The sequence below is a fragment of the Anoplolepis gracilipes genome, chromosome 13, assembly GCF_047496725.1.
Source record: "Anoplolepis gracilipes chromosome 13, ASM4749672v1, whole genome shotgun sequence".
Classification (NCBI taxonomy): Eukaryota; Metazoa; Arthropoda; class Insecta; order Hymenoptera; family Formicidae; genus Anoplolepis; species Anoplolepis gracilipes.
Window position 1 is genome coordinate 200,797 of NC_132982.1, and position 71,634 is coordinate 272,430.

Sequence of the window (71,634 nt, forward strand, 5' to 3'; positions counted from 1 at the left end):
GTCCGATAGAGTCTCTTGGTCGACCAATTTATGCGTGCCGCGGAGGGGGTTATCATAGTAAGATCCACTATGGACGCCCCTTGCAGCAGCCGGTCGCACGTAGGCTCGTTGCCGGTGTTTAGTAGGCATAGCCCGAGAGCCCCCATCCAATCCAGTAGGATCTCTCCCTTGGGTGTGTCACGTCCAGCGCCTCCGCTTGACACCAGTCGCCGTCCGTTGACTCCATACGTCACCTGTTAAGTAGACATAGTAAGCGTTAAGCACCTATAAAATTCTTTTATTTTTATATATATATATATATATATATATATAGTTATTATCAAAAATAGATTAAGCCGATAAATAACTTTTATTATGTTTCCGGCTAGAACATCCTTTTTTTTTTCTTTTTCTTTTTCTTCTCTTTTCTTGTTTTATCCCCATCACTGGTTCTCCCCTATCACCTACCTAAAAACGAAGGAAAATAATTAATTAGTTGTCCAATGAAAATTCTTACCTATTTTCCGGCCACCCGGTACATCACCTTCTGGTCCGCCTCCTCAGCACTTGAAAAAGGGAAGAGAAACGACCCACCAAGTCGGTCAAACATCTTAATTTTATTATAATTACCCATTTAGTTTTGTCACTCTAGTTGCAGTACCTGAAAAATAAAAAGGAAACATAATATTAAGTACGCGTCAATAGAATAACGTAAATTAAGTAATAGCGATAATATAAACCAATGTTCACTCCACCTCGTCGTCATCACTCTTACTAAACACAAACATACACGTACACATCACCATAGACACACGCATCGAGAATTAACCACCACCCGGTATAACAAAAATATAAAGTAAATCTATATAACAAGCTAAAATCACGCAAGGAAAAAGATCATAACTGCGAATAAGCGGAAATACAACTCCCGATACATGTTCACCTTAATAAATTGACACCCGGTATATAAACTAACATTGTCATATTATCCAAACATTAGTATAAAATAGTGTTTAACAACCGACCGATTCATTTGGTTAAATTCCATAAGCTTCATATAATAAACTCCGATCGGTACTTTCGGGACACCCTGTATATGAACTTTCATTAATTATTAAAACTGAGCAAGCCAAGTAACTCGTATGTGCAATTGCAACTTCCTATGCACAGTCTAAATCACTTTTCTCAATATATCAAAAGTTGTCGCAACATCAAAAAGCACCCAATTTTTAACGGTTTAAACATCACATAAAAAACCCGCTCAGTGACCTTAATTAATTATTTCCTGGCGCCTTGACTCATAAGGAACCAAAAAAGGTAGCAACTTATAGAGCTACAGCCCCGCCATAAAAAGTTAAGCGCACATTGTTATAGACCCATTTTACTTCAGGAACACCTCATATTTTCAACTTTAATAAGTCATTTATTTTAATCCGCACCTCCAATATATAATTATGCCTTCATTATTAAATGCAGTTTTATATCCCAAAGCCGAATTAATACCACAATAACGTACATGTCTAATGATTCTGTCACCCAAATATAATAACTTGTCAATTTTACTCATATTCCACCGCAGCGCAGTGATTTCAGTAAATTCAAATTTTAACAATAATAAAAGATTCGATCAAACCCATCATCTGCATAATAATTCCTTACCATGAATCCAATTTGGTTTGCCAATAAAAATCCGGTCAGCTATCATTTATAATTATTTCATATATCAACCATGGAGATAACTTGGTGCATGCACATATACATATATATATATATATATATATATATATATGCGACTCGCTGCAGAAATCATAATCCACAGATGTTTTAAAGGCAAATTATAATGACCTGACAAGAACTCCTCGAGGCTCAGACAATATTTAAGTGATCAATTAAAACCAATAATAATTAAAATGAACTACTCATGATAAATATATATATAAACATATTATAGTGAAAACAATATAAATATCCCATAAAGAGTTTAAAACGAATAAAAGCTCTGGAAGATAACTAAAGTTAAATAGTCACACTCAAATATATACAATTACTTAATTAACTCTTACTTATACAAGGTGTCTGAAATAACTTGAACGTGATAATATTCTCAAAAACTTCTTTATCATTTTATTGAGGACGAATGATAATTACAATATACATATGCATAATAAACAAAATGACCATACCTATATATACGGTGGTACGATAATACACACATCATACACTACATAAACCAAGTATAAACGCATAATGAACACCCAGAAATAATTACATAGATACACGCTCCTTAACAAACACACCATAAAATTATATAACAATAGTCACCTAATATACCCGGTGATACAAAAGTACGCGCGTTATAAACTTATCATCTACACAATGTTTAATCAGTATCTGACTATTATAGACATATTATCCACCCAGTAACACGCAAATACACACACTCTATAAATAATTTATATACATAGTGACACATTAGTACGCACAAACGAAGCACTCTCAATAAACCTATTATAAACTTATTACAGGCATATTCATATATTAACATACACATAATCAATGTATCATATACATGGTAACGCAATAGTTTCGGATCTTATAGCTAATTCATACATATTCCATGCGTATCATTTAAATTACACACTCAACCTCTCACAATATAAACTTGTTTTAAATTTATGCATTTATACACACTTACACACTTCTCATCCATTCATTGTAAATATAACACGGTATATTACATGTGCATTTATACCATTATTACTTATATATATATATATATATATATATATATAAACTTTTACTACTAGTTATAATAATATACATACATATAGTTATATAATAGCGAGTTTAACGTCTCTAGACTAATTTAGACCTTGTAATCCACGAATAACCTTATGCGACATCATAGATAATTGTTAATTAATAAGTTAATTAGCAAAATGCTCTCATATCTCTACAATTATCTAAGTACAACGGTATAATACAATGCGACGATAAGTAATTAATCAGATAAGTTATCGTAACGCTAGTAATAATTGCGATATATCTAGAAATAACAATATAGATATTATATTATAATGCTAGTCCCGAAGCTTCTAGAACATTCAGGAACCGCCGGATCACGTGAAAATTTCGGACAAACACCATGACCGCTTACTATTGCCCGGCGCGTGATACCCGTGACAAACAAGCATGACCAGGATAGGACCACGTTGCGCGCGCTACAATTCAGAAGGTGGGAGCCCTCAGCGACCACGGGTATATAAACGGGAGCACCGTGTGCTCAAGATACAGAGTATTCAGTTCTCGCCCAGACAGTTCAGATCATTAGAGTATTCAGTTCTTGCCCAGACAGTTCAGATCATATTGAGTATTCGGCTTTCGCCCCGACAGTAAAATCTGTTGTACGGTTCGTTCCGACCATTCGGTTTTCGCATAATCACTATTCGATCAGCAGTCAATACTCGATTCATACAGTACCCAGTAAATTCATTGTACGTACAGACAGTCATTCATACGATTTAATAATCGGTTATCCTTATAACATTCGATCATACATACGCTCTCGCAAATTTTCGCACAGTGTAATTAATATTATATCTTCGAATCAGTGTTTTCTAGTTCATTACTCGGTATTATTCACACAAAATCATTAACTCAAAGAGACTTCGAGACTAGCATATCGCGAATACTATTAATTAGCCTTCAGTTTCTTACGTTTACTGTCGTATAAATTTATTCTTGATTAATTGTATCCACTGTCACTATTATACTTCCTTTCTCTTTTTCGATTTCCACGGCGCTCACAATACATATCGAATTCTATCTATCACTTTTAAAAACATTTTATCTTAATTTTCATTCGCAGTGAATTACTTCTATCAACAATATAAGCGTATTATCTTTTCCTCTCCAGGCAATTATTAATGCCGCCTATCTATAATATCGTTTACGCGTCCGAAACCAGTCTGCGCGTGAAATCATAGTCAAAGGAAAGTTCTATTAACTAATGTTGTAATACTAATATTGTAGATCCACATTCTCGTGTACACCCGCGTGACAGTGTGTTCCCCAGTGGTTCTTGTAACACATAACAATTTAGTGAAGTGAGTACGTAGTCGTAATTATTAAGATATATTCGTGTAATCATTAATCATATTGTCTACGTGTAATTACTCGAAATATACATACTTGTGTCAGTTCGCGGCCCCTGTCCATTCCGGGCGTCGGTCATCTTTTCGGTGTCAATTCTTCTCGCCGTTAACCTCTCGCGTCTATACCTGTAAATATAAAGACAAGCTTTCTATTCTAATTTTAATATTGAAATTATCGGGCAAATTAGTGCTACTTATCTGACGAGGTCATCCTTCCTTCGAGCCTACGTCGGGCTCTCTCTTTCATCCTGCGGCGACGCGCGCCTCCTCCAGGGCGTTCTTGTATTCCTTATAGCTTCTTCCTTTATTTTTTTTTTCTTTTCTTTTTCCTTATCCGCTCACCAGTGGCAAGGTCCGCGACGTCCGCCTTGACATACCCAGAGCCTCAGATATCTGTAACTTATAATCGAAGAGATTAATATTTTATTCAGACGTCTTCATAGGGAGTGTCATTAGACAGAGAGCGATAACCATCCTTACCTACACCGTAGGGCGCCTCCTCCAGGGCGACCTACATCCTTCCTACGTAGCGCGCCTCTTTCAGGGGGATTCTACGTCCCTTCTAGCAGTGCGCCTCTTTCAGGGCGGCTCTGCCTTCATCCTTCGTAGTGCGCCTCCTTCAGAGCCGGACTACCCCTATCTAGGTCGCACGCCTCTCTCAGGGCGAACGACTCTCACCTCCGAGGAGCGCCTCTTTCAGGGCATTCCGCCTCCTAGCGTGCAGCGCGCCTCGCTCAGGGCGATCTGCCTCCTGTCAGTCCACGAACCGCGCCTCTCTCAGGGCGTCTCTCACAATTCCTCCGATCGCTCTTCTTGGTCTGAAATATAAAATAAATATTAAAGTAAACTCATTAAGGCTCACCCTGTCCCCGCAACTCGTCAGATAAGGTCAAGTCAACTCGTTTACCAATTTACTTTAACGCGTATGTTTTTTTCTTTTTCCCTTTTCATCACTCGCGTTACTATTGCTAACCCCAGTCTATATCCCTCCGCGTATTCAACTATGGCGTTGATTATGATTTTGCTTACCTTCTTAGCTGCGTCATGGGTCGGTCACGTCGAGCAGGGCGTGCTCATCAATTGAAGCGCCTCATCCGGTCACTATACCAAGGCGGCTTCTATCTGACGGTCCGAACAGCTGCGTCTCTACCAGATAGTCAGAGCCCAGCATCCGTCGGGTACTTCACTTACCCTCCACCGGGAAACCATACATCGGAGTCGTCAACCCCTGACCCGTTACACGACGCTGTCACTCCACCGGCATCCAGTAGCGGGGTCGTCGCTTCCTCACATAGGCCCTTACCGCCTATCGAATACCGTCCGTGACCCGTGCCCCCGCAGTTGATAGACTTCGGGATTACGCAACCGAGGATCATTTCCTCCCAGGCTTTCTTCGGGCGAGTATGCATCCTGCCGGCCGCTGAAGCACCTATCAATTCGCCTCCCGATACCCGTCCGTAATTTAGTTGTCTAATCGTCTTGAAAATATAATATAACTGTATATATATGTTTAGTATAAAATAATGATAAATACATAAAAATTAGTATACGTAAACAATCTGTACTCATTGTCTACTCACTTCACATCCTCCCTATTATCCATTACGTCCCGACCTCTAGTTTCCGGTGCACCGCTACGCTGATCGTGACAGGTTTACCGCTCGGTCACCGCGATCCGCGTACACCAACCACCGCAACCGCACCTCGCTCGCGAACGCAGAGGACGTAACAACTGGTGACAGCGGTGGGACGTAACAGGGGTGGTGAGCCGGTCTCCCCAGGCTTGCGCTCTGGCGTTGAAGTCACCGGCCACCACCACCTCCTGGGGGAGAATGCTGCGTATGCAGTGCTCCAACTCCCCCAGATACCGTTCAAATTGGGAGAGGCCCCAACTAGGCGGTGCGTAACATGCCACCACCGCGATGGAACCCCATTTCACCGCCACATACCCCCTTCCTGACTTGAGTAAGGAGCAGGGAGGGTTGTGGTTGTCCGTACCGCGTACCACCGCTACCGTGCCAGAGCCGTCCACCCTCCAGTTAGGGTGTTTTAACGGGGAACGGTACGGCTCCGACACGATCGCCAGTCCTATACCACGCTCGGCGATAGTCTGCAGGAGTAAATCCTGCGCCCGCCGAGCGTGGTTGATATTTGCTTGCAGAAATTTACAAGCCCTCATTCACGTCGGTAAAGTTGGCCACCGTCGTTTCAGTCCCCCCTCCACAGGGCCGTGGAAGGGGGGCTCCATCTGTGTCCGGTGCCACATTACCCACGGGCTCAGTTGCGCCCGGGGTAAGGGTGTCTTTTTTCTCGTTGCCTCGCTTAGTTTTACCTAAGCGAGGCTTCCTTTGGGGCTTGGGGGAGTCAGAGCAAAGCTCTTTGCCCCCCGCACCCTCCTCGTTTCCTTCTCTGACCGAGTCCGCGCGCCGCTTGCGACACTCCGATGTGTCCATCGGCGCGGGCGCAGACTCGGCTGGGACCGTTTGATTCGCTTGTGGGATTTCTCTCACAACGACCTCCATCAGGGACGGGCTTGAATTCTCCTTATCGATTCCCCCCTTCACCTCTCCCGCCGACGGGGTGGGTTTTTTGGAGGGAAGAATCGATTTCTTTCTTCTTGTTGAGTTTTTTCGGGGAGTGGCAATTCATGCCCCCCATCCTGTGCCCCGCGGGTGCCCCAAGATCAGCACATAGTGCGCAGTGCACTTTCGGCTCGGAGCAGGAGTTGGCCTTGTGGCCCTCTTTGCCGCAGCGGAAGCAGGTTGGCACAAGATCGGTCGTTGCCGCATTGCTGCTGCACATGCACTTAAAGCATCGGAAGGGGAGCCGCGGCAACAGCTCGATAAGCAACTTGTACCACGATATCGGTACCTTTCCCATCTGTACCAGTTTGTTGGCCGCGTCTATCGGACACTGCACCAACACCGTATTGAGGCCGGTGCGGGGGGCCTTCACGAACGCTCCCACTTTGACGTCCGAGAACCCGCATTTACCCTCCCCGGAGATTGCGGCAACAATCTTCGCCCGGGTAATGGAGTCCTCCAGCCCCCGAATGCGGAGGTCGGCCATTTTCTGGAGGCACGTGATTCGCACCCCTTTGTTGTCCCCGGTCACCTCTCTTACACGTTCGGCGAGTTGCCCCGCCTTGCGTGCCTTGTCCTCGCCGGAAATCTCTAGGATTATTAAGGCTCCGGTGAGACCTTTCCTTATCTTGAGGCTTCCTTCCTTGATTCCCAATTGGTCAAGTTTAACCTTCTTCCTGATAGCGGCCATGTTCTCGCCATATTTTCCTTCTGGGCAGGTTATCATGACCGCCGAGGTTTTGGGAACCTTCCTTTTACCAGGTTTCTCCCCCCCCGCTACCTGCTCCCGCTTTCGCTTACCCTGTTCACTGGTCAGTGACCGGACCGCAACAACGGGTACAGTTTTGGAAGGGAGGGGAGTCTGTCCTACCTTTCTCTTTCCCTTACGTCCGACCACCACGCTCCACGGAGTTTCGAAGGTCGGAGAGGGGCCATATGTCCCGGGGTCTGTCGACTTCTTGTCGAAGGGCCCCGGGCCTAATGGTCCTCCGTCAGAGGGTGGAGCCCCAAAGGGTTCCGCATCCTGGCGAGATTTCTTTCCAGGTATTCTCTCATCGGCTGCGGGTGTCGGCAGGAAAGGGGGGGAGAGATCTTGGTGTTAGCACGAACCTGGCTCTCTTCTTCTTTCCCTTCTTAGCCGTTTTGTTCCTCTGGCTGTTTTTGGGAACAGTATCCTGCGTCTTGAGCTGAGTTAGCGAGGGGATCTCAGCCTCGGCCTTTTTCCCCATTGGCGGCTGGGTGTGTGCGTTCAGGGGAGCAGCTTGGACCGCCCCCCTGCCCGTTCGTTGTTTCAAAGAATCGCAGCATCCTTTCCCTCAAGTCAATACCGTAGGTGTTGATTGAGGGCTTCGTACAGGATTGCGAATTCGCCCTGGACTGGAAGGCGAGTGATTGGAGGAAGGGGTCGAGGGGATCCACTCAAAAGGGGTCCCTGTGCCTCCGTCACGCTCGCGGCCTGCGGTTCTACCTCCATGCATGGGTCCCCAGTTAGGCTTGAGGACACGCATGCTGGAGATAGTCTGCCCCTTCTCGAGGCGGTCTTCCTTGGGGAGACTTTTTGGGGTGTTTTCAGCCTAACAAACTGCCACTCTTCGCTGTCGGAATCTGACCCTTGGTCAGATTCTATGCGATTCCGTCCTCTTGTGTTCCTGCACCCCTTCTTCTCACTCTTTGTGGCACTTCCCTCGTTGGTCAGGCGAGTACTGAGCTGGTTCGTCAGCACTTTTATCTGATCGGCGAGTTCCGCCATCTGCTTTTTGAGCTCGCTCGTCTCCTTTTTCTTTTCGGCTTTGAGGAGCTCCAATTGGTGCCGAAGTTCCTCCGCTTCAGCGTTGCTCGGTGAGGACGATGCAGTCCTGTCGTGAAGGACTGCTGTGGCAGCCATGATGGACGCCACAGCCTTCTTTATTTCTTCTTCTAGCGGACCTTTGATGTTCTTGGAGACCTGCAAGCTCTTAAAAATGGTCACGCAGTTGGCTATCGTGTCGGACACCACAGCCGGTGTCGGAGAGTGGCGGACCATCTCTCTCGCTACCCTCTGGTTGTTCCGGCATCTCTCCCAGGCCTGTCCTTCGGGCATTGAGGCACCTAGAGCCCAATCCGTGTCCCCTCTCTCTCTGGCCTCTTCCCTCGCTCTGGCCCTTGCCTCCCTTTTCTCCCTTGTCCCTTCACCCGTGGTGATGGGCCTTCCTCTGCCTCTCTTGACGGAGCTGACGTCCGACTGCTCGTCCTCGGAGCCAGCATAATACGACCCAGCGTGCGATTCTGTTTCGTACTCGTCAGGATCACCCGCCACGCTACTGGCGCGTGATCCCACTGGGAACGCCAAGTCCTCGTCACTGGGAGCAGGAGTAATACATGTATCGGTATGTTTCCTCCTTTTCCCGCTCGCTCGGTAGCTATGGCATATATGCCTCGCGTTGTGAGGGCATTTGCTCGTTTTTTTGGCCATTGGAAATTGGAGGTATCTCCTTTCTAGTGCCTCCCTCGCTGCCTTACCATCCTGAATGGCCGTGATGGTAGGTTTGCCGCTAGATGTCGATGGCCCTGTGTACGAAGGCATATCCTTCTCAGAGCCCTCGGGTATTTTGGGGACCTTAAAGGTCTCCTCAGTCGCTCCATCCGCAGACAATTCTGCGGTGTGTTCCGCCTTAGTCTTCTTATTTATTTTTTGGAAATTCATTATTCTGAATAATCCCGCTTCCCGCTGCGGCTCCGTCACCCAGGGTGTACCCTCACCTGCCGCAGAGTGTCCTGGAACATGACCGGCAACACTCCACGACAGGGCCCCAAGTTCCCCCGAAGGGGTGACATACGACACGGGCCGGGGGATATACATCCCCGGCACTGGTCCCCGGCCCCTTACTCACCCATGGAGGTTTTGACCCCTCCATGAGCTTTCGGGGGTTCCCGGCCTCCGACCTTCGGGATACCGCAGCGGGTGGTGCCACCCGGGGGGCCCCATGGACAGTTAATGTGTGAGCCGTTCCCACGAGTGGGAAAGGCCCGTGCTACCTCGCCCTTTCAGGCATACGCCACATTTTTACATCCACTGTCTATCGGAACCGCCCCGAGACGGGCGATGGAAAAATCCAGTAGCGCCTGCTGGTTCGTGTGAGCAGGATGGACAGTTTGGCCACGACGAATAAGCCCATCCTTCCTTCCTTAGGGTGACATAAACTCCGCCGGCTGGCATTCGCCACTATCCGACTCCTTCACCCCGCTATCTTATCCGTCGTGCCCACGGGGACCACGGGGAGGCCTGTCCATTTGCATCCCGACCTGGATGAACGCTTCTGACCCTGTCGGGCGAAGGGAATGGTGGGATAGGTGGGCGTAATAAGGTAAGTGGAGTCCTACCTAATTTTATCTAACGCGACGCGAACGCTGCTCGAGAGCGTGGTTGTCCCGAGAAGATTACGGGGTCACACCCCCATACCCGAAGGCTCCGACCTCTTCGGTTGAACAACGCGCCTACCTAATATATACTCTACGTTTCGTATCCCTTCAGCCAGAGGGATTCTCGGCAAAAATTGGTGAATACGGAAAGGGCCTCTGAGTTTGACACGAAGAAGCGTGCCACATCCGGCCACTGCCATTCACCTTCCGGTACGACGCTTCGCAATATCTCTCTCTGCGCGTCAAAGAGGGGACATTCCAGCAAGAAGTGCTGGACTGAGTCGATTCCACCTCCGCAAATGCACACGTCACTTTCCACGAGACCTAACGACGCGAGTCTTTCTCTAAAATCCCCGTGTCCAGTGAGGACCTGTGTGCTCCAATGATTTATCTCTAACGAACGCGCGGCTAGTCTATCTCGCACGTCCCTAAAAAAGGCGAACGTGGTACGACCCTTACTTGAAGAGTTCCATCGGGTCTGCCACATATTTATCGCCTCATTTTTAATTTCACCACGGATTGGACTTCCTAAATTTGCGCTTTCTGGGCATTGACGCATCACAGGTCTCCGTGAGCACCACTGTGAGCGTTTCTGCCATTTTCTCTACTTCTATTGCGGAGCACAGATCGATAGCCTCCAGTTGCGATCTTGAAAGATCTGTCAGGGTGACAGAGAACCGTTCCCAGTCGGCCCGACTTGTGTCGAACCTCGTGTTCCCAGCGCCCTGATCGGCACCTGACTCTTTCGGCAATCTCAATCTTATGTCCACAGCCCTGTGGTCACTGGTGGTCCAGTCACACCTTACCTTCCAGTCACAGATGAACTTGTTCATGGAGGGCGACGTCAGGGTTACGTCGATGAATGACGAACCCCTTGTCGTCCAAAAGGTGGGCGGCTGTCCAGCATCGTTGACCACTGACAAGCCAAATGCCCTGATGAGGTCCTCGAATCTGGCACCTCTATCGTCTGTCTCTTGGGGACCCCAGAGTGACGATCGAGCATTGGCGTCTACACCTATAATAAGTCTCTCCCCCCTCAGTGAACGAAGCACCGTTTCGAGGTGGCTGAGGTGCTTCTCAATCTCGTCGCTGTACTGGAAGTAGCACGAGACAACGTAAAAGGAGAAGCTGGGGGCCCGCACTTCCACGCAGACACAATGCGTAGTGCCAAGCTGCGAGACGAAAACCGTATCTAAATTGGGATTGCAGATTACCACTGCTGCCCACGGACGTTGTGAGCGCACTGCGGCAACCCTCATCCCTATGCCTAGTCCTACGACTTTGTAAACCGAACCTTGTTTCCCGACGTGTGGTTCCTGCAATACTAAAACGTCAAGTCGCTTTTCGACTACGAGTTGACGTACTTCACCCGTTACTACAGCCGAACGACGCATGTTCAGCTGCAGCATCCTAACACCCGTGGACGCACTACCTAAGCTAGAGCTTATCCTACCTAATTCCTGTGGCACCGGGCCACTCGCTGTGTGGGGTGGGGTTGGGTCCTCGAATCTAACCGTCTTACGCACCGTTGTCGCAATGTTCACGGATCTAAGCGCGGATCTAATCGCGGGCTTCTCTATTTCGCGCGCTATTTGTTTGGCGCCTGTTCCCGATTCTCGCGCTAAATTATATGACGCCGACCTAATCGAAGTAATCAAGCAACGTTCTAGAACGACGCACGCGGTTCTAGTAACGGTTGTATTGCGATCTACTAACGCGGTTCTAGCGGCAGGAAGGCCGCAATCTCGGGGCTGTGCGCCATCGCGTATTGTGTCACGGGCCCGCCCGCGCACAGCTCCGTGAGGCGCTCTCGAGGAGGCGGAGGCCGCCACCGAGCACGCGGTCGAGCAGACCCGCGACTCAACGACGGAGACACCCCGCGCTTCCCTACTCGCGGCCGCGCCAGACCGGAAGCGGTCGGCCAGGCGGGCACTCCTCCTCACCACGTCGAAAATTTTATTTGTGTACGCCATAACTGTTCTTACGAGTACGGTGGAAGGGGTGGTCGAGCGACGTAGAGCCACCTTTACGCCGCCAAGCCTAGATACTCCGGGAGGACGGCAGGAGCGGACCGTTCGCGACCGCGACATTTTTCGTCTACGCGATCATGCAGACCCTAAGCACGGTACCTAACACCTTAGTCTTTAGACGTTAACCCGATACCTGAAAATAAGATTCCTGAAAATAAAGAAGGAATTATTAAACACACTCACGCACTCACACACACACACTCACACGTGGGAGTCACTGAGATCGGGGTGGTCCCCGCCTCTGGCCCGGCGGGTGACTGAGTCACCCATCCAGTCCTTCGGGCGAGGGTCCCGACCGGCTCCCACTTTTCCCCACTGAGGGACGCTTCACGGCAGAAGCACCCACCGCTCCGCACCCTCATCCCGCGGGAGCACCCGCATAAAATTGGGAGGGAAAAAAAAAAAAAAAAAAAAAAACGGGGGACGGCCGTAGACCGTCTGAACAACGCACGCAGTGCGCTTGCCACATAAGAGCCATTCGTTCAGCAAGCTGACACCGACTCGTGGCAATGCTGTTTGGGCACGTTGGCTTCACCTTTCGGTTACTAGGCCCCCTCACCACGTCAAGGTGTGCCCACGAGGGGGGGGGCCTCATGGACAGTTAATGTGTGAGCCGTTCCCACGAGTGGGAAAGGCCCGTGCTACCTCGCCCTTTCAGGCATACGCCACATTTTTACATCCACTGTCTATCGGAATCGCCCCGAGACGGGCGATGGAAAAATCCAGTAGCGCCTGCTGGTTCGTGTGAGCAGGATGGACAGTTTGGCCACGACAAATAAGCCCATCCTTCCTTCCTTAGGGTGACATAAACTCCGCCGGCTGGCATTCGCCACTATCCGACTCCTTCACCCCGCTATCTTATCCGTCGTGCCCACGGGGACCACGGGGAGGCCTGTCCATTTGCATCCCGACCTGGATGAACGCTTCTGACCCTGTCGGGCGAAGGAAATGGTGGGATAGGTGGGCGTAATAAGGTAAGTGGAGTCCTACCTAATTTTATCTAACGCGACGCGAACGCTGCTCGAGAGCGTGGTTGTCCCGAGAAGATTACGGGATCACACCCCCATACCCGAAGGCTCCGACCTCTTCGGTTGAACAACGGACCTACCTAATATATTATCTACGTTTCGTATCCCTTCAGCCAAAGGGATTCGCGGCAAAAATCGGTGAATACGGAAAGGGCCTCTGGGTTTGACACGAAGAAGCGTGCCATATCCGGCCACTGCCATTCACCTTCCGGTACGACGCTTCGCAGTATCTCTCTCTGCGCGTCAAAGAGGGGACATTCCAGCAAGAAGTGCTGGACTGAGTCGATTCCACCTCCGCAAATGCACACGTCACTTTCTACGAGACCTAACGACGCGAGTCTTTCTCTGAAATCCCCGTGTCCAGTGAGGACCTGTGTGCTCCAATGATTTATATCTAACGAACGCGCAGCTAGCCTATCTCGCACGTCCCTAAAGAAGGCGAACGTGGTACGACCCTTACTTGAAGAGTTCCATCGGGTCTGCCACATATTTATCGCTTCGTTTTTTATTCCTACGATCGCGGTTTTTCTTTCGGTTCCGGCGGGGATCTCAATATTACCGATCTTGGCGTCTTTTCCCGATCTAACGTTATAACGCGCGGCACCTTCGCGAAGAACTATGTCTACAGGAGTCGCTCCTCCGACGACGCAAAGCGACTCCCACGAGGCCGTGCGGTATGCGCCAGTCATTGAAATTAGGACTCGACGCTGCAAGGCTCTCAGAATTCTAATATCTCTCTCCGTACACAGGTCGGCCCACCCCGCAGCGGCATAAGCCACTGTCGGTGCGAACACGCCCCGGTAGATTGTGGAGAGTGTCCTAAAACGCAGGCCCCAATGGGCTCTCGCTACTCTACCTAACTTCTCGAACAGCGGACCGACTTTGCTGTTTAAATATTCGCAGTGCGATCTGACCTTTAAATTTCTATCCAAATAGACGCCAAGATACCTAACCGTTCGCTTAAATCCTATTTTCGATTCACCGATTTTAATAATTGGCGGTCTGTTATCGAAGTCGACGGTTTTCTTGCTTGTTTTTCGCTTCCTATCCGGTCGTGCTCCTCCCCGTCTACCTATCGGGTTTCTCGCGATCGCGTCGGATTTCAGAATAATGGCTTCAGTTTTACGCTCGGAAATCTGAAGTTTCGCGGACCTACACCATTCTGTTATTATGTTGACTACACGTTGGCCTTCTGTTTCCAGTTCTCTTCGCGAGTTTCCGTTTATGACGACCACGAGGTCGTCCGCGTACGCGGCGAATCTTTCTGGAATCACGTCTTCCAGTAATCTCAATAGGCCATCAAACATGAGGTTCCAGCAGGCCGGGCCCAGAACGGAACCCTGAGGGCACCCCCTCTCGGCTCGCTTGGACACCTCCGCGGAGCTAAGAGAGATTTTTACATTTCGATCGCTGAAGTAACTCCGGAGAACTTCGAAAATATTACGCGGACAATCTCGTTTCTTAATGCTATCTAACACAAGGGGCCACCAGACATTGTCAAAAGCCCCGGAAATGTCGAAGAGAAGCGCAATGGCGTACCTCCTTTCGGAGGCAGAGACCATCCGTCGCAACTCCACGACAGCCTCCTCCGTCGACCTTCCGGGCATGAACCCGAATTGTCGATCGGAGACCTTCCCCGGTGCCAGTGACGTGTCTAGCAGACGAGCTTTTATAAGCTTCTCGAAAAGTTTTCCTACTACGGAGAGGAGACAAATGGGTCTGTAGGATTTCGGGTCTCTCTCGTCCTTGTCTTCGCCTTTCAGCAGGATTCGGAGTGAACCCTCCTTCCAGACAGAAGGAAAGACGCCCCACTGGAGACACCCGTTGAAAAGCCTAACTAACTGACCGGGGATTATTTTACAGGCCGCCTTGAGTACGGCGACCTCGACTAGATCTAAACCCGGAGCTTTATTGTTCTTAAAAGTCTTCACCGCGCGAGCCATTTCCGCCTCCGTGAAGAAAGAGGCGTCGGCTGTATCGGGAGCGACCCTGCATTCGTTTCTAATTTCACGCTGTTCGAGCGTGTCTTCTATCTCCCGGTCATCTGGGATGTGCACATCCAGGAGGTAACTAGCGGTCTCCCCTAGTGACTTTGTGGAATATTCGCCACACCGGACTGTGCTTAGCACCCCCTCAACCTGGAGTTTGCTCGCCTGTTGCTTGTAAACGAAGCCCCAGGGCTCCCGGTTGCCGTGCGATGTGACGAACTTCCGCCAGCTTGCGAGTTTCGCCCGCCTCACCCCCCTACAGTACTGCCTTTGTGAAGAACGATACTCCAGCAGCACCCGGAGGTAAGTAGGGTCCTCTCGCCCTCCCTGAAGGGCACGACGCAATCTATATACCTGTTTCTTCATTATAGTTAATTTTTTAGTCCACCACGGGTTGGACTTCCTAAATTTGCGCTTCCTAGGCATTGACGCGACACAGGTCTCCGTGAGCACCACTGTGAGCGTTTCTGCCATTTTCTCTACTTCTATTGTGGAGCACAGATCGATAGCCTCCAGTTGCGATCTTGAAAGATCTGTCAGGGTGACAGAGAACCGTTCCCAGTCGGCCCGACTTGTGTCGAACCTCGTGTTCCCAGCGCCCCGATCGGCACCTGACTCTTTCGGCAATCTCAATCTTATGTCCACGGCCCTGTGGTCACTAGTGGTCCAGTCACACCTTACCTTCCAGTCACAGATGAACTTGTTCATGGAGGGCGACGTCAGGGTTACGTCGATGAATGACGAACCCCTTGTCGTCCAAAAGGTGGGCGGCTGTCCAGCATCGTTGACCACTGACAAGCCAAATGCCCTGATGAGGTCCTCGAATCTGGCACCTCTATCGTCTGTCTCTTGGGGACCCCAGAGTGACGATCGAGCATTGGCGTCTACACCTATAATAAGTCTCTCCCCCCTCAGTGAACGAAGCACCGTTTCGAGGTGGCTGAGGTGCTTCTCAATCTCGTCGCTGTACTGGAAGTAGCACGAGACAACGTAGAAAGAGAAGCTGGGGGCCCGCACTTCCACGCAGACACAATGCGTAGTGCTAAGCTGCGAGACGAAAACCGTATCTAAATTGGGATTGCAGATTACCACTGCTGCCCACGGACGTTGTGAGCGCACTGCGGCAACCCTCATCCCTATGCCTAATCCTACGACTTTGTAACCCGAACCTTGTTTCCCGACGTGTGGTTCCTGCAGTGCTAAGACGTCAAGTCGCTTTTCGACTACGAGTTGACGTACCTCACCCGTTACTACAGCCGAACGTCGCATGTTCAGCTGCAACATCCTAACACCCGTGGACGCACTACCTAAGCTAGAGCTTATCCTACCTAATTCCTGTGGCGCCGGGCCACTCGCTATGTGGGGTGGGGTTGGGTCCGCGAATCTAACCGTCTTTCGCACCGTTGTCGCAATGTTCGCGGATCTAAGCGCGGGTCTAATTGCGGGCCTAATCGCGGACTTTTCTATCTCGCGCGCTATTTGTTTTACGCCGGTCTCCGATTCTCGCGCTGAATTGACCGACGTCGACCTAATCGTAGTAATTAGACATCGCTCTAATACGACGTACGCGGCTCTAATCCCGGTTGTTTCGCGATTCACGAACGCGGTTCTAGCGGCAGGAAGGCCGCAATCTCGGGGCTGTGCGCCATCGCGTATTGTGTCACGGGCCCGCCCGCGCACAGCTCGGTGAGGCGCTCTCGAGGAGGCGGAGGCCGCCACCGAGCACGCGGTCGAGCAGACCCGCGACTCAACGACGGAGACACCCCGCGCTTCCCTACTCGCGGCCGCGCCAGACCGGAAGCGGTCGGCCAGGCGGGCACTCCTCCTCACCACGTCGAAAATTTTATTGTTACACGCCATTCTGTTCCCACGAGTACGGTGGAAGGGGTGGTCGAGTGACGTAGAGCCACCTTTACGCCGCCAAGCCTAGATACTCCGGGAGGACGGCAGGTATCCCGGAGCGGACCGTTCGCGACCGCGACATTTATCGTCTACGCGATCATGCAGACCCTAAGCACGGTTCCTAACACCTTAGTCTTCAGACGTTTCGCGGGCCCGACCTCGACGAAAGCGACCACGACGACAACGACGACCTAACGACCGCCCTAGCCGACGAAGCCACAGACGGCAACATCCGAAACCCGATTGTACCTGAAAGTAAAATTCCTGAAAATGAAGAGAGAATTAGTACACGCTCACAGACACACACACACACTCACACGTGGGAGTCACTGGGATCAGGGTGGTCCCCGCCTCTGGCCCGGCGGGTGACTGAGTCACCCATCCAGTCCTTCGGGCGAGGGTCCCGACCGGCTCCCACTTTTCCCCACTGAGGGACGCTTCACGGCAGGAGCACCCACCGCTCCGCACCCTCATCCCGCGGGAGTACCCGCAAAAAATTGGGAGGGAAAAAAAAAAAAAAAAAAAAAAAAAAAAAAAAAAAAAAGCGGGGGACGGCCGTAGACCGTCTGAACAACGCACGCAGTGCGCTTGCCACATAAGAGCCATTCGTTCAGCAAGCTGACACCGACTCGTGGCAATGCTGTTTGGGCACGTTGGCTTCACCTTTCGGTTACTAGGCCCCCTCACCACGACAAGGTGTGCCCACGAGGGGGGGGGGCCTCATGGACAGTTAATGTGTGAGCCGTTCCCACGAGTGGGAAAGGCCCGTGCTACCTCGCCCTTTCAGGCATACGCCACATTTTTACATCCACTGTCTATCGGAACCGCCCCGAGACGGGCGATGGAAAAATCCAGTAGCGCCTGCTGGTTCGTGTGTGCAGGATGGACAGTTTGGCCACGACGAATAAGCCCATCCTTCCTTCCTTAGGGTGACATAAACTCCGCCGGCTGGCATTCGCCACTATCCGACTCCTTCACCTCTTTATCTTATCCGTCGTGCCCACGGGGACCACGGGGAGGCCTGTCCATTTGCATCCCGACCTGGATGAACGCTTCTGACCCTGTCGGGCGAAGGGAATGGTGGGATAGGTGGGCGTATCAAGGTAATTGGAGTCCTATCTAATTTTATCTAACGCGACGCGAACGCTGCTCGAGAGCGTGGTTGTCCCGAGAAGATTACGGGATCACACCCCCATACCCGAAGGCTCCGACCTCTTCGGTTGAACAACGCGCCTACCTAATATATGATCTACGCTTCGTATCCCTTTAGCCAGAGGGATTCTCGACAAAAATCGGTGAACACGGAAATGGCCTCTGGGTTTGACACGAAGAAGCGTGCCACATCCGGCCACTGCCATTCACCTTCCGGTACGACGCTTCGCATTATCTCTCTCTGCGCGTCAAAGAGGGGACATTCCAGCAAGAAGTGCTGGACTGAATCGATTCCACCTCCGCAAATGCACACGTCACTTTTCGCGAGACCTAACGACGCGAGTCTCTCCCTAAAGTCTCCGTGTCCAGTGAGAACCTGTGTGCTCCAATGATTTATCTCTAACGAACGCGCGGCTAGTCTATCTCGCACGTCCCTAAAGAAGGCGAACGTGGTACGACCCTTACTTGAAGAGTTCCATCGGGTCTGCCACATATTTATCGCCTCATTTTTAATTCCTACGATCGCGGTTTTTCTTTCGGTTCCGGCGGGGATCTCGATATTACCGATCTTGGCGTCTTGTTTCGACCTAACGTTATAACGCGCGGCACTTTCGCGAAGAGCTATATCTACAGGAGTCGCTCCTCCGACGACGCAAAGCGACTCCCACGAGGCCGTGCGGTATGCGCCAGTCATTGAAATTAGGACTCGACGCTGCAAGGCTCTCAGAATTCTGATATCTCTCTCCGTACACAGGTCGGCCCACCCCGCAGCAGCATAAGCCACTGTCGGTGCGAACACGCCCCGGTAGATTGTGGAGAGTGTCCTAAAACGCAGGCCCCAATGGGCTCTCGCTACTCTACCTAACTTCTCGAACAGCGGACCGACTTTGCTGTTTAAATATTCGCAGTGCGATCTGACCTTTAAATTTCTATCTAAATAGACGCCAAGATACCTAACCGTTCGCTTAAATCCTATTTTCGTTTCACCGATTTTAATGGTTGGCGGTCTATTCTCGAAGTCGACGGTTTTCTTATTTGTTTTTCGCTTCCTATCCGGTCGTGCTCCTCCCCGTCTACCTATCGGGTTTCTCGCGATCGCGTCGGATTTCAGAATGATGGCTTCAGTTTTACGCTCGGAAATCTGAAGTTTCGCGGACCTACACCATTCTGTTATTATGTTAACTACACGTTGGCCTTCTGTCTCGAGTTCCCTTCGCGAGTTTCCGTTTATGACGACCACGAGGTCGTCCGCGTACGCGGCGAATCTATCTGGAATCACGTCTTCCAGTAATCTCAACAGGCCATCAAACATGAAGTTCCAGCAGGCCGGGCCCAGAACGGAACCCTGAGGGCATCCCCTCTCAGCCCGCTTGGACACCTCCGCGGAGCTAAGAGAAATTTTTACATTTCGATCGCTGAAGTAACTCCGGAGTACTTCGAAAATATTACGCGGACAATCTCGTTTCTTAAGGCTATCTAGCACAAGGGGCCACCAGACATTGTCAAAAGCCCCGGAAATGTCGAAGAGAAGCGCAATGGCGTACCTCTTTTCGGAGGCAGAGACCATCCGTCGCAACTCCACGACAGCTTCCTCCGTCGACCTTCCGGGCATGAACCCGAACTGTCGATCGGAGACCTTCCCCGGTGCCAGTGACGTGTCTAGCAGACGAGCTTTTATAAGCTTCTCGAAAAGTTTTCCTACTACGGAGAGGAGACAGATGGGTCTGTAGGATTTCGGGTCTCTCTCATCCTTGTCTTCGCCTTTCAGGAGGATTCGGAGTGAACCCTCCTTCCAGACAGAAGGAAAGACGCCCCACTGGAGACACCCGTTAAAAAGCCTAACTAGTTGACCGGGGATTATTTTACAGGCCGCCTTGAGTACGGCGACCTCGACTAGATCTAAACCCGGAGCTTTATTGTTTTTAAAAGTCTTTACCGCGCGAGCCATTTCCGCCTCCGTGAAGAAAGAGGCGTCGGCTGTATCTGGAGCGACCCTGCATTCGTTTCTAATTTCACGCTGTTCGAGCGTGTCTTCTATCTCCCGGTCATCTGGGATATGCACATCCAGGAGGTAACTAGCGGTCTCCCCTAGTGACTTTGTGGAATATTCACCACACCGGAGTGTGCTTAGCACCCTCTCAACCTGGAGTTTGCTCGCCTGTTGCTTGTAAACGAAGCCCCAGGGCTCCCGGTTGCCGTGCGATGTGACGAACTTCCGCCAGCTAGCGAGTTTCGCCCGCTTCACCTCCCTACAGTACTGCCTTCGTGAAGAACGATACTCCAGCAGTACCCGGAGGTAAGTAGGGTCCTCTCGCCCTCCCTGAAAGGCACGACGCAACCTATATACCTGTTTCTTAACTATCGTTAGTTTTTTAGTCCACCACGGGTTGGACTTCCTAAATTTGCGCTTTCTGGGCATTGACGCAGCACAGGTCTCTGTGAGCACCACTGTGAGCGTTTCTGCCATTTTCTCTACTTCTATTGTGGAGCACAGATCGATAGCCTCCAGTTGCGATCTTGAAAGATCTGTCAGGGTGACGGAGAACCGTTCCCAGTCGGCCCGACTTGTGTCGAACCTCGTGTTCCCAGCGCCCCGATCGGCACCTGACTCTTTCGGCAATCTCAATCTTATGTCCACGGCCCTGTGGTCACTGGTGGTCCAGTCACACCTTACCTTCCAGTCACAGATGAACTTGTTCATGGAGGGCGACGTCAGGGTTACGTCGATGAATGACGAACCCCTTGTCGTCCAAAAGGTGGGCGGCTGTCCAGCATCGTTGACCACTGACAAGCCAAATGCTCTGATGAGGTCCTCGAATCGGGCACCTCTATCGTCTGTCTCTTGGGGACCCCAGAGTGACGATCGAGCATTGGCGTCTACACCTATAATAAGTCTCTCCCCCCTCAGTGAACGAAGCACCGTTTCGAGGTGGCTGAGGTGCTTCTCAATCTCGTCGCTGTACTGGAAGTAGCACGAGACAACGTAGAAGGAGAAGCTGGGGGCCCGCACTTCCACGCAGACACAATGCGTAGTGCTAAGCTGCGAGACGAAAACCGTATCTAAATTGGGATTGCAGATTACCACTGCTGCCCACGGACGTTGTGAGCGCACTGCGGCAACCCTCATCCCTATGCCTAATCCTACGACTTTGTAACCCGAACCTTGTTTCCCGACGTGTGGTTCCTGCAATGCTAAGACGTCAAGTCGCTTTTCGACTACGAGTTGACGTACCTCGCCCGTTACTACAGCCGAACGTCGCATGTTCAGCTGCAGCATCCTAACACCCGTGGACGCACTACCTAAGCTAGAGCTTATCCTATCTAATTCCTGTGGCGCCGGGCCACTCGCTGTGTGGGGTACGGTTGGGTCCGCGAATCTAACCGTCTTTCGCACCGTTGTCGCAATGTTCGCGGATCTGAGCGCGGATCTAAGCGCGGATCTAATCGCGGGCTTCTCTATTTCGCGCGCTATTTGTTCGGCGCCTGTTCCCGATTCTCGCGCTAAGTTATATGACGCCGACCTAATCGAAGTAATAGAACAACGCTCTAACACGACGTACGCGGATCTAATCCCGGTTATTTCGCGATTCACGAACGCGGTTCTAGCGGCAGGAAGGCCGCAATCTCGGGGCTGTGCGCCATCGCGTATTGTGTCACGGGCCCGCCCGCGCACAGCTCGGTGAGGCGCTCTCGAGGAGGCGGAGGCCGCCACCGAGCACGCGGTCGAGCAGACCCGCGACTCAACGACGGAGACACCCCGCGCTTCCCTACTCGCGGCCGCGCCAGACCGGAAGCGGTCGGCCAGGCGGGCACTCCTCCTCACCACGTTAAAGATTTTATTGAGTTTCATTTTGATTCCCACGAGTACGGTGGAAGGGGTGGTCGAGCGACGTAGAGCCACCTTTACGCCGCCAAGCCTAGATACTCCGGGAGGACGGCAGGTATCCCGGAGCGGACCGTTCGCGACCGCGACATTTAACGTCTACGCGATCATGCAGACCCTAAGCACGGTTCCTAACACCTTAGTCTTTAGACTTTATACGGGCCCGACCTCGACGAAAGCGACCGCGACGACAACGACGACCTAACGACCGCCTAAGCCGACGAAGCCACAGACGGCAACATCTAAACCCGATTGTACCTGAAAATAAAGTTCCTGAAAATAAAGATAGGATTAGTAAACACACACACACACACACTTACACGTGGGAGTCACTGGGATCGGGGTGGTCCCCGCCTCTGGCCCGGCGGGTGACTGAGTCACCCATCCAGTCCTTCGGGCGAGGGTCCCGACCGGCTCCCACTTTTCCCCACTGAGGGACGCTTCACGGCAGGAGCACCCACCGCTCCGCAACCCTCATCCCGCGGGAGCACCCGCATATAATTGGGAGGGAAAAAAAAAAAAAAAAAAAAAAAAAAAAAAAAAAAAGGGGGGGGGGGCCGGCCGTAGACCGTCTGAACAACGCACGAGGTGCGCTTGCCACATAAGAGCCATTCGTTCAGCAAGCTGACACCGACTCGTGGCAATGCTGTTTGGGCACGTTGGCTTCACCTTTCGGTTACTAGGCCCCCTCACCACGACAAGGTGTGCCCACGAGGGGGGGCCTCATGGACAGTTGGGACTGGGTCGCCGCTCCCCGGCCCAATCTTACCCGCCATGGCGGCCAGCTTGCACGCCTCCTTGACGGAAGTTACTTTCCGCCAAAGGGCTCCGACGATGCACCGCTTCGGAAGGGAAACTGTCGCGATGCACCGTCGGGCTCCATCCCGCCGTCGAACCCTGCCTCGGAATACGTCCGAGAGGCTCCGACGGCCGGGCCGACCCGGCGCCGTTGGGCTGTGCCCGTGCGGCCCGCGCCGGCCCTCCTCCGCCTCCCCGACCCCGTCCTCGGAAAACGTTCAAGCGGCTCGGGAGAGGCCCGGCCCGATGGGTCCGGGAGTTCCGGAGTTCCATCGGCCCGTCCGCTCCCCTCGCGGCGCGCACTCAGGGGGCAGAACCCACTGAGCCGCCTGCACGCGAGATGGAGCCCCACGACTGTGGGACGCCAGCCCATGCCAGCACCCACATCCCTCCGAGGGACGCCGCACGGCGGGAACACGCGCGGAAACCCTCATGTGCCAGGAGCACCCAGCGGTGTGTCACGGGCGGGGAGCAGTCCTCCCCCAACAGTGCCGTACCACCGGGCGATTGCACTTAGGGCCGCCTACCCCTACCAGCGATTGGGTCCGCGCTTTAGACCACCCCCAAGGGGGTGGGCGCAGTCCCTAAGGGAGTCGCTGGGCTCCCCTTGTACTCTTACTAAGGATACGGTGCGCTCTTAGTTCCCCTTCCACCCCGGAGGTTCACCCAACTTGGCCGGAGCCGTGTGGGTGTTCCATGGGGTTTCAGGGTTAAGCCTCCTCACCACGACAAGGTGGCGCACGACGAGGAGGGATCGGGGAGGAAATTAACCTAACCTAACCTAACCTAATTTTTTTTTTTTTTTTTTTTTTTTTTTACCAAGCAAAGGGAGGAGAAAATGCAGTTAGGCACACCCCCCGGTCCTCCCGGGGGGTAGTGTTGGACTCACCCGGCCCGTCGGCGCAAGCGCCCGGCCAGTCCTACCAACTAAACTCTCCCCCCCGTGGGCGGGTGTTGAGACCCGCCCACTGCAGGTAAGTCCTGCTGTCTTCTCCATGTGTCCGGGTCACGGGTACGCGTGAGCACTCTTCCGCGACCCGGACGGAAGCGAGGCTTGTTTAGCCACCTAAGTTGTAGATCCTCTGTTTTCTTCTTCGGTTGCTTGACTAGAGAGGCCCTCCTTCGGGACCGGGGGTGGCAAATTGGGGACCTGGGATGGCGTAAGGTTCTCTTCTGTCTGGTCCTCCGATTGTACACCTAAAGCCTTGATAGGATCGTCTTCAGGTTCCTCTGTGTTACGTCTCGTTACCGCCCGCGCTCATTCCTGAGCAGGAGATAGGTTCCGTCTTCGATTACTTAATATGTTGGTTCAACCTAGGGTTAAACTTGAACTATGAGTTAAGAGTATCATAAACTACATGCTATCTTTATACTACATATCACTTTAACTATAACTAGTTTTACGACTAGATTAAATATTTCTTGATTATAACAGCTATATATACGCGGTCTCGCACTATTGCACGGCCGGCTTAGACCTACATACAACCGAGCCCATACGGTGCGAAAATTCCAGGCCCGTCTCTTTACACAGTACACACTGTGTCACTACTTTGCAGCCATTGGCCATCAGGCCAGCTTGGCCGCAATTATAGCAGCAGCTTCCTCTATCTACTGTAGCTGTGCACTTCACACTGATATGGCCAAATGACCAGCACCTGTAACACTGCACAGGACGCTCCACAATTTTCACTTTCCCTCTGCACCATCCTATAACTAATGCACCTTTTTTGGATATCTTGGAAGCCACCAGCACCGGACAGTTCGCCTATGCTATGTACGTGGCATCGCCTTTGAGGTCTTCCTAAAATTGCTCACTTTAATCTCATCCCGATGGCAGTCACCCTCACGGGCTAAAGCCATCGCGACATCCTCTTCAGTGATGGAAACGTCCAAACCCGAGATTCTCATCTCGGCTCTCAGCTGGGGCCTAGTCACCCTGGCAGAGTCACCCAGAACCCGGGTGATTTTCTCTTTCAGAGCGTCGGCCTTGCTTCCGTCCCCACAGCCAGTGAGTTCCACGATTAGTCCTCCGTTGACAGCTCCTCTGACTTAGGTTCCCTCTATTCCTAAATTCTTCAGATTAATCTGTTCGCGGACCCTACACAGAGCCTGAGCGTACGACGTCTTGGAAGTATCCACTCTAATGAGAACCGCAGCTGTCCTGGCGAGACGAGACTTATTCCTCAGTCTAGCCAGTTCAGGTGACAGGTCTATCCGTCCAGGAATTAATTAATTTCTTAATTAATTAATTCCTTAATTAATTAATTAATTAATTAATTCCTGCTGATAATTTTCAATCCCTGGAGAGTCCTCTGTAGAATTGTCTCTGGAAGTGCTGGGAGCCTCCAGAGTCTTCTTCTTTTTCCGCGTCTTAGGAGTAATCCATTGTTTTCTTTCCCTCTTTTTTTAGGCATCATCGACAGTTTGCTCTTCGTCGAGGTCGAGTTCGGACTATCGGCATCCTTTTCGACTATACAGATCGTAGGGACCGGTGTACTCGCGTGGGCAATCTCCCCTTTGAGCACAATCTTCCTCAGCTCGCTGACTTCCCTTCTAAGTTCCTGGATGTCGTCCTCATACTTTTGCCTTGCTTCTTTTTTTTGTTCCTTCATGGTAACCTTGACGATATTGGTAAATTCTGTCACTCCATCTTTGATTCCTTGTATGACGTCGTCATTGTCACGTCCTATTACTGGAACATTCTTTTCACCTTGTAGGTCACGCACCTTGGCGTGCAACACTCTATTTTCTTCCCTGAGCGTTTCAACCTCAAGAGATATGGCATCATATTTGTCCAAGGTCCGCAATGCTTCTCTCAGCTTCTTACTTATAGCGTCTAGAGCCTCCTTGTAGTCTTCGCAACAATCTCTTTCGTCGATATTGCCAAGCGCGCTCAGCACGTCGTACGTAGCATAGCACCTGTCAAACATCCTCCGCTGGTCATTTTCGCCTATATCTTGGCGACTCTCCACGAATTGGTAAACCTCTTCTATCCAGGTTTTGCCGGCATCCGTAAGAACATCGTGATCGTAACCGACAAGTTTCTCAAACGCTACAGATTTCCTACCTCTAAGATATCTATCAAGTTTAAGACTAATTACTTCACCATTTTTGTCCTTGACCTCACTAATCACCTCCGCTTCTTTATCGGTAGGCGAGAGGTCTTCTTCATAATAGTAAAACATTTTCCTCATCTTTTGCGTGCTCTTCGCCATTATGACCTCTAATGCCTACTTATTGTCGTTTATTGTTTTGTCTAATTCTATAATTAGCCTATCATAAACTATATCTATTTTAATCAAGTCTCTTAGTGCGCATGCACACAAGAAGACTTTAACACGTAGTCGCGTTTCAAATACGCAGCAGGAAAGAGAGCGTCCAACGAGGACCCCCAGGCACAGCGCGTACTCCCCAACAAACGCGTGATCGTACTGCCGTACTGCGCACTGCAAAAGTCCAATTTTGGGTTAGAATCGGAAACCAGATGTGTTGTGGCCCTCAATGAGAGCCCATGAATAAAACCATATTGATGCGCATGCTAATCTATAACCTCAATTTTAATGCGCACCAATAATTGGGTTTTGGGTTCAGGGATAGTTAGGGGATCTCCATGTGTCTCCAAAAATCCAATTGCGCATCCACAAAAAGTTTCACAGCGTTACTGCACAACCTCTAAAGTTTGCACCAATGGTATGTGCTATCGTAGTTGCAACACGTTGGTGAACACTACCTTATGTCTCATTTCAAGATTCGAGCTCGGAGTCTCGAAATATTCGCTAAAATACTATTTCCCTATCTGGTTACTTTGGAACGCATGTGAGACTCATGCGAACTCACCATAGTCATCGGCGAGACGCGAACTTACTATCGCGACTGTCGGCACGAATTAATTCTGGTCGTGATTGTATCACTACCCAAAATGGCCGCCAACATCGCGATCGCGCTGCTCCCGCGTGTCGCTCAATTTGTTCCTTTGTTAATAACAAGGTTTGTGTTATTTCCGCGTGTCGCGCCCGTCAAGGTGGCTACTGGGGGTCACCCGCCTCCCCGCGTGCCCCAACAGTGCTTGACGTAGCTCAACTAAGTGCCAATTATCTTGCGCGACCCCGATGCGCGGTGACAATTATCGCGCTGCTAATGATATGTGCCGTCACTTCATTTAATACACAGCGCTGCCACTGACAAGGATCTCAGCCTCGCAGGGCAGATATCGCTTGTGATTTATCATCCACTACACGTGATCGTTTAGTAATTGTACTCCTATTGTCTTCAGGCACCGAGTTCATTTAGGCAGGCCGAACATAACCGCACCTGTCATGCCAAGTATCGTAAGCCGAAGGAAGTATCGATAAATATATCTATACAAAGCGTAATACTTATTCACGTCTATATTATTATCCACGATATTAATTAGTTCTTATTTCAGGTATACAAGTATTCGCAATCGTTTGCTGTTGTGACGCCGGGAACATGCATCAGATGCGCCAGAAAGGCGCATCGACAATACAAAGTATCATCAACAACAGTACGTTCCGGTTTTATTATATTTTACAATCTATTACAGCGGTCAACGCAGTGCAACTACAGATAACCAACAACTTTATCTTTTTACAGGTTACTAATCTTCAGCACTACACCGGAGAGGATGACAACACATCATCGACTCGTCGACGGTGTTAGCTTTGCAACGATTAGCGTTACGGTAAGTATTCGTCTGTTATTTAATAATATATGTAATATTATTTAATATTAAGTATAATGCTTCTTGTTTCAGGTTCCTCATCAGAATTATTTCTGTCGCAAGATGTTTTGCAGTGTCGAAAGCGCTCTAGGCTCATCAACGACGCTGGCAGACTCACCCACAATATTTATAGTTAATAAAGATATTACGGTAAGTATTCGTCTATTATTATTTATTGCAATAATCCTAATGCTCCTAATGAACAAATTGTTTTTTTGTTTCAGCACCTGTCATCGACCAAGATCATCTAACCTGCATGTGTCACTGAACATGTGTGCGACCGCCAAGCTCACCGGAGGATCCAAACACTCAACAGTATCACTTAGTAAGACGGCTACGCATACCGGACACCGCTAATTATGCTCTTCACGTTCCAGTGGAGATTGCTTCAATACTTTCAATATTTCTTCTAAATTAAACGTCTGTTAATCGTACAACATTATTAAGTAATTATACACTATTATTGTTTCGTTCTTTTCAATATATTATTCCTCTATGTGCATAATTCGCAGATAACCTGTTACCCCATAGCCGTCATTGATATGTGCACGGTCGCCAGACGCACCGGAGAAAATGGTTCCTCAACAGTGTATGCGGCGTACACAATTCATAATTTTGGTAATATAATGCGTATTCGTCTGTTGTATAGTATAAACAACATTCATGTATACAACCATGTATATATATGATAACCCAGTGCATTTACAGGTAATCTACAACTGTCACTATCGCCTTTATTACCAGATGCACCGTAAAACCAGATCCTTGATCACACTAAGTATGAATGTACACAAGGATTCTCTATTCTAATATTATAATAAGTATTTCCTATAATTATGGTCTTTCTCTTTAAAGGTAATTAACTATCCAAAAAGAGTCATAATCGAGCGTTTCTAATACTACGGTAAGTAATACTATTTCTATAATAATTCATTATTTATGATATATTCTTCTTGTTTTAGGTTTCACAGGATACTATCTCTCCTGGAATTCCTTCAAATCTGTGCTTCTATCTTCATACAAGATAAGTAACTCTCTGTGCTTATTCGTTGGAGTGAATAAATATACTATTTATTATCTAATCAAGCAAATACGTCTGTGTCATAATAATCATCTAATGTTTTTTTATTTTATCCTTGTTTCAGAAACTCCAACGCGCGAAGCAGACAGGAGGCCACGAATATCACCAGAGTCGAATTCCGCCATGTACAGACACGCCATCGTCAGGAAGTCCTCGCGCGCGAACCATCTTCAGCGAAAGATCTTCAGATATTTCCTAGAAAGAAAGAGCAGAGACCAGACGAGCGCGATCACCGAAACAAGTTTCAGTGATTAACGGATCATGTTGACATCACGGTCGACAGTTGTTCGCCGAATAAACAACCTTCTGGAGTCCGCACGACGCCGTCCTGCAATAGTCTCCGGCTTCGACAAGGAGCCCATGAAAGAAGCCATTATCGTAAAAAGGGTACGTATAGTCTGTTATTACATTTGTTTATACTATATTAATAAGAGCAAGTGACAGATTTGATAACCTATAAACTTTGTTCTAGGTTACTGCCACTGTCCATCACTGACGCTCCAAGATGAAACCTCAATTTTATAAATAAAAATATAAAAAGATCGTCTATTTTATTCTACCTTAACTAACAAAAATGAAAGTACATGTACCATTGCACAGAGGTTCGATGTTAGTACTAATTTTTGTGTTAATAGTACGGTTATTTCGTCTATTTTATGTCTAATTATTTAGGTCACTTTTTTATGTGTTAATATGTAGTTATTATCTGATCCTATGTTTCTAATATTTTAAAAATCATCCATTTAATCAAGAACATGTAGCATTGTCACTGTTGTACTTGTTTGTTCGCCATTTCCAGTAGGTTTCCCTTTCCACATGTTTCTTGTCTTTTCCAATCGTCACTCCCGTTATCCACTGTTAGGACTACCAACCCCTTAGCAGTTAAGTCAAGTTCCTCTGCCTGTCTTTCTAATCCCTAAATGTGTCACTGTTTCCAAATGTATATTTCATGTCATCCGTTTTATGTCATCCAAGTGTATTTCGTCTGTTCTAGTGTGTCATGTCCTTTGTCAATCGCCAAGAGAACACTCCACTAAAGACATTAAAAAAAATTTTATAAATAAATTATGATGCATATAAATAAAATTAATTTTTTAGTTGTATTAAACTTTGAATAAATATTGCATATTAATATTATATTTTAATGTATTATGAAGCATAAAAATTTTTGAAATTTTTTGAGATAGTTTAAATCTATTAAATATAAAAAAATTAATTTAAATGAAAACATATATAAATTATGTATGATTTATTCTATCAAAATAATCCTTTTATCAGGCATATCATTAAATAAATTTTTAGTTATTAATAAAATTTAAATAGCAAAAATAATTAATTAAATAAGAGAAAGATAAAATTTCTATATTTAGGGTATGAACCTAAAAGCTTAGAGAATTAGCTTACTTACTTTAATTAAATAAATATAAATTAGTATAATATTTTTGAAAATTGACTATTAATCATTAGTTAAAATTAAATATGATAAGTAAATTTAATTTAAAAAAAGGTTATAAGTAAATTTAAATAAATAATTTAAATTAAATTTGTATTAGTAAAAATAATAAAAGAATTTATTAAAATTAAAGTAGTTATAAAGATTAATTAATAAATTAAATAAAAAAATATTATAAATAAAATTATTATAAAAATTGATTTTTTAAAAATAATTAGTTATTATAGAATTAAAAAAGTATAATTAGTTAAAATAAAATTCAGAGGGAGAGAGTAATTTTATTTAAATTTAATAATTGACTATTTTAATTATATGTATTTATAAAAAAAAAATATATTATTAAAATTAAAATTAAAAAACTTATCTATAAATAAAATAATTAATAATAATTAAAAATCTTATTTATATAAATTTAAGGAAAGTATTTTATAGAAAGTAAAAAAAATTAAAAATTTAAATTTTTATTTATATATACATTAATATTATTTAATAATTATTATTTAATGTTAATAAAATATTTTAATTATTTTTATAAATATATAATTAATTATATATATTTAAAATATTTAATTAACATTAATTATTTAATATTAATTAATTAAAACTTATTAATCATTATTTTTAATTTAAAATATTAAAAACCTAAAATATAGAAAAAAAAAATTATTTATTAATAAAATATTTTAATATATTTAAATAATTATTAATAATTAATAATAATGATAATAATATAAAAAAGGGGGGGGGGAATATTATTTAATTTTTTTTTATGTATATTATAAATTAAATTTTATATTCATATTAAATTTAAATTTAAATTATTTTTATAATTTGTTTTTAATAATTAATAAATATAATTAAAAATTAATTTTTTTTTTAAATTTATTTTATAATTTAAAGTATAAATAAAATTTTAAAAAATTATATAAAATTTAAATAATTTAATAATATATAAATTAGTATTTATAATAATTAATTAAATGAAAATTTATAATAGAAAATTATAATTTATTATTAATAAATAAAGTGCCAGCAATTGCGGTTTATACTTTAAATAAAAATAAATTTAAATAATTATATATAAATATAAAATATATAAATAAATAAATATATTTAACTAATTTATTTTTTTATGGTGAAATATGAATAGATATTAAAAGTTAAATAATTTTATTTAAATTAATAATAAAATTAAAAAAATTTATATAATAAATTAGGATTAGATACCCTATTATTTAAATGAAAATAAAATATAATTAAATATTAAATGTTAATCATTAAAAATAAAAAATTTGGCGGTATTTTATGATTTAGAGGAACTTGTTGATTAATTTGATAATCCACGAATAGAATTACTTAATTTAATTTTTATATATTGTTGTTGAAAAATTATATTAAAAGATTAATAATTTAAAAATTTAATTATAATTATAATTCAAATCAAAATGTAGAATAGTTAAGATTTAAATGAGTTACATTTAATTTAATTAATTGAAATAAATTTTTAAAGTTTTATAAATATTGAATTTAATTGTAAAGTTAAAAAAATATTTAAATTGAATTTTAATTAAAATATGTACAAATTGCCCGTCATTTTCATTAATAAAAATTTATGGAAAAAGTCGTAACAAAGTAAATATATTGGAAAATGTATTTAGAATTAAAAAAAATTTTAGTTTAAATAAAAATTTTTCTTTTACATTGAAAAGATTAATTAAAAATTATTAAAATTTTATTATAATTAATAAATAAATTATTAATAATAAATAAATATAAGAAAAAATATTATAAATTATTAAATAAAATTATATTAAAAAAAAAAAGTTTTAGTAAAAAATTTTAAAATAATTATTTTAATTTTAATGATAATGTAATGTAAATGAAAATAAAAAAATTTTTAAAAGTAATTTTAGTTAAATGTACCTTTTGTATCAGGGTTTATTAAAAAAAATTATTGATAAATAAATTTCTCGAAAGAAAAAGAGTTAAATAAATAAATAAAATTTAATATAAAAAAATTATTTTTAATATTTATTTAGAGAAGAATATTTTAATCAATTTTTTTGATATCCAATTTTTTTTTTTATATAAATTTAATTTAGATATAAATTTAAATATGTAAATTTTTATTAAAGTTTAAAATAGTTTTTATTTACAATAAATATATTGATTTATATTAAAAATTTATGGGATAATCTATAAATTAATTTTAAAATTTAAAAAATTTATTAATATTATTTATAAAAATTTTATAAAAATGGTTTTAAAATTTAAAATTTTTTGAAAAAATTTAATAATTTATTTATTTTAGCATAGTTTAATTATAATTTTAAAATTAAAATAAATTTAATAAATTAAAAAGATATTTTTATTAATTTAAATTAAAAATTAATAATGATAAAATTAGTAGTATTTATAAAATTTATTTTTAAAGATTTGATAATAATTAATAATTTATATTTAATTAAAGAATTAGGCAAAATAAATTTATTTAATATATTTAAATAAAATTAAGTCCACCTGTTTAATAAAAACATGGTTTTTAGAAAATAATTAAAGATTTGTTCTGCTCAATGATGTGTATTAAATAGCCGCAGTAATTTGACTGTGCTAAGGTAGCATAATCATTTGTCTTTTAATTGGAGGCTGGAATGAAGGAATGGATGAGATTTAAGCTTTTTAAATTAAATAATAAAAATTTAAATTTTGAATAAAAATGTTCAAATAATATTATGGGACGATAAGACCCTATAGAATTTAATATAATTTTTATTAAAATACATTAGTTTTTAAATTTAGTATAAAATTATATTTAGTTGGGAGGATTAAAAAATTTTTTAAACTTTTTTAATTTTATTTAATAGATAATCATATATTTATGAAAATATGAATAAGTTTTAAAAAAAATTATTGAAAAATTAATTACCTTAGGGATAACAGCGTAATATTTTTTTTAAGATCATATTATAAAAAATGATTGAGACCTCGATGTTGAATTAAAATAAAAATTAGATGGAAAAATTTAATTATTTAGTCTGTTCGACTATTAAAATTTTACATGATTTGAGTTTAGATCGGCGTAAGCCAGATCGGATTTTATCTATAATTAAAGTGTAAATAAATTTGTACGAAAGGACTTTTTATTTGAAATTTTTTTTAAATTAAAGAATAATATTAATTTTATAAAAATTGTAGATTACTTTGGAAGAATAGTGTAATAAATTTAGAATTTATAAATATATAAAAATAATTTATATAAGTAATAATTAAAAATATTTATTATTATTTAGTTTTAAATTTAATAAATTTATTAATTTTATTATTAAATTTATTGTTAGGGATTGCTTTTTTAACTTTATTAGAGCGGAAATTTTTAGGATATGTACAAATACGTAAAGGTCCTAATAAGGTCGGGTTAGTTGGTATTTTGCAACCTTTCAGCGATGCTATTAAATTATTAAATAAAGAATTATTTTATGTTTATAAATCTAATTATCGATTATTTTATTTGACTCCTTTAATGAGATTTGTAACTATATTATCTATATGATTATTATATCCGTTTGCTACTAATTTTTATTATTTAAATTATTCTATTTTATTAATAATTATTTTTATATCTATTAGCGGGTATTCCCCGAAATACCCGAGGGCTCAGAGGGGAAGGTTATGCCTTCGTACCCAGGGCCATCGACATCCGGTGGCAAACCTATCATCACGGCCATTCAGGATGGTACGGCAGCGAGGGAGGCGTTGGAAAGGAGATACCTCCAATTTCCAATGGCCAAAAAAACGAGCAAATGCCCTCACAACGCGAGGCATATATGCCACAGCTGCCGAGCGAGCGAGAAAAGGAGGAAACATACCGATACAGGTATAACTCCTGCTCCTAGTGACGAGGACTTGGCGTTCCCAGCGGGATCACGCGCCAGTAGCGTGGCGGGTGATCCTAACGAGTACGAAGCAGCATCGCACGCTGGGTCGTACTATGCTGGCTCGGAGGACGAGCAGTCGGACGTCAGCTCCGTCAAGAGAGGCAGAGGAAGGCCCATCACCACGGGTGAAGGGACAAGGGAGAAAAGGGAGGCAAGGGCCAGAGCGAGGGAAGAGGCCAGAGAGAGAGTGGACACGGATTGGGCCCTGGGTGCCTCAATGCCCGATGGACAGGCCTGGGAGAGATGCCGGGACAACCAGAGGGTGGCGAGGGAGATGTTCCTCCACTCTCCGACACCGGCTGTGGTGTCGGATACCATAGCAAACTGCGTGACCATTTTCAAGAGTCTGCAGGTCTCAAAGAACATTAAGGGCCCACTAGAAGGGGAGATGAAGAAGGCTGTGGCGTCCATCATGGCTGCCACAGCAGTCCTTCACGACAGAACTGTATCGTCCTCGCCGAGCAACGCTGAAGCGGAGGAACTTTGGCACCAATTGGAGCTCCTCAAAGCCGAGAAAGAAAAGGAGACGAGCGAGCTCAAAAAGCAGATGGCGGAACTCGCCGATCAGGTAAAAGTGCTGACGAACCAGCTCAGTACTCGCCTGATCGAAGAGGGATGCATCACAAAAAGTGAAAAGGAGAAGGGGGGCAGGAACCTGAGAGGACGGAACCGCATTGAATCTGACCGGGATTCAGATTCCGACAGCGGGGAGTGGCATTCTCTCAGGCTGAGGACGCCCCAAAATGTCTCCCCAAAGAAGACCGCCTTGAGGAGGGGCGGACTATCTCCGGCATGCGTGTCCCCGGGCCTGGCTGGTGACCCCTGCATGGAGGTAGAACCGCAGGCCGCGAGCGTAACGGAGGCACAGGGGCCCCTCTTGAGTGGATCCCCTCGACCCCTCCCACCGGTAACTCGCCCTACAGTCCAGGGCGACTTTGCAATCCTGTACGAAGCCCTCAATCAGCACCTACAAATAGGCGTTGACTTGAGGGAGAGGATGCTGCGATTCTTCGAAGCAACGAACGGACAGGGGGAGGCGGTCCAATCTGCTCCCCTAAACGCACATACTCAGCCGCCAATGGGGAAGGAGACCGAGGCTGAGATCCCCTTGCCAACTCAGCCCAAGACGCAGGGAATGGTTCCTAAAAGCAGCCAAAAGGAAAAAGCGGCCAAGAAGGGAAAGAAGAAGGGAGAAAGCCAGGTTTGTGCTCACTCCAAAATCTCTCCCCCCCCTTCTCTGCCGGTACCCGCTGCCGATGAGAGAATACCTGGAAAGAAATCTCGCCAGGATGCGGAACCCTCTGGGGCTCCACCCTCTGGCGGAGGACCATTAGGCCCGGGGCCCTTCGACAAGAAATCGACAGACCCCGGGACATATGACCCCTCTCCGACCACGGAAACTCCGTGGAGCGTGGTGGTCGGACGTAAGGGAAACAAGAAAGTAGGACAGACTCCCCTCCCCTCCAGAACTGTACCCGTTGCTGCGGCCCAGTCACCGCCCAGTGAACAGGGTAAGCAGAAGCGGGGGCAGGTAGCGGGGAGAGAGAAATCCGGTAAAATGAAGGTTCCCAAAACCTCGGCGGTCATGATAACCTGCCCAGAAGAGAAATATGGCGAGAACATGGCCGCCATCAGAAAAGAAATAAAACTAGACCAATTGGGAATCAAGGAAGGAAGCCTCAAGATAAGGAAAGGTCTCACCGGTGCCTTAATCCTTGAGATTTTCGGTGAGGACAAGGCACGCAAGGCGGGACAACTCGCCGAACGTGTTAGAGAGGTGACTGGGGACAACGAAGGGGTGCGAGTCAAGTGCCCCCAAAAAATGGCCGACCTCCGCATTCGGGGGCTGGAAGACTCCATTACCCGGGCGGAGATTGTTGCCGCAATCTCCGGGGAGGGTAAGTGCGGGTTCTCGGACGTCAAAGTGGGAGCGTTCGTGAAGGCCCCCCGCACCGGCCTCAATACGGTGTTGGTGCAGTGTCCAATAGACGCGGCCAACAAATTGACACAGATGGGAAAGGTACCGATATCGTGGTACAAATTACCCATCGAGCTGTTGCCGCGGCTCTTCCTTCGATGCTTTAAGTGCATGGAGGAGGGGCATGTGCAGCAACAGTGCGGCAGCGACCGATCCTGTGCCAACATGTGTTTCCGCTGCGGCAAAGAGGGCCACGAGGCCAATTCCTGCTCCGAGCAGAAAGTGCACTGCGCACTCTGTGTTGACTTCGGGGCACCCGCGGGGCACAGGATGGGGGGCATGAATTGTCACCCCCCGAAAAAACTCAACAGGAAGAAGGCCAAATCGATTCCTCCCTCCAAAAAACCCACCCCGTCGGTAGGAGGGGAGAAGGGGGGAATCGAAAACAAGAGCTTAATTCCGTCCCTGATGGAGGTCGTTGTGGGAGAAATCCCACAAGCGAACCAAACGGCTTCAGCCGAGTCTGCGCCCGCGCCGATGGACACATCAGAGTGTCGCAAGCGGCGCGCGGACTCGGTAAGGGAAGGAAACGAGAAGAGTGCGGGGGGCAAAGAGCTCTGCTCCGATTCCCCCAAGCCCCAAAGGAAGCCACGCTTAGACCCTAAGCGTGGTAACGTGAAAGGAGTGTGGTAACATGTGGTAACACCCTTACCCCGGGCGAAATTGAGCCCGTGGGTAATGCGCCATCGAACGCGGATGGAGCCCCCCTTCCACAGCCACGTGGTGCGGGGTCTGAATCGACGGAGGCCCTCTCTACCGACATCAATGAGGGCCTGTAAATTCATACAGGTAAACATTAACCACGCTCGGCGGGCGCAGGACTTACTCCTGCAGACTATCGCCGAGCGTGGAATAGGACTGGCGATCGTGTGGGAGCCGTACCGATCCCCATCAAACCATCCTAATTGGAAGGTGGACGGCTCTGGCACGGTCGCAATCATACGAGGATCGAACAGCCACAACCCCCCCTGTTCCTTACTCAAGTCAGGAAGGGGGTATGTGGCGGTGAAATGGGGATCCATCGCGGTGGTGGCGTGTTACGCACCGCCTAGTTGGGGCCTCTCCCAATTTGAGCTGTATCTGGGGGAGTTGGAGCACTGCATACGCAGCATACTCCCCAGGAGGTGGTGGTGGCCGGTGACTTTAACGCCAGAGCGCAAGCCTGGGGAGACCGGTTTACCACCCCCAAGGGAGAGGTCCTACTGAACTGGATAGGGGCTCTCGGGCTATGCCTACTAAACACCGGCAACGAGCCCACGTGCGACCGGCTACTGCGAGGGGCGTCTATAGTGGATCTCACTATGATAACCCCCTCCGCGGCACGCCTAAATTGTTCATGGGGGGTGGTCGACCAAGAGACTCTATCGGACCACCGATATATAGAGTTCGGTTGCACCACCCTTCAGCCCGGGAGCCCGACCGGCGGTGCGCCATCGCCGCGATGGAACCTTAAAAAGTTAGACCCGGATAGGTTGACGGCGGCCGTCCAGGCCACCCTTTGGCAACACCATCCGCCAGAGGAAGGAGCCTGGTGGCGGATGTCGCGCGCCTGGTAGACTCGATCACACAGGCGTGCGACTTCTCCATGCCCAAAAGCAGGCCCCACTTGCGCCGGGCTGCGTACTGGTGGACGGAGGAAATCGCGTCTCTTCGCCGCTCCTCCGTCGCGGCAAGGAGACTCCTCAAACGCGCCCAGCGCCGTGGCGACGAGGCCTGGACAACCGAGGCACTCAGCGACTACCGGTCCGCTCGAGTGGCGCTGAGTGTCGCCATTCGCTCCTCCAGGGCGAGATCGTGGGACGAGCTCATCGCGTTTCTTGACGCCGACCCGTGGGGGCGCCCATACAAGATAGTGACGAACAAACTACGTCACTGGGCGCCTCCCGTGACGGAAACCCTCCCCTCGAAATCCCTGGACCAAATATTCGGGACTCTGTTCCCGACTAAACCCAATCCTCGAGGTCTCGATTGAGGCAGCGCGAACACCGGCGCTGCCGAGGCCTGGTCCAGGGATCTCGAAATCACCGAGGAGGAGTTGAGGAATGCCGTCCGGGGGGTCAAGAACAACAAGGCCGTTGGCCCAAACGGCATCCCAGGGCGCGTCTGGAAGCTCGCCTTGGAGGAGCCAAACCTATCCGGGTGGCTACGAGGCATCTTTAATAGATGCCTCGCGGAGGAGAAATTCCCCCCAATGTGGGGAAGAGCCAAGTTGGTTCTTCTCCACAAGGGCGGTAAGAAGGAGGGTGACCCGTCATCGTACCGGCCAATTTGCCTGCTGGGCGAGGTCGGCAAAATATACGAAAGGATTCTCGTTCGCCGAATGGTCCAGCATCTGGCGCGCAATGAGGTCCCTTCCCTTCACGAAGAACAATACGGTTTCCGTGAGGGCAGGTCCACGGTGGACGCCGTACTGCGCGTCAAGGCCCTCACGGAGTCAGCTGTGGAACGCGGGAGGGTGGCGTTGGCCGTCGCTTTGGACGTGTCCAACGCCTTCAATACCCTTCCGTGGAAGGCAATCGGGGACGCGCTTAACACCCACCGCGTCCCCAACTACCTCGTGAAGGGAATTCGAGCCTACTTCGGTCACCGTAGGGACCAAGAGGGCCAGGGTCACACCCGTCGCGTGTACTGCGGGGTCCCACAGGGCTCGGTGTTGGGCCCGCTGCTGTGGAACCTCGGGTACGACGGGGTCCTTCATACCGCCCTCCCCCTCGACTGCCGGGTCATCAGATATGCCGACGATACCCTGCTGGTAGCCGAGGGGGACAACTGGGGAGAAGCCCTAAACAGGGCCAACAAAGGGGTGGCAGGCCTCGTGAGGGCCATAAGCTGGACTGGCCTGAGGGTGGCCCCCAGCAAGACCGAGGCGGTCTACTTCTACGACCGCCGGGCCGCTGGGGAGCCTTCCCCCACCTCCCGACTAGATGTTGACGGTACTGTTGTCCCAGTGGGGTCCCAGATCAAATACCTGGGGCTCCACATCGACAGCCGATGGAGCTTCGCGGGTCACTTTGACCGCCTGGTCCCGAGAGCACAGAAGGCGGCGGCAGCGATTAGCCGCTTGCTGCCGAATCTCAGAGGGCCGGACGGTCGGGTGCGCCGCGTCTACGCGCACACCGTCCTTAGCATACTAATGTATGCAGCACCGGTGTGGGCGGGCGAGGCGATGGCCATCAGACGCATACAGGACGCGATGCGTCGCGTCCAGCGTTGATTGGCCATTCGTCTCGTCCGAGGCTACAGGACGGTGTCGCACGCGGCGGCCACCATCCTGGCCGGACTCCCCCCTCTGCATATGGTCGCAAATTCATACAGACGTTTAAACGGCAAAAAAGAAGGGGAAGTAAGGGGAAGAAGGTCGAGCAAAACCAGTCTGCTCCCTCCTTCCACTTACTGACATCTTGGCGGCGCTCCCATGGGTGTCGATGGGTGCGCCGTCGCCGGTGGCGACGATGACGGCGGCGGGTGCGGCATAAGTCGCACCAGCCGGACCGTCACCGGACGCAAGAGGGGCCCGGGTGGTAAGGGAAGTTGGGGTCTCCTGCCAGGAGCTTTTCCCCTCGCCCGTCCCGGTCTACGCTACCTCTCGGCGCTTTCTTTTTGGGCCATGACCGCCTCGCAAAAGGCGGCCACGGCTTTCCAGTTGTCCTCGCTTCCGAACATCTTGACGACGACGCTCGGCAGCGCCAAGTCGTCCCCGATAGTCCGGGTTAGGACATCGCGCTCGTCCCTCCAGGCTGGGCATGCCTGAAGGGTGTGTTGCGCGGTGTCCTTCTCATGGCCGCAATGGTGGCAGGCCTCGCTTGCCTCCCGTCCGATGCGTTGCAGGTACTCTCTGAAACACCCATGTCCGGAGAGCACCTGTGTCATCCTAAACGTACTGTTGCCTCACGCCCTGTCCAGCCACTCCTCCAGACAGGGCAGGACGGCCGATATAGTCCTCTCCCCGGATGTTGGGGGGCGCTCGTGCAGCGACGCGATCCATTGCTGCTCGAGGGACTTTTTTTCCTAGAGCTTCCAAGTGCCCAGTATCCTGGCCGGGATCTTGGCGACTCTTCCCCTGCGTGCCGCGGATTTCCGGTTATACAAACGTCTGTATGAATCCGCGACCATATGCAGGGAGGGGAGTCCGGCCAGAATGGTGGCCGCCGCGTGCGACACCGTCCTGTAGCCTCGGACGAGACAAATGGCCAATCTACGCTGGACGCAACGCATCGCGTCCTGTATGCGTCTGGTGGCCATCGCCTCGCCCGCCCACACCGGTGCTGCATACATTATTATGCTAAAGACGGTGTGCGCGTAGACGCGGCGCACCCGACCGTCCGGCCCTCCGAGATTTGGCAGCAAGCGGCTAATCGCTGCCGCCGCGTTCTCCGCTCTCGGGACCAGGCGGTCAAAGTGACCCGCAAAGCTCCATCGGCCGTCGATGTGGAGCCTCAGGTATATAATCTGGAACCCCACGAGGACAACAGTGCCGTCCACATCTAGTCGGGAGGTGGGGGAAGGCTCCCCAGCGGCCCGGCGGTCGTAGAAGTAGACCGCCTCGGTCTTGCTGGGGGCCACCCTCAGGCCAGTCCGGCTTATGGCTCTCACGAGGCCTGCCACCCCTTCGTTGGCCCTGTTTAGGGCTTCCCCCCCAGTTGTCCCCCTCGGCTACCAGCAGGGTATCGTCGGCATACCCGATGACCCGACAGTCGAGGGGGAGGGCGGTATGGAGGACCCCGTCGTACCCGAGGTTCCACAACAGCGGGCCCAGCACCGAGCCCTGTGGAACTCCGCAGTACACGCGACGGGTGTGACCCTGGCCGTCTTGGTCCTTGTATTCGAGCCTACGGTGACCGAATTAAGCCCGAATACCCCTCACGAAATATTCGGGGACGCGGTGGGTGATGAGAGCGTCCCCAATTGCCTTCCACGGGAGGGTTAAAGGCGTTGGACACGTCCAAAGCGACGGCCAACGCCTCCTGCGTTCCACAGCTGACTCCGTGAGGGCCCTGACGCGCAGTACGGCGTCCACCGTGGACCTGCCCTCACGGAAGCCGTATTGTTTCTCGTGAAGGGAAGGGACCTCATCGCGCGCCAGATGCTGGACGAGTCGGCGAACGAGAATCCTCTCGTATATTTTGCCGACCTCGTCCAGCAGGCAAATCGGCCGGTACGTTGACGGGTCACCCTCCTTCTTACCGCCCTTGTGGAGAAGAACCAACTTGGCTCTTTCCCACATTGCGGGGAATTTCTCCTCCGCAAGGCATCTATTGAAGATGCCTCTAATCCACCCGGATAGGTTTGCCTCCTCCAGGGCGAGCTTCCAAACACGCCCTGGGATGCCGTCCGGGCCAGGGGCCTTGTTGTTCTTGACCTTTCGGACGGCATCCCTCATCTCCTCCTCGGTGATTTCGAGATCCCTGGACCAGGCCTCGGCAGCGCCGGTGTTCGCGCTGCGCCAGTCGAGACCTCGAGAGTCGGATTTAGTCGGGAACAAAGTCCCGACTATTTGGTCCAGGGATCCCGAGGGGAGGGTTTCCGTCACGGGGGGCGCCCAATGACGAAGTTTGTTCGTCACTATCTTGTATGGGCGCCCCCACCGGTCGGCGTCCAGAAACGCGATCAATTCGTCCCACGATTTCACCCTGGAGGAGCGAATGGCGACACTCAGAGCCACTCGAGCGGACCGGTAGTCGCTGAGTGCCTCGGCTTTCCAGGCCTCGTCGCCACGGCGCTGGGCGCGTTTGAGGAGTCTCCTGGCTGCGACGGAGGAGCTGCGAAGAGACGCGATCTCCTCCGTCCACCAATACACAGCCCGGCGCGAGTGGGGCCTGCTTTTGAGCATGGAGAAGTCGCACGCCTGTGTGATCGAGTCTACCAGGCGCGCGACATCCTCCACTAAGTTCCCCACTCCCCTCCTCTGGCGGATGGTGTTGCCAAAGGATGGCCTGGACGGCCGCCATTAACCTATCCGGGTCTAACTTTCTCAGATTCCATCGCGGCGGTGGCGCACCGCCGGTCAGGCTCCCGGGCTGGAGGGTGGTACAACCGAACTCGATATATCGGTGGTCCGATAGAGTCTTTTGGTTGACCACCCCCCACGACCAGTTTAGGCGTGCCGCGGAGGTGGTTATCATAGTGAGATCCACTATGGACGCCCCCCGCAGCAGCCGGTCGCACGTAGGCTCGTTGCCGGTGTTTAGCAGGCATAGCCCGAAAGCCCCCATCCAATCCAGTAGGACCTCTCCCTTGGGAGTGGTGAGCCGGTCTCCCCACGCTTGCGCTCTGGCGTTGAAGTCACCGGCCACCACCACCTCCTGGGGGAGCATGCTACGTATGCAGTGCTCCAGCTCCCCCAGATACAGTTCAAATTGGGAGAGGCCCCAACTAGGCGGTGCGTAACACGCCACCACCGCGATGGAACCCCATTTCACCGCCACGTACCCCCTTCCTGACTTGAGTAAGGAACAGGGAGGGTTGTAATTGTCCGTGCCGCGTATGACCGCGACCGTGCCAGAGCCGTCCACCCTCCAATTAGGATGGTTTGATGGGGGTCGGTACGGCTCCGACACGATCGCCAGTCCTATACCACGCTCGGCGATAGTCTGCAGGAGTAAGTCCTGCGCCCGCCGAGCGTGGTTAATGTTTGCCTGTATGAATTTACATGCCCTCATTGATGTCGGTAGAGAGGGCCTCCGTCGACTCAGACCCCGCACCACGTGGCCGTGGAAGGGGGGCTCCATTCGCGTTCGATGGCGCATTTACCCACGGGCTCAATTTCGCCCGGGGTAAGGGTGTCTCCTTTCACGTTACCACGCTTAGGGTCTAAGCGTGGCTTCCTTTGGGGGTTGGGGGAGTCGGAGCAGAGCTCTTTGCTCCCCGCACCCTCCTCGTTTCCTTCTCTGATCGAGTCCGCGCGCCGCTTGCGACACTCCGATGTGTCCATCGGCGCGGGCGCAGACTCGGCTGAAGCCGTTTGGTTCGCTTGTGGGATTTCTCCTACAACGACCTCCATCAGGGACGGAATTGGGCTCTTGTTTTCGATTCCCCCCTTCTCCCCTCCTACCGACGGGGTGGGTTTTTTGGAGGGAGGAATCGATTTGGCCTTCTTCCTGTTGAATTTTTTCGGGGGGTGACAATTCATGCCCCCCATCCTGTGCCCCGCGGGTGCCCCGAAGTCAGCACAGAGTGCGCAGTGCACTCTTTGTTCTGTGCAAAAGTTGGCCTTATGGCCCTCTTTGCCGCATCGGAAGCACAGGTTGGCGCAGGATCGGTCGTTGCCGCATTGCTGCTGCACATGCCCCTCCTCCATGCACTTAAAGCATCGGAGGGGGAGCCGCGGCAACAGCTTGATGGGTGATTTGTACCACGATATTGGTACCTTTCCCATCTGTGCCAGTTTGTTGGCCGCGTCTATCGGGCACTGCACCAACACCGTGTTAAGGCCGGTGTGGGGGGCCTTCACGAACGCTCCCACCTTGACGTCCGAGAACCCGCATTTGCCCTCCCCGGAGATTGCGGCAACAATCTCCGCCCGGGTAATGGAATCCTCCAGCCCCCGAATGCGGAGGTCGGCCATTTTCTGGGGGCACGTGACTCGCACTCCTTCGTTGTCCCCGGTCACCTCTCTTACACGCTCGGCGAGTTGTCCCGCCTTGCGTGCCTTGTCCTCGCCAGAAATTTCCAGGATTAAGGCTTCGGTAAGACCTTTTCTTATCTTGGGGCTTCCTTCCTCGATTCCCAGTTGGTCTAGTTTAACCTCTTTTCTGATGGCGGCCATGTTCTCGCCATATTTCCCTTCTGGGCAGGTTATCATGACCGCCGAGGTTTTGGAAACCTTCCTTCTACCGGGTTTCTCTCCCCCCGCTACCTGCCCCTGCTTCTGCTTACCCCGTTCACTGAACGGTGACCGGGCCACAGCAACGGGTTTTGGAGGAGAGGAGTGTCTGTCTTACCTTTCTCTTTCCTTTACGTCCGACCACCACGCTCCACGGAGTTTCGGTGGTCGGAGAGGGGCCATATGTCCCGGGGTCTGTCGACTTCTTGTCGAAGGGCCCTGGGCCTAATGGTCCTCCGTCAGAGGGTGGAGCCCCAGAGGGTTCCGCATCCTGGCGAGATTTCCTTCTAGGTATTCTCATCCAATGCGAATGTCGGCAGAGGAGGAAGGGGAGAGATCTTGGTGTTCGCACGAACCTGGCTTTCTCCCTTCTTCTTTCCCTTCTTAGCCACCTTGTTCTTTTGGCTGTTTTTGGGAACAATATCCTGTGTCTTGGGCTGAGTTGGTGAGGGGATCTCAGCCTCGGCCTTCTTCCCCATTGGCGACTGGGTGTGTGCGTTCAAGGGAGCAGATTGGACCGCCTCCCCCTGTCCGTTCGTTGCTTCGAAGAATCGCAGCATCCTCTCCCTCAAGTCAACACCGATTTGTAGGTGTTTGTTGAGAGCTTCATACAGGATTGCGAACTCATTTTGGACTGGTGGGCAAGTGATTGGAAGAAGGGATCGATCCACTTAAAAAGGCCCCTGTGCCTCCGTTACGCTCGCGGCCTGCGGTTCTACCTCCATGCAGGGGTCACCAGCCAGGCCCGGGGACACGCATGCCGGAGATAGTCCGCCCCTCCTCAAGGCGGTCTTCTTAGGGGAGACATTTTGGGGCGTCCTCAGCCTGAGAGAATGCCACTCCCCGCTGTCGGAATCTGAATCCCGGTCAGATTCAATGCGGTTCCGTCCTCTCAGGTTCCTGCCCCCCTTCTCCTTTTCACTTTTTGTGATGCTTCCCTCTTCGATCAGGCGAGTACTGAGCTGGTTCGTCAGCACTTTTACCTGATCGGCGAGTTCCGCCATCTGCTTTTTGAGCTCGCTCGTCTCCTTTTCTCTTTCGGCTTTGAGGAGCTCTAATTGGTGCCGAAGTTCCTCCGCTTCAGCGTTGCTCGGAGAGGACTGTGTAGTCCTATCATGAAGGACTGCTGTGGCAGCCATGATGGACGCCACAGCCTTCTTCATCTCCCTTTCTAGTGGGCCCTTAATGTTCTTTGAGACCTGCAGACTCTTGAAAATGGTCACGCAGTTTGCTATGGTATCCGACACCACAGCCGGTGTCGGAGAGTGGCGGAACATCTCCCTCGCTACCCTCTGGTTGTCCCGGCATCTCTCCCAGGCCTGTCCATCGGGCATTGAGGCACCCAGGGCCCAATCCGTGTCCTTTCTCTCTCTGGCCTCTTCCCTCGTTCTGGCCCTTGCCTCTCTTTTTTCCCTTGTCCCTTCACCCGTGGTGATGGGCCTTCCTCTGCCTCTTTTGGCGGGGGTGAGGGGCGACTGCTCGTCCTCCAAGCCAGCATAATACGAACCAGCGTGTGATCCTGCTTCGTATTCGTCAGGATCACCCGCCACGCTACTGGCGCGTGATCCCGCTGGGAACTCCAAGTCCTCGTCACTAGGAGCGGGAGTTATACCTGTAGCGGTATACTTGCTCCTTTTCCTGCCCACACGGCAGCTATGACATATATGCGTCGCGTCGTGGGGACATTTGCTTGTCTTTCTGGCCATTGGAAATTGGAGGTATCTCTTTTCCAACGCCTCTCTCGCTGCCGTACCATCCTGAATGGCCGTGATGGTGGGTTTGCCGCCAGATGTCGATGGCCCTGGGTACGAAGGCATATCCTTCCCCACAGGGGCCTCGGGTATTTCGGGGACCTTAAAGGTCTCCCCAGTCGCTCCGTCCGCAGACAATTCTGCGGTAGGTTCCGCCTTGGTCTTCTTATGTGTTTTTGTTTTTAGAGAATTCATTATTTTGAATAATCCCGCTCCCCGCTGCGGCTCCGTCACCCAGGGTGTACTCTCATCTGCCGCAGAGTGTCCCGAAACATGACCGGCAACACTCCACGACAGGGCCCCAAGTTCCCCCTAAGGGGGTGACATACGACACGGGTCGGGGGATATTTCCCTTCCGAAGCAATGCACCGTCGGGGCCCTTTGACGGGAGGTAACTTCCGTCAAAGGCGCGTGCAAGCTGGCCGCCATGGCGGGTAAGACTGGGCCGGGAAGCGGCGACCCAGTCCCAACCGTCCATGGGGCCCCCCGGGTGGCACCACCCGCTGCGGTATCCCGGAGGTCGGAGGCCGGGAACCCCCGAAAGCCCATGGAGGCGTCAAAACCTCCATGGGTGAGTAAGGGGCTGGGGACCAGTACCGGGGATGTATATCCCCCGGCCCGTGTCGTATGTCACCCCCCCGGGGGAACTTGGGGCCCTGTCATGGAGTGTTGCCGGTCACGTTTTGGGACACTTCGCGACAGGTGAGGGTATACCCTGGGTGACGGAGCCGTAGCGGGAAACGGGAATTATCAAAAAATGGAATCAACAAAAATAAATATAAATAAGGAGGTGGGCGTAACGGGAGGCACTGCGAGTCTCGCGGGAAGAAGAGGAAGGATAGCCTCGGTCGGGGCGGCCGCTAGTGTCCCTGTGGTCAGGGGACAGGTCTGCTCTGCCAGGGGAGAAGAATAAAGCCTGGAAAAAGCTAAAATCTCAAAAGAAGATTGAGGAGGAATTAAAAAACTCTCCGGCAGCTGATGTCTGCGCAAAGATTCTCACCGCAACACAGGCGGTGGAGAAGGTGACGAAGGTCTCCAAGAATCTCAAAGGAGACCTCGTCAGGCTTCTTAAGGAAGCCGTGCTGGTGACCTCTGCGGGGGCGGTTACCCTAGCCAGTAGGGGAAGCATGTCCTCCGATGAAGTAAGGAGGCAATTGGAAGAGACCAAGGCTCAGTTTGGGGCCCTCATTAAGGAAAATACCAAACTGAGAAGGGACGTCGAAGAATTGAAGGGAGCGAGCGGTTCTCTTCAGCGTCAAATAGAGGAGTTAACGCGGAGAGAGACCGCGCTTAAAGAGGAGAATGTACTCCTAAAAAAGAGTGGAGGAAGGGACACCCATCAGGAGGAAAGAACCTCCCCTGGAGGTGGCTTCAAATACCCCTACCCCTGCCCCTCGTACAAGGAGCAAAGAGGTTATGGGGGTAATTAATTATGCGGAAGAAGGCTCCTGCGAGGAGATGGAAACCGAACCGCTCCTGGAGAAAAGGCCCCAGAAACTGACTCGGTGGCTCCCAAATCCATGGGGACAAACACATCCCCCGCGGGATCATCAAAGAGGGAAGGTCTCAAATATAAAAGAGGAGGTAAGACTGGACAAAAGAAAGGAGGAGAAAAAAAAGGGTGCGGCGAGGAAACTGGAGGTACCGCAACCCCAAAGTAAAAAACCGCCAATCTCCCTCTCGCTCATGGAGGAGAGGGAGATAAGAATTAAGGCCAACCCCGAGGTGGGCTGGAATGTGGGGGAGGTCGTGTCCAAGGCCCTTAAGATCATCAAAGGGCGGAAGTATCTCGGAGAGGGAGACCTGATAGAGGTCAGGTATGCCGAAAACCTCGCCTCGGGATCGACCTATGTGAGAGAGGATCATGGCTCCTCCAGAGGACAAAAGGAAAGAGGAGCGGGAACTAAAGCCGCCATGCTTAAAGGCGGGGGAGGACCCGTCCCAGGACCGTCGCGGGCAGCCGACAAGGAGCGGCTCACATATGCGGCGGCACTGGGAAGGAAAGGGAAACTGAGGATCAGGAAGGAGACCGCATTCCTGGCACCCCCGACAGGCAAGGTGAAGGGAAAGGAGAAGGGGGAGAAGAAGAGACCACTGCCACCTGAACTCCATGATGGGGGGAAAAAGAGAGCTGGTGCCCCCAGGCCGATAAGGGTCCCCCGCACTGCGGCGGTTGTCCTGACATGCCCGGATGGGCAGTACAGCGAAATGGTCCGCCATGCGAGGGGCCAGATCGACCTGACTGAGCCCAATATTACAGAGATCAGGAACAGGAGGGCCCTGACAGTGGCGATTATATATGAAGTGGGAGGGGAGAGAGCCAGCCAAAAAGCTATGGCTCTTGCCTCCAAACTTAGGAAGGCGTTGGAGGGGGTGGAGGGAGTTAAAGTGTCCCTCCCTACCAAGACTGCGGAGCTCCTGTTCCGAGACCTGGACGACGTAGTCCAGACTTCGGAGGTAAGGGACGCAATCGCAGAAGTCGGTGGATGTGCTCACGGGGACATCAAGGTGGGGGCGATTCGAAGAGCCCCCAACGAGATGAGGTTGGCGTGGGCCAAATGCCCTGCAGCTGCCGCCAATTTGGTGGCGAAAGCTGGCAGAATCAGGGTTAGATGGGCCCACACCAGGGTTGAATTGCTGGAGGAGAGGCCCCTCCAGTGCTTTAAATGCCTGGGTAGGGAACACGTACAGTCTAGATGCACGGCAGCCGTGGAACGGAGATTCGGTTGCTTCCAGTGCGGGGAGGAGGGACACCGAGCGGACTGTAGGGCGGCGCCCAGATGTCCCATATGCGCGGATAGGGGGAAGCCGGCAAGACATAGGGCAGGGAATGCGGCCTGTCCCATAGCGCAGGGAGGCCGCATGTCTGGGCGAACTGCCGGGGCCCCTAGTGGGGAAACACGCAGGCCCGCAGGGGAGAGCCCTGGCGGAAAACCCTCCTCTATAAAGGGAGAAAGACCGGACGCGTCAAAGAGGGCAATGGATGTGGGAACTCCCACGCCTCACGGCGCGTCAACCCCTAGGTCGCAACCGAAGAGGAAAAAAGAGAGAGAATTAGAGAAAAAGGCCAAAGACCTTAACAATTCTTGCTCCTCACCCCCCAATAAGCAGCTAAAGGAGGGAGGAGGAAATGGAGGGGAATGAGGAAACGAGGTATGTCCCCGACATCAAAGAAGGGGAGAATACCCTGGAGGGGGTACCGCCGGTAACCGCCGGAGCAGCGGTAGCTGGGATGGTGGGTGAGACCGAGGCGAAGAAGAGAAACAAAGGGGAGGATGAGGATAAAATTCTCTTTCCCTTAGAGTACCCCCCTGAAGGAGAGGGTACAAAATGAGAAAGGGGCCCCGAAAGCCCCTCTTCTTTAAAGGAATCGGAGGCAGGCCCGAGTCAAAATTTAAATAATAAATAAATGGCGGCTTAGGTCCTGCAGGCAAATCTCAACCACGCCCGTTAAGCGCAAGATTTGTTTGTGCACACTCTGGCAGAGCGTAGTTGTGGTTTGGACATTGCTGCGGAGCCGTACCAGATCCCCGAGCACCCTTCGTGGGTGGGGAACGATTTGGGCTCCGTAGCAATTACATGGAGGGCGGATGCTCCGGCCTCATTTCCCGCCACACTGGTGGGCAAGAGCAAAGGGTGGGTGGCGGTCAGGTGGGGACCCGTTTTGGTCGTCGGGGTCTACCTGCCGCCTAGCCTGGACCTCTCAGGATTTGCCGAAAGGTTGGACTCTCTTTCCGCTATTATCAGCGGGAGTGGAGTGGGACGGGTGGTAGTCTCGGGGGACTTTAACGCAAAATCGATGTCGTGGGGTTCCCCGAGAACGGACCGCCGAGGTGTCGCGGTCGAGGAGTGGGCCGTGACACTGGATTTAAGGCTGCTCAATGAGAGAGGAATAAGCACCTGCATACGGGAAAGGGGGGAGTCGGTGGTGGACCTTACCTGGGCATCCCCAGCGACCCTCAACAAGGTGCTAGGGTGGAGAGTGGCCACTGAGGTCGAGACATTGTCGGACCATAGGTACATAGTCTACGGCCTCGTGGTCACACCTGAGCAGGTGCTCCAGCGTCGACAGCTGAGAGAGACGCGACCTCTCCTAGGCGCTGGAGCACAAAGAAAATGAACGAGGACGCCTTTATGGCCTCGATTTTCTCAGCCACATGGTTGGGGAAAGGAAAACCGAAAGAGGCCAGTAAAGACATCGACCAGGAGGTTGAGTGGATCCGGGGCGTCATGTCTGAAGCATGTGATGCGTCAATGCCCCGGATCAAGGCTGGTCGACAAGGCTGTAGAGCGGCGTACTGGTGGAACGGGGAGATCGCGGAATTGCGACAATCCTCGGTCCACCAAAGGAGGATATACGCCCGGGCCAAGAAGAGGGATAGGCCGGTAGAGGTAGTGATAGGCCTCTACCAGGCGTACAGAGTGGCCTGGGACGCCCTACGCCTAGAGATCAAAAAGGCGAAAGCCAGGGCGTAGGACGAGCTCCTAGTGCAGTTAGAAGAGAACCCTTGGGCACGACCTTACCAGATGGTTCTCGGGAAGCTCCGCAATAGAGGGCCACCGGCTACGGAGACCCGGAAGCCCTGGACCGGGTGGTCGGAGGGCTCTTTCCCCCGTGCGAGAAGGAGGATACCCTCTCCCCCATCCTTACGGGGGAAGGACCCGAATGGTTGAAGGAGCTGAAGGTCTCGGGAGACTAAATGAAGAGGTGCAGGAGAAGACTCCGCGGCACCAAGGCCCCCGGACACGATGGCCTCCCTAGGAAAACGTGGAGCCTTTGAGGTGATAGGTGGGCATCTCTCGCACCTGTATTCGGAGTGCCTCAGACTGGGAATCTTCCCTGAGAGGTGGAAAAGGGCCAATCTGGTCCTCTTGCACAAGGAAGGCAAAGACACGGAGACCTCCTCGTCGTTCAGGCCCATATGTCTGCTCGACGAGGCTGGCAAAATCCTGGAAAGGATAGACGCCAATCGTTTCGTCAAGCACTTTGAAAGCATAGGGCCGAACTTGGATGACCGGCAGTACGGCTTCCGCGGTGGAAGATCAACCGTGGACGCAGTACTGAGGGTGCGCGCCTTTGCGGAGGCCGCGGTGCGGGAGGGCAGGGTGGCAATCGGCGTGTCTCTTGACATCTCGAACGCCTTTAACACCCTGCCCTGGAGGTGTATCCAAAGAGCCATGGCCTGCTTCGGCGTGCCGGGATACCTCCGCCGAATCATCCAATCGTACCTCAGCGACCGCTCCCTGCATTACACCAACAGGGATGCGGTAGAGGTTACGAGACGAGTGGGGTGTGGGGTTCCGCAGGGGTCGGTCATCGGACCACTCCTGTGGAACCTGGCCTTCGACGGGGTAATAAGGACGGCCATCCCCCCCGGCTGCACGGTCGTCTGCTACGCGGACGATACGATCGTGTTAGCCGAGGGAGAAAACGGAAGGGAGGCCTCGGCCCTAGCCACGGTAGCGACGGCGTGTATTACGCGGGCTATCAGGGAGTTGGGCCTGATAGTGGCGCCCCAGAAGACTGAGGCAATCATGTTCCGGCCAGGTGCCAGAGGTGTGCCGCCGAGCCTTCGGGTTATGGTGGAGGGGGTGGAGGTAAAGGTGGGAAATACCCTCAAATATCTGGGGCTACTCCTGGACAGTGGGTGGCGCTTCGCCGCGCACTTCGCCCAGTTAGCCCCCCGTCTGGAGAAAGCAGCTGCCGCGCTGGGCCGTCTACTTCCGAACCTGGGAGGTTCATACAGCCTCCTGACGGTCGAGTCAGGAGGCTGTATGAATGGATGGTCCACGCTATGATACTGTATGGGGCACCCGTATGGACCGAGGATATCAGCGACAACCAAAGGACTCTGGGCATTTTACACGGGGTCCAAAGGAAAATGGCATTACGGGTGGTACGTGCCTACCGTACAGTGTCGTTTGAAGCGGCGACTTCTTTGGCGGGGATTCCTCCCGTGGAGCTTCTCGCGAGAATGTACACCGATGTGTACCGACGCATGCGAGGGCTCCGGGAGGCGGGGCGGAACATCGTCTGCCGGGCGAGGAGTGCGGTGGGGCGGCAACACCATAAGAAAATGCTGGAACGGTGGAAGCAGCAGTTGCTCTCTTCGTCTGGCAGAGCTGCGGGGCGTAGAGTGGTTGAGGCCATAGGGCCTCACTTAGAGGCCTAGATAGAAAAGAGAAAGGGAGGAATGACCTTCCGTATGACCCAGGTGTTTACAGGGCACGGCTGTTTCGGTGAATATCTGGGCCGTATTGGGAAGGAACTTACGGGCAAGTGTCACCACTGCACCGACCCCCTGGACTCGGCGCAGCACACCCTGGAGGTATGTCCTGCGTGGGTAAAAAGCCGGGCGGAATTGTCCTTGGCCGTGAAAGAGGATCTAGCCATAGTAAAGACTATGGTAGGGGGGAGGATAAATGGAAGGCGGTGGCCTCCTTCTGTGGAGTAGTCCTCAGGACAAAGGAGGAGGTGGAGCGAGAAAGAGAGCAAAAAAGACGAGAGAAACGCCGGGAAAGGGAATGTGAGACTCCTCCTCCATCTTCTGGAAATTCGGGCGAGAACCTCCAACACCAGAGCCCCACCCTTGGAAGTCAACCACTAGTAAGTGAGCAGACAGACCTACGGGTTGAGGCAGGCAGTAGGGTGGGTATCGAAGTAGGACGAAGATGACGATAAAAGGGGCGACACGATCATCTTTCCCCCTAGGCGTCTCTTGTGTGGGACAGACGCAGAGACGGAGGTTGGGGTAAGAAACGGATATTCCACCTCCGTCAACTGCAATCTGAAAAAAAGAAGACCCCGGCTGGTATCCCGGGGTCGTATTAGGGGAGGGACACTCCTTTAAAGGGTGCCCGCTGGACCTAGGTTCAAGTGTGTGTTTGTGAGACGGGCAGGGGAAGGGATAGTGCCGTTGGCGAGGCCCTCCTCCATGCATAAACCGTCTGGGAAGGATACCCGAAAGGGTTTTAGTGGGTATTCCGGCGCACTCTATTAGCGCCGGCAAGTCCCACATACCCCGGCCAACCAATACCAGGCCGGGGATACGTAAAGGCATTTCCCCCTCGAAAAAAAAAAAAAAAAGGTTAACCTAACCTAACCTAACCTAACCTAACCTAGGTTAGGTTAGGTCCTCCACCCTCCTCGTCGTGCGCCACCTTGTCGTGGTGAGGAGGCTTAACCCTGAAACCCCATGGAACACCCACACGGCTCCGGCCAAGTTGGGTGAACCTCCAGGGTGGAAGGGGAACTAAGAGCGCACCGTACCCTTAGTAAGGGTACAAGGGGAGCCCAGCGACTCCCTTAGGGACTGCGCCCACCCCCTTGGGGGTGGTCTAAAGCGTGGACCCAATCGCTGGTAGGGGTAGGCGGCCCTAAATGCAATCGCCCGGTGGTACGGCACCGTTGGGGGAGGACTGCTCCCCGCCCGTGACACACCGCTGGGTGCTCCTGGCACATGAGGGTTTCCGCGCGTGTGGGTGTTCCCGCCGCGCGGCGTCCCTCGGGGAGATGTGGGTGCTGGCATGGGCCGGCGTCCCACAGTCGTGGGGCTCCATCTCGCGTGCAGGCGGCTCAGTGGGTTCTGCCCCTGAGTGCGCGCCGCGAGAGGAGCAGACGGGCCGATGGATCTCCGGAACTCCCGGACCCATCGGGCCGGGCCTCTTCCGAGCCGTTCGGACGTTTTCCGAGGTCGGGGTCGGGGAGGCGGAGGAGGGCCGGCGCGAGCCGCACGGGCATAGCCCGACGGCGCCGGGTCGGCCCGGCCGTCGGACCCGCTCGGACGTATTCCGAGGCAGCGTTCGACGGCGAGATGGAGCCCGACGGTGCATCGCGACCGTTTCCCTTCCGAAGCGGTGTATCGTCGGGGCCCTTTTGGCGGGAGGTAACTTCCGTCAAGGGCGCGTGCAAGCTGGTCGCCATGGCGGGTAAGACTGGGCCGGGGAGCGGCGACCCAGTCCCAACCGTTCATGAGGCCCCCCGGGTGGCACCACCCGCTGCGGTATCCCGGAGGTCGGAGGCCGGGAACCCCCGAAAGCCCATGGAGGCGTCAAAACCTCCATGGGTGAGTAAGGGACCGGGGACCAGTGCCGGGGATGTATATCCCCCGGCCCGTGTCGTATGTCACCCCCCCGGGGGAACTTGGGGCCCTGTCGTGGAGTGTTGCCGGTCATGTTTCGGGACACTCTGCGGCAGGTGAGGGTACACCCTGGGTGACGGAGCCGCAGCGGGGAGCGGGATTATTCGAAACAATAAATTCTCAAAAAATCAAATCCAATAAGAAGACCAAGGCGGAACCCACCGCAGAATTGTCTGCGGACGGAGCGACTGAGGAGACCTTTAAAATCCCCGAAGTACCCGAGGGCTCTGAGAAGAAAGATATGCCTTCGTACCCAGGGCCATCGACATCTGGCGGCAAGCCTACCATCACGGCTATTCAGGATGGTAAGGCAGCGAGGGAGGCGTTAGAAAGGAGATACCTCCAATTTCCAATGGCCAAAAAGACGAGCAAGTGCCCTCATAGCGCAAGGCATGTATGCCATAGCTGCCGAGTGAGCGGGAAAAGAAGCAAGTATACCGCTACAGGTATAACTCCCGCTCCTAGTGATGAGGACTCGGCGTTCCCAGCAGGATCACGCGCCAGTAGCGTGGCGGGTGATCCTGACGAGTACGAAGCAGGATCACACGCTGGTTCGTACTATGCTGGCTCGGAGGACGAGCAGTCCGACATCAGCTCCGTCAAGAGAGGCAGAGGAAGGCCCATCACCACGGGTGAAGGGACCAAAGAAAAAAGGGAGGCAAAGGCCAGAGCAAAGGAAGAGGCCAGAGAGAGAGAGGACACAGATTGGGCCCTAAGTGCCTCAATGCCCGATGGACAGGCCTGGGAGAGATGCCAGGACATCCAGAGGGTGGCGAGGGAGATGTTCCGCCACTCTCCGACACCAGCTGTGGTGTCCGACACGATAGCCAACTGCGTGACCATTTTTAAGAGTCTGCAGGTCTCCAGGAACATAAAGGGCCCACTAGAAGGGGAGATGAAGAAGGCAGTGGCGTCCATCATGGCTGCCACAGCAGTCCTTCATGATAGGACTACACAGTCCTCTCCGAGCAACGCTGAAGCGGAGGAACTTCGGCACCAATTGGAGCTCCTCAAAGCCGAGAAAGAAAAGGAGACGAGCGAGCTCAAAAAGCAGATGGCGGAACTCGCCGATCAGGTAAAAGTGCTGACGAACCAGCTCAGTACTCGCCTGATCGAAGAGGGAAGCATCACAAAAAGTGAAAAGGAGAAGGGGGGCAGGAAACGGAAAAGACGGAACCGCATTGAATCTGACCGGGATTCATATTCCGACAGCGGGGGGTGGCATTCTCTCAGGCTGAGGACGCCCCAAAATGTCTCCCCAAAAAAGACCGCCTTGAGAAGGGGCGGACTATCTCCGGCATGCGTGTCCCCGGGCCTGGCTGGTGACCCCTGCATGGAGGTAGAACCGCAGGCCGCGAGCGTAACGGAGGCACAGGGGCCCCTTTTGAGTGGATTCTTTCAACCCCTTCCTCCAATCACTCGCTCTCCAGTCCAGGGCGAGTTTGCAATACTTTACGAAGCCCTCAATCAACATCTACAAATCGGTGTTGACTTGAGGGAAAGAATGCTGCGATTCTTCGAAGCAACGAACGGGCAGGGGGAGGCGGTCCAATCTGCTTCCCTGAACGCACACACCCAGCCGCCAATGGGGAAGAAGGCCGAGGCTGAGATCCCCTCGCTAACTCAGCCCAAGAAGCAGGATACTGTTTCAGCCAAAAGCAGTCAAGAGAAGGAAAAAGCGTCCAAGAAAAGAAAGAAGGGAGAAAGCCAGGTTCGTAACACCAAGATCTCTCCCCTTCCTCCTCTGCCGACACCCGCAGCCGCTAAGAAACCTGGAAGGAAATCTCGCCAAGATGCGGAACCCTCTAAGGCTCCACCCTCTGACGGAGGACCATTAGGCCCGGGGCCCTTCGACAAGAAGTCGACAGACCCCGGGACATATGGCTCCTCTCCGACCACTGAAACTTCGTGGAGCGTGGTGGTCGGACGTAAGGGAAAGAGGAAGGTAGGACAGACTCCCCTCCCCTCCAAAACCGTACCCGTTGCTGTGGCCCGGTCACCGCCCAGTGAACAGGGTAAGCAGAGGCGGGGGCAGGTAAAGGGGGGAGAGAAACCCGGTAAAAGGAAGGTTCCCAAAACCTCGGCGGTCATGATAACTTGCCCAGAAGGGAAATATGGCGAGAACATGGCCGCTATCAGAAAGGAGGTTAAACTTGACCAACTGGGAATCAAAGAAGAAAGCCTCAAGATAAGGAAAGGCCTCACCGGAGCCTTAATCCTTGAGATTTCCGGTGAGGACAAGACACGCAAGGCGGGACAACTCGCCGAACGTGTGAGAGAGGTGACCGGGGACAACGAAGGGGTGCGAGTCACGTGCTTCCAGAAAATGGCCGACCTCCGCATTCGGGGGCTGGAGGACTCCCTTACCCGGGCGGAGATTGTTGCCGCAATCTCCGGGGAGGGTAAATGCGGGTTTTCAGATGTCAGGGTGGAAGCGTTTGTTAAGGCCCCCCGCACCGGCCTCAATACTGTGTTGGTGCAGTGTCCGATAGACGCGGCAAACAAATTGGCACAGATGGGTAAGGTATCGATATTGTGGTACAAATTACCCATCGAGCTGTTGCCGCGGCTCCCCCTCCGATGCTTTAAGTGCATGGAGGAGGGGCATGTGCAGCAGCAATGCGGCAGCGACCGATCCTGCGCCAACATGTGCTTCCGCTGAGGCAAAGAGGGCCACAAGGCCAACTCCTGCACAGAACAAAGAGTGCACTGCGCACTCTGTGCTGACTTTGGGGCACCCGCGGGGCACAGGATGGGGGGCATGAATTGCCACCCTCCGAAAAAACCCAACAGGAAGAAGGTCAAACAGATTCCTCCCTCCAAAAAACCCACCCTTTCGGTGGGAGAGGTAAAGGGGGGAATCGACAATGGGAACTCAATTCCGTCCCTGATGGAGGTCGTTGTGGGAGAAGTCCCACAAGCGAAACAAACGGTCCCAGCCGAGTCTGTGCCCGCGCCGATGTACACATCGGAGTGTCGCAAGCGGAGCGCGAACTCGGTCAGGGAAGAAAACGAAGAGGGCGCGGGGGGCAAAGAGCTTCGCTCCGACTCCCCCAAGCCCCGAAAAAAGCCACGCTTAGACCCTAAGCGTGGTAACGTAAAAGGAGACACCCTTACTCCGGGCGCAATTGAGCCAGTGGGTAATATGACATCGGACACGGATGGAGCCCCCTTCCACGGCCCTGTGGAGGGGAGACTAAAACGACGGGGGCCCATCCTACCGACATCAATAAGGGCCTGTAAATTTATACAGGCAAACATTAACCACGCTCGGCGGGCGCAGGACTTACTCCTGCAGACTATCGCCGAGCGTGGTATAGGAATGGCGATCGTGTCGGAGCCGTACCGACCACCATCAAAACACCCTAATTGGAGGGTGGACGGCTCTGGTACGGTCGCGGTCATACGCGGATCGGACAACCACAACCCGCCCTGTTCCTTACTCAAGGCAGGAAAGGGGTATGTGGCTGTAAAATGGGGATCCATCGCGGTAGTGGCGTGTTACGCACCGCCTAGTTGGGGCCTCTCCCAATTTGAGCTGTATCTGGGGGAGTTAGAGCACTGCATACGCAGCATACTCCCCCAGGAGGTGGTGGTGGCCGGTGACTTCAACGCCAGAGCGCAAGCCTGGGGAGACCGGCTCACCACCCCCAAGGGAGAGGTCCTACTGGATTGGATGGGGGCCTTCGGGCTATGCCTGCTAAACACCGGCAACGAGCCTACGTGCGACCGGCTGCTGCGGGGGGCGTCCATAGTGGATCTCACTATGATAACTCCCTCCGCGGCACGCCTAAATTGGTCGTGGGGGGTGGTCGACCAAGAGACTCTATCGGACCACCGATACATCGAGTTCGGTTGTACCACCCTCCAGCCCGGGAGCCCGACCGGCGGTGCGCCACCGCCGCGATGGAATCTAAAAAAGTTAGACCCGAATAGGTTAATGGCGGCCGTCCAGGCCATCCTCTGGCAACACCATCCGCCAGAGGAGGGAGTGGGGAGCCTGGTGGAGGATGTCGCGCGCCTGGTAGACTCGATCACACAGGCGTGCGACTTCTCCATGCCCAAGAGCAGGCCCCACTCGCGCCGGGCTGCGTACTGGTGGACGGAGGAGATCGCGTCTCTTCGACGCTCCTCAGTCGCAGCCAGAAGGGCCCTTAAACGCGCCCAGCGCCGTGGTGACGAGGCCTGGAAAGCCGAGGCACTCGGCGACTACCGGTCCGCTCGAGTGGCGCTGAGTGTCGCCATCTGCTCCTCCAGGGCGAGATCTTGGGACGAACTGATCGCGTCCCTAGACGCCGACCCGTGGGGGCGCCCGTACAAGTAAGTGACAGATAAACTACGTCACTGGGCGCCCCCCGTGACGGAAACCCTCCCTTCGGGATCCCTGGACCGAATTGTCGGGACCTTGTTCCCGCCGAAACCCGATCCCCGAGGTCTCAATTGGGGCAGCGCGAACACCGGCGCTGCCGAGGCCTGGTCCAGGGATCTCGAAATCACTGAGGAGGAGTTGAGGGATGCCGTCCGGGGGGTCAAGAACAACAAGGCCCCTGGCCCGGACGGCATCCCAGGGCGCGTTTGGAAGCTCGTCCTGGAGGAGCCAAACCTATCCGGGTGGCTAAGAGGCATCTTTAATAGATGCCTCGCGGAAGAGGAATTCCCCCCAATGTGGGGAAGAGCCAAGTTGGTTCTTCTCCACAAGGGCGGTAAGAAGGAAAGTGACCCGTCATCGTACCGGCCGATTTGCCTGCTGGACGAGGTCGGTAAAATATACGAAAGGATTCTCGTTCGCCGACTCGTCCAGCATCTGGCGCGCGATGAGGTCCCTTCCCTTCACGAGGAACAATACGGCTTCCGTGAGAGCAGGTCCACGGTGGACGCCGTACTGCGCGTCAGGGCCCTCACGGAGTCAGCTGTGGAACGCGAGAGGGTGGCGTTGGCCGTCGCTTTGGACGTGTCCAACGTTTTTAACACCCTCCTGTGGAAGGCAATCGGGGACGCGCTCAACACTCACCGCGTCCCCGACTACCTCGTGAAGGAAATTCGAGCCTACTTCGGTCACCGTAGGCTCGAATACAGGGACCAAGAAGGCCGGGGTCACACCCGTCGTGCGTACTGCGGGGTCCCACAGGGCTCGGTGTTGGGCCCGCTGCTGTGGAACCTCGGGTACGACGGGGTCCTCCATACCGCCCTCCCCCTCGACTGCCGGGTCATCGGGTATGCCGACGATACCCTGCTGGTAGCCGAGGGGGACAACTGGGGGAAAGCCCTAAACAGGGCTAACGAAGGGGTGGCAGGCCTAGTGAGGGCCATAAGCCGGATTGGCCTGAGGGTGGCCCCCAGCAAGACCGAGGCGGTCTACTTCTACGACCGCCGGGCCGCTGGGGAGCCTCCCGACTAAATGTGGACGGTACTGTTGTCCCAGTGGGGTCCCAAATTAAATACCTGGGGCTCCACATCGACGGCCGATGGAACTTCGCGGGTCACTTTGACCGCCTGGTCCCGAGAGCGGAGAAGGCGGCGGCAGCGATTAGACGCTTGCTGCCGAATCTTGGAGGGCCGGACGGTCGGGTGCGCCGCGTCTACGCGCACATCGTCCTTAGCATACTGATGTATGCAGCACCGGTGTGGGCGGGCGAGGCGATGGCCACTAGACGCATACAAGACGCGATGCGTCGCGTCCAACGCAGGTTGGCCATTCGTCTCGTCCGAGCCTATAGGACGGTGTCGCACGCGGCGGCCACCATCCTGGCCGGACTCCCCCCCTGCATATGGTCGCGGATTCATACAGACGTTTGTATGACCGGAAATCCGCGGCACGCAGGGGAGGAGTCGCCAAGATCCCGGCCAGGATACTGGGCACTTGGAAGCTCCAGGAGAAAAAGTCCCTCGAGCAGCGATGGATCGCGTCGCTGCACGAGCGCCCCCCAACATCCGGGGAGAGGACTATATCGGCCGCCCTGCCCTGTCTGGAGGAGTGGCTGGACAGAGCGTGGGACAACAGTACGTTTAGGATGACACAGGTGCTCTCCGGACATGGGTGTTTCGGAGAGTACCTGCACCACATCGGACTGGAGGCAAGCGAGGCCTGCCACCATTGCGGCCACGAGAAGGACACCGCGCAACACACCCTCCAAGCATGCCCAGCCTGGAGGGACGAGCGCGACGTCCTAACCTGGACTATCGGGGACGACTTGGCGCTGCCGAGCGTCGTCATCAAGATGCTCGGCAGCGAGGACAACTGGAGAGCCGTGGCCGCCTTTTGCGAGGCGGTCATGGCCCAGAAAGAAAGCGCCGAGAGGGAGCGTAGACCGGGACGGGCGAGGGGAAGGGCTCCTGGCAGGAGACCCCAACCTCCCCCACCACCTGGGCCCCTCTTACGTCCGGAGACGGTCCGGCTAGTTCGACCCTCGCCGCACCTGCCGCCGTCATCGTCGCCACCGGCGACGGCGCACCCATCGACACCCATGGGAGCGCCGCCGAAATGACAGTAAGTGGGGGGAGGGAGCAGACTGGTTATGCTCGCCCTTCCCTCCCTTAATTACCCTTCTTTTTGCCCTCCCTTTTGAACCCCCCCCTTCCCAGATGAAATGAGGGTCGAGATCTCTAAAGTCTCGACTCTTTCCCCCCCCCCATCAGGGGGAAGAGAAGACACGACGGGAGGAGGTAGTGGCCTTCCCGTCGCTGAGTAAAAGTTTGATTCGGAGAGGAGGGGAGTATAAGATATTTTTTTTTTCCCCTCCCTCCCAGGAAGAACTCCAACTAAGGAGTGCGGCAAGGGGAGGCTCCTGAAGTATTGCATCGCTAGTTCCAGGAGTCTCCCCTACAATCGCCGAAAATGCCACTCGTGAGGTTTTTATTGGGTATGCCCTTAAATAGGGAGAGTCCCACATACCCCCCGGATATCCACATTCCGGGGGGATGCGTAATGCATTTTCCTCACGAAAAAAAAAAAAGGTTAGGTTAGGTTCCTCCTCAATAATGCGCCACCTTGACGTGGTGGGGAGGCTCTGTCCTGAAGCCCCGGGAAACCGGAGTGGAGGGAGCTAAGAGCGCATCTTTAGCCGGATTTTCTCTTGGACCCCGGCTCGGGCAGGATGCATAGCACCGGCATGCATACCTGGGTGTTGGACGCGTACGAATCGGTCCCTGCTACAGACGCGACGGTCGGATGCGGCGGAAATGATGGTGAGCGCCACATAGTACGCCGGGGGCGAAAGCCCTTAAACTGGAGCGTGGCTGGGCGGGGGTTGAGGAGTAACGAAGACACTACGCGAGGGCCTTAGCGCGCCCGCCTGAAGAGCGTCCTCCCTTCCGGAGGAGTCCTTATTATAGATGACACCGTATAAAACGTTACGTATATTTATATATAAATGGATTGATAGCTACAATTAGAATTATGTATATGTAAGCTTATACATACTTATACACAATGCCTGCAACATTTTATGTATAATTATTAATAATTATATATAAAATGGACAAATTTCGTATATTTTCGTATAAATTTGTATAATTAGATACGACTATTTTTGTCTGATTATATATAAAAATTTTTTACCGGGTTTATAACACAATATCAATATCTGATCGAATTCATGGTTTGTCACAAATGAACCAACGAGCATTTAACTGTAAATTTACAATACTTATATAAAAATGTAACTTATTTACGGAAGATAACGTTATGCTGCGTAATATTACAAAAATTTAGATATCTTCATAAAATTTTTTTAAATATTAATGATTAAATTATACATATATTAATATTAAATATTAATTTAAAGTAAATTAAAAACTCTATTTATTTTCTTTTTTTTTTATTTATTTTTATAAATACATATATATATTTTTATGTATAATTATATATAAAATATAAAATAAAATATATATATATATATATATATATGTTACGTCCAGGCCCGTAGAGAGGATGAGTCAGAGAAAGGGCGTAACAAGAACTGTTCCGATGTCAAAAGTCTTATCGACGAGTGACTCGGTCGAGCGAGCTGCAGGTTAGCAAACAGGTAAACGACGGGTGTCGTTATTACTCTGTTAGGCGAACGCTCTCTCGGTGGTCCCTTTTTCGTAAGAGAATCGAATCTCTTTTACGCGGGACGGGACCTTATATGATCTTTCGCGTGGAGGGAGTGAGAGAGTTAAATAAGTTTACCGATCATTTTAATTTTTAGATTAATATTTATTCAATTAATTCTTACCATTTTACATATGATCTTATTAATATCGGCTTTAAAATTATTTGTATGAGTGTGTGCGTGTGTGTGTGTGTGTGTGTGGATCGCGGGTGTTACATAAGTACGGAGGTCATCAACCAGAAAAGAGGAGGAAAGAGTGCGGTTCTAAAGATTTTATTCTGGTTGGTATTTGTTACAATGGTTTATAATAAGAGGAAAAAAAATAATAATAAAGATTTACGAAAATGTAATATGTGTTACGGCGCGATTTCGCACACGGTCGTGTCGTCCGATCTATGGTCTCGGTTGGCTCGCGAGAATCGGCGAGTCGGTGCGATTTTAGGCATACTTAGTAAAAGAACAGGGTTGAATAAAGGAGAAAGGAGACGATGAGAAAAAAAAAACAAAACAAAAGAGAAGGAAATTAAACTTACTATTTAGGCAGATTTGTTGCGTTTTTTTTAGCTGCTGGTGTAGTTGTGGCTCCAGTTGTGGTCTTACTTGGCGGGTGGTCTTTGTTGAGCACTGACTCTAATAGATTTTAAGATGTAATCGGGACTCCCGCAGTGTAAAACGAATTGCTTGAATTAGCGAACGACCGAAAAATCTGTGCCGAATGAATCTGATGCTGTACTGTCGACTGATTTTAAATTTTTTGGTCTTCATAAAGCGCGAGTCTTCCCTTTTTATATTAAATCTTGAGGGCGTGTTAACAATTTGGGCGGAAGTATTTTTGAGATCTTGACGTGTAAAAAGCTGTCGTTCGGTGAGATCCTTCTCCTCCTTATTTTTGATTGTTGCTGATTGGTGGGCTCTGTACGGCCTCTTAGGAAATTTGGAGATTCTTCATTTGGTTATCTCCTGGGATTATGCAGCTGTTTTTATCCATTTATTTATTTAGGGGATCTCGCTATCGATCCTTTTCGGTCATTTCTTTGAACATCGATTTCAATGTTTAAAACATTTTTTTCGTTCCGCGGCCCTTTTATGACTGGTCGGGCAATTATTGCTTTATCTTTATAGGAGGTAAAGACGTGGAGCCGACAGTGCGTAGCGGCGTTATTTGTTTCTTTCTTAAGATTATGCAGCTGTGTTTGTCGATTTATTCATTTAGAGGATCTCACTATCGACCCTTTCCGGTCGTTTCTTTTGACATCGTTTTCAATATTTTAAAATATTTTTCGTCGCGCGATCCTTTTTATGATTAGTCGGGCGATTATTGCTTCATTTTCGTGGGAGGAAAAACGTGGAGCCGACAGTGCGTAGCATTATTTGTTTCTTTCTTAAGATTATGCAGCTGTGTTTGCCTGTTTCGTTGTTTAGAGGATTTCGTTATTGATCCCTTCCGGTATTTGTTTAGATATCGTTTTTAGTAGGTCTAAACATTATTTGATAATAACGGTTCTTTTCTATTGCGCGACCCGTTTTTTGTGACCGATCGGACGATTATTGTTCATTTCGTGGGAGGAAAAATGTGGAGCCGACAGGACGTAACATATATATATAGTGTTACGTCCGAAAGCAGACTCGTCTTCTTGCTCGTTTTTCTTTCAAACTTTTGACCGATCGATATATCGATTTCCTTATAGCTGACACGGACGTAACAGTATATATAAATCTATATAATTATATATATATTGTATATATATTATATATATATATATATATAAAATGTTTTAAGAACCTGCCATTAAAATATTTACCAGTCATTTCGGGAAACCTTGTATGTATAATATATGTATGTATGTATGTATATATACATATATATAATATAAAAATAAAAAATAATTATTGACTTAATTATTACTATACTACTTAATAGCAACAGTAATGGTATTATTAGTGAATTATATAAAAGATTATTTTATTAACACATTTTTTTAATAATGGAAGTATATAATATTTAATTAATTATAAATGTAATTATATATATATATATACATATGTGTCAAGAAATGACCAGCATCTCAGCTTTATAAGAAAATACCCGATTTTAGGGCAAAACAATTGTTTAAAAATTTGTTTAATTATTTTTATCATCAGAACTCTTTATGAAATTAATGTACATGACCAGAACTATACTAGACTGTCTTAAAATATACAGAACTGTCGAAAATCGACCGGCATCTCACATTTATGTTCGAAAATATGAATTTTTTGGGTAAAATAATTGTTTAATCGTCAGAACTATTGACAGGACGTGTTTAGGCGATAGAACTCTTTTTATTCTTACTTCCCCGTAATCAGGTATTCGAAATATGGTGAGATGCTGTAAAGTGTTGTCGGAAGTTAGCATCTCATTTTTAAAAATTCGATTTTAATAATTAATTGGACGGAACTTTTGTTAAAACTTATCAGGAACTGTAGAACTATGCTGGATGCAAGTAAATATAAAGTTTATTTTTGAGATTCTAACATTTGAGATGCTAACTTCACACACCCAAGGACTGCCCGGCCAAGACCCCGAGCTGTTCGACTTGTGCAGGGCGCGGGCGGCCGTCCAACCATTTGATTGGACGGCAAGTCTGCCCCGTAACAAAACCTTAGCCGAAAAAACCGGCAAAGGAAGGGGGAGGGGCCGTGAGGACCAAACCCCCTGCCGTCCCCCTCTCCCCCAAAAAGAAAGAGAATATCCCGTTTGGATCGGCGTCCGCCCATCCTCACCCCGCAACCCCTGAGGTAGCTGTGCTACCCAAGTATAGAGAGGAAGTTACGGACGTCGATGCCAGAACTGGGAAGGAAAAAAGAAAAAGGTATGCGAGGGAGGACCCCGTATCCTTGACACAGGGAAACGCTTAAGAGGCCCAATCCCCACCTGTGAAGGTTAAGGTAGTAGAGGGCCCACGGGAGGAGGGAGGAAGAGGAAAAACACTTCTTCTCCCCTCTGTCCCCCTCCACCTTCCAACCCTGGAATCTGTAACAGAAGCGGCAACCACGTCGCCCTCACCCTCCCCCACCTATTGTCTACTTACCGATCATCCCCTAGATGGGAAGGGTTGGGGGAATCTCCAGGTGGGGACAGAAGATTCCTTGAAGGACCTGATCGCCTTTAATAACCAAAATGAAGGCTAAAATCCTTCAGGCCAAACTGAACCACTGCCGCAAAGCGCAGGACGTTTTTGTCCACAGCCTCGCAGCAGAGGGTTATGGCCTGGGGGTGGCCGATTTGGGTGCGGGACGATCGGGGCTCCGTGTCCATAACATGGAGACCGAGGGCGGCGAATTCCGCTCTGGCCTCCATGTTAGAGAAAGAAGACGATTTGGTGGCCGTCCAGTGGGGGACCACCGTGATGATGGGGTGTACCTTTTTTTTTTGACGCAGGAGAAATGCTTGATGCATACCACCACCCTCGGGAGAGGGATGGTGGTTATGTTGGACTCCCGGTGGTCCTGATCATATTGGACCACCGGACTACCAACTAAAACTCCTGCGGTGGCCTTCCGCGCGATGGAGGGGCAGGCAGGGATCCGGGACTCGCAGTTACATTACTTCGGTATCCCTGACTGTGGGTCCCCTCCGCGCTTAAGACTCGGCGACATTTGACTTTCGCTGAGTCTCCTTCCCAGATAGGACTGTTGATGTCCTACCTGATTTCTTCTATTTTTGTGAACGAGTGGGGCCACGCCGCCCGTCCACCTTCCTCTGGGACCCGACACAGGGCAATGCAGGCCCCCGCCTGCACTACCCAGGTCCCGAGGGAGAGACGCAACCGTCTCTAAAGCAGACGTCCGTCTCTGGTTGGGGGAACATCATTCCAGCCACCTTTCGTTGAGGTGTGGTTTTTATAGAGGGGCCTATTGGCCCCTCTCTTTTTTAATTTTCTCATTTGCGTTTAGCGACCATGAGGGGGGATCTTATTACCTCCTCGCCATCCTGTTTGTTACTAGGGGGGCTAATAAGGGGGAGGGGAGCACTTGGTGGAGACATCCAATCCCCAACCATGCCCCCCTCTAATGTCATCTTCTCCTTTGAGGAGAGGGCGACTGGATTGTCCCCCCTCAATTGCTCGTCAAGGCCTTAGCTTCATTGTCAGTGGGGGTAGCCGATGCAAGGAGGGACCCAAGCTCCCATCGGAGTCACTCTCCTTCTCCTGTTCCTCCTCGCTGCTGTCATCTACAACAGCCGCTGCAGCGGCCGCAATCGCCGCTTCTGCCGCCGCCTCTTCTTGTCGGCGTATGCGCTCGGCCGCCTCCTTCTGCGTCATAACTTGTTCGCAGAAGAAGACGATCGCCTTCCAGGATCTCTCATCACCCAACATCTTCGTAACCATGGTTGGCAACGAGAGGTCGTTGCCAACCACTGAACAGAGATCACGGCGCAGCGTGTCCCACGCCGGACACTTCTCCAGCGTGTGCCGCGCCGTGTCTCTTACCTCCTCACAATGGTGGCAGGCCGTGGTACCTTCCTTGCCGATTCGACACAGGTACTCACCAAAGCACCCATGCCCGGTGAGCACCTGTGTCATCCTAAAGGATACCTCACCTCGGGCCCTGTCTAACCATTCTTGTAGACAGGGCCGGACGGCCTCAACGCGGGTTCTTTAACCCGCAGTCTTCGGGTCAGATAGGTGGGCACTCCATCTCTCCACCATAGACCGCTGGGCGTGGATCTGGATGGTCTTCTTGACCCTGGCTGGTAGAGGGCTATGACCCCTCCTGAGCCCCCTTTCCCAATTATACCGCTCCGCGTACATTGCGGCCAGGAACTCCAAGGGGGGCGAACCCGCCAGGACCGTGGCCGCCGTATGGGACACCGTGCGGTAGGCCCTTATCACCCTCACGGCCATGCTGCGCTGTATGCGTCGGAACTTGTCCTTTGCATAACGCATGGCCGCGAGATCCGTCGCCCATATTGGGCATTCATACAGGGCTACTGCATTTACGGTGCCCATGTATATACGGCGGACTCGACCATCCGGTCCCCCAAGGTTTGGCAGGAGCCTACCCAACGCCGTGGAGAAGCGCTTCACCTTGGGGCAAGGACATTGAAGTGGTGTCCAAACTTCCACTCGCCGTCCAGTAGGAGACCGAGATATTTAAGCCGGTTCCCCACCGAGATAGAAGTACCTCCCACCCGGATATGAGTCCTTGGCGGTTTCCCAGAGGATTTACTGTGAAAGTAAAGAGCCTCGGTTTTTTGAGCCGCCACTCTAAGACCCATACCAGTGATGTTTTGTACCACGGCTGCCACCGCTGTTTCGGCCTTGGCTGCTGTATCCCCCAGCTGCTCCCCGCGGCCAGCACTAATGTGTCGTCTGCATAGCAGATGGCGTGGCAGCCACGAGGGAGAGGAAGGCAAAGGACTCGGTTGTATGTGAGATTCCACAGTAGGGGAGCTAAGACTGACCCCTGCGGAACCCCGCATCGAATTTCCCGTCGGCATTGGAGTCCGTCTTGTGTGACGAACTCCAGGCTCCTATCCCGGAAATATTGTCTGATGATCTCCACAAGGTAGGGAGGGACCCTGTATCGCAACAAGGCATCCATTACTCTATCCCAGGGCAGGGTGTTGAAGGCGTTTGCGATATCTAGTAATACCGCAAGTGCCACCCCGCCCCCTTCCACGGCTTCCTCCGTGAGGGACGTAACACGACTAATCGCATCCACAGTCGAACGTCCCTCGCGGAAGCCATATTGCTCCTCGTGGAGACCACCCTCTCGGGATATATGTCGAACAAGTCGGTTTGCAATGATCCTCTCAAAGATCTTGCTGACCTCGTCCAGCAGGCATATTGGTCTATATGCCGACGGGGTTCCTTCTTCCTTGCCTTCCTTGGGGAGCAGGACCAATTTAGCCTGCTTCCATTGCTGGGGGAAAGCGCCATGTCTGAGGCATTTATTAAATATGTACCTCAGACGTTCTCCCAGAAAGTCCAGTGCCCAGACCCATATCTTTCCAAGCACGCCGTCAGGGCCAGGAGCTTTTCTTGATCTTATTCTTTTGACGGCGCGCTGAAGTTCGTTGCTGGATATCTCCTCGTCCTCCTCTAGTTCATAAGGTCCCCCCAGGCCGGGACCCCAGTTGAGTGTGGACTCCTAAACCACTAGCGGGAAGAGGGTGTCCACAACATTCCTGAGGACGGGAGTATCCAGGGATTCCGTGACGGGGGGCGTGTCCAGTTCCTATACTTATTCAGAACTATTCTGTATGGACGCCCCCATGGGTCCGTGTTGAGGGATGACAGTAGCTCATCCCAACAACTGGCCCTGGACTTACTGATAGTGGCGCTAAGGGCGCATCTTGCGGCCCTATAGGCAGCCAAGGCCTCCTCTCGGATCTCCGGGTTTCTTCTTCTGGGAATACGAAAGAGGGTGCGTCGCGCCTGGACAGAGGAGCGCCTTAATTGCGCTATTTCCTCCGTCCACCAATAGACGGCGTGACGTGGGCGGAGGACCCTGGCGCGTGGCATGGCTGCGTCGCAGACTTCGCGCATAACGCCCCGCAACCATTCCACATCCAGGTTAATGTCCCGCCTTTCCTCTCCCTCCGGGATACCCCACAAAATGGTCATTAAGGCCTCTTCTAGTTTCTTGGGGTCCAGCTTTGTGAGGGTCCACCTACCTGTGTCCCCGCCTCGAGGTGGATGATGTACCCAGTAATGCACGGCGTCCAGGACAAATTCAATGTATTGGTGGTCCGAAAAGGTTTCCCCTCTCGAGTCACCCACCACGCGCCATCCCCGCACCATCCTCTTGGCCCCCTTGGAGCCGATCGTTATGTCCACGATCGACTCCTCTTGGGGCCGGACACATGTGCTCACTCGGCCTTCGTTAATAACGTGAAGGCCGACCGAATTCACCCACCTCACCATGGTAGTTCCCCTGGTGTCCTGCCTCGACTCACCCAGTGCCGGAGACTTGACGTTAAAGTCTCCAGCTATTATGAGTGGATCGGCAGGGAGTATGTTTCTGACAACATCCCCCACTTGTTCAAGGAGTGAGTCAAACTGGGCAGGACTTCAACTAGGGGGGACATAGCAACTAACTATTGTTGTGGACCCCCACTTTGCTGCAACATATCCGTTCCCCTTTCCAATACATTTGAGAGGGGGGGTGTTATTTGTTGCAGCACCGACCTTGATTGCCGCCGTGCCTCTTGCATTCCCCAGCCACGTAAGCTTTGCTGGGATCTTATAGGGCTCAACAACAATGGCCAGCCCGATGCCACGCTCAGCCAGGCTCTGATAAAAGAGATTCTGTGCCTGACTGGCGTGGTTTAGGTTAGCTTGGAGAAACCTGACCGCCATTTATTTTGGGTGATCAAGCTCCTCCGGCTCTGCCTCTATCTGCGTACCCTCCCCATCATCTTTCGACAGGGGGTATCCTCGGGCTTTTTTTTAGAGCCTTTCCTTGGTACCCTCTGCTCGAGGGGTTCCCCCTCTTATCACTCCCTCTTTATCCGCGAGGACCTCTCGCATTCGGCTCGCCAACGCATCCGCCTTCTTTTTGTTGTCCGGACCCCCAACCTCAAATAGTTGGACACCGGTAACTGCCTTTCTGGCCTTCAGGCCATTAATTTCGAGACTGGCGAGGTCTATACTGTCCATCGCCAGTCTCAGATTCTCCTTGTATTGGCCGGATGGGCATGTAAGCACCATCGCAGTTGTACGGGGAACTCTCCTACGTCCATTTTTCCCTCCCCTCTTTTTTGGTTGGGAGGGAGGATTGGACGTCGCAGGCTTAGGTTGAGGGCCCTGTGGTTTATTGCCTGGCTCCTTTGCCTTCGCCTTAACATTCGTGGTTGCCGGAGCCCGATTGTCACCTTCTTTGGTGGTTTTTTTGCGAGCTTTACGCTCTACCACCTCCGACCATTTGGTAAGGAAAAACATCCATCGTCCGGATAAGCCTAGTCGCGAGGAATCCCCAGAAGCTTAGCTTCTGAAATACGCGACCGGTCAGGCGAAAGGTCCGACCACTCTTAGGAGCCGCGACCCCGTTTGACGTAACAATATATATAAGAAGAAAAGGAAAAAATTTTTATAGGCGCTTAACGCTTACTATGTCTACTTAACAGGTGGCCTATGGCGTCAACGGACGGCGACTAGTGTCAAGCGGAGGCGCTGGACGTGACAAAGTCCTGCCCTTTAGAAAAAGCCCCTCTCTTCCACCTGATCCTGACTCTGACTCTGACGAATCTCTATTTTCAATGCCACAACCACCTGGCCAAACCTCCGTGGAAGTTATTCCCCATACTCTCCCACCTGTAATAACGCATCCCAATATGCCTATAAATAAACCAATTTCTGACTCAATGATTATTGAAGATTACAATAGTAATGAGAGCGTTATTAGTAATAAAGATTTAGAAACAAGCAGCGATGAAAGCGACACAGAGTTAATGCCAACTGATATTTTGCCATACGTAGAAGTATCCACTGACTCTAAAGCTAAAGTTTTAATAAGCCGCGACAGATTGTTAAAACATAATGATAATTACGTAATTTTTATAACTCTGAACGGTAAACCCCTTGATAACGATGTAAAAGAGTTATAAGAAGCTAATCTCCTACCTACATACAAAGATATAACCTATGAAAGAGCTAAGAAAATAAATACATTACGCTCTAAGACCTTAATATCTTTACCACTAAAACTCAATCATCGCACGTTAATAGAGCCAGACAAGATTAAAAATTGTATTAAATCATTAACAGACGTTTTAAATAAATTACAATTAGAATCTATCTCAATTAAGAATACTAACTTTTTTGATAATATCCCTTGGGCTTATGTAGAAAAACAATTAATTAAACATGTAAATGACATTAATATTCGCGTAACTATATACAAAGAACTTATTCAAACACCAAATATAGAAAACAGATCAGCTCTTATCCGCGAATACCACGATTCAGCAATAGGTGGACATAAAGGAATAACTAAGACTTACAATCGATTACGAACCTTCTATTACTGGAATACAATGAAAAAGGATATTCAAATTTTTATCCGGAATTGTCGAACCCGTCAATTAAAAAAATTAACTAGAGTAAAAACTAAACAGCCTATGATAATCACCGACACTCCCGGATCGGCTTTCGACAAAGTATCAATGGACATTGTAGGTCCATTACCCATATCCGATAACGGAAACGTTTACATTCTCACTATGCAAGATTTACTAACAAAATATTCAGTCGCGGTACCATTAAAAGAAGCCACATCATTAATAATCGCCGATGCCTTTACTAAGAATTTCATATGTGTTTACGGTGCCCCACAAGCCATTTTAACCGATCAAGGATCTAATTTCTTAACGGTCTTAATGAGAAACTTAGCAAAAAAGTTTAGAATCAAACAATATCATACTACCGCGTATCATCCTCAATCTAACGGATCAATAGAAAGGTCTCATCACGTCCTAACAGAATATCTGAAAACACAAATTAACTATGACTCAAATTGGGATGATCATCTTACCCTAGCAATGTTTTCATACAATACGAACATACATGAAAGCACTAAATTCTCCCCTTTTAAATTAATTTTTGGAAGAATAGCACGATTACCTTCATCTAACACTATAGTGGAAGAAAATATAAACCCTACATATACCGAATGTTTAACAGATTTATTTAATCGATTGCGCGACACGCAAGAAGAAGCGCGGCAAAATTTAATTCAATCCAAAAACAGAAGCAA

General features: G+C 50.5%; 4 protein-coding genes and 2 long non-coding RNA genes across 6 annotated transcripts in view; 5 read left to right on the top strand and 1 right to left on the bottom strand.

The window, feature by feature from the left end:
- Window positions 1-26,835: 26,835 nt before the first annotated feature.
- Window positions 26,836-27,974, top strand: LOC140672690 (uncharacterized). Its single transcript, XR_012047937.1, has 4 exons — window positions 26,836-27,423; window positions 27,513-27,600; window positions 27,673-27,789; window positions 27,864-27,974. It is a non-coding gene; the product is annotated as an uncharacterized lncRNA (long non-coding RNA).
- Window positions 27,975-28,115: 141 nt separating this feature from the next.
- Window positions 28,116-28,740, top strand: LOC140672826 (uncharacterized). The gene is made up of 4 exons (XR_012047952.1): window positions 28,116-28,257; window positions 28,348-28,417; window positions 28,495-28,543; window positions 28,602-28,740. It is a non-coding gene; the product is annotated as an uncharacterized lncRNA (long non-coding RNA).
- A 20,059-nt stretch (window positions 28,741-48,799) lies between these two features.
- LOC140672712 (uncharacterized) lies at window positions 48,800-49,779 on the top strand. The gene is made up of 2 exons (XM_072905097.1): window positions 48,800-48,812; window positions 49,145-49,779. The coding sequence occupies exons 1-2, from the start codon at window positions 48,800-48,802 to the stop codon at window positions 49,777-49,779; spliced, it is 648 nt and encodes a 215-aa protein (XP_072761198.1).
- Window positions 49,780-51,454: 1,675 nt separating this feature from the next.
- LOC140672713 (uncharacterized) lies at window positions 51,455-51,832 on the top strand. The gene has a single exon (XM_072905098.1). It carries the CDS (start codon window positions 51,455-51,457, stop codon window positions 51,830-51,832), a length of 378 nt encoding a protein of 125 aa, XP_072761199.1.
- Window positions 51,833-66,533: 14,701 nt separating this feature from the next.
- On the bottom strand, window positions 66,534-66,884 carry LOC140672714 (uncharacterized). The gene has a single exon (XM_072905099.1). It carries the CDS (start codon window positions 66,882-66,884, stop codon window positions 66,534-66,536), a length of 351 nt encoding a protein of 116 aa, XP_072761200.1.
- A 3,254-nt stretch (window positions 66,885-70,138) lies between these two features.
- LOC140672715 (uncharacterized) overlaps window positions 70,139-71,634 on the top strand; it is a 10,479-nt gene continuing 8,983 nt past the window's right edge. The window contains 1 exon segment of the mRNA XM_072905100.1: window positions 70,139-70,429. Within this exon segment, the coding sequence (XP_072761201.1) occupies window positions 70,139-70,429 (291 nt within the window).

Bases quoted from the DNA above. Each gene is read 5' to 3' on its own strand.
- LOC140672713 (XM_072905098.1), top strand. From the start codon at position 51,455: ATGATACTGTATGGGGCACCCGTATGGACCGAGGATATCAGCGACAAC.
- LOC140672714 (XM_072905099.1), bottom strand. From the start codon at position 66,884: ATGGGCACCGTAAATGCAGTAGCCCTGTATGAATGCCCAATATGGGCG.